The sequence below is a fragment of the Lonchura striata genome, chromosome 1, assembly GCF_046129695.1.
Source record: "Lonchura striata isolate bLonStr1 chromosome 1, bLonStr1.mat, whole genome shotgun sequence".
Classification (NCBI taxonomy): Eukaryota; Metazoa; Chordata; class Aves; order Passeriformes; family Estrildidae; genus Lonchura; species Lonchura striata.
The window spans coordinates 84,528,093-84,588,380 of NC_134603.1; the positions used below are offsets into that span (position 1 = coordinate 84,528,093).

The following is a 60,288-nucleotide window of genomic DNA, read 5'->3' on the forward strand; positions in this document are numbered from 1 at the left end:
AGCCAAATTTTAGAAGCTTATATTATTTCAAAGTTCTGTTTGCTGCTTTAAAGTGAAGAAAATACTTTCAGTGGTCTCAAATATTTCATCTGGAACTGAAGAAGTGACTTAGAGTGACTATGAACGACCTTTGAATTATCAGACCCGCCCACATCTTCTCCCTGCCTGTTTGCTTGGGGGACGAATTACTGCTGCTAATGACTCGGCACGTAAGTGGCACTCAGGGGAAGCGGGATACGCAGCAGTTCGCCCTCATCCCAAATCAAGCCAGATTAAACCATTTAGCATTATTGAGAAGAAAGCATCTAAACTGTTCAGGCCCTCGGTATTTTCAGAGAATTTAAACCAGCCCACAAGTTCAGCCCTCGTACTAATTTTCCTTTGGGATCTGTTGCCGCCTCGTGGGCTCGCCGTGAATTTTAAGTCCCAAAATAGAAAATTAGCAGAAGTTAACCTTGGATTGCGGGGGGAAATCCCAGATACTTAACTGACATGTAACCTCACTTATGTTAAAAATGAAAATTTGTCCATCCAAATTAAAATGAAAAAATAAAATATTTATTTTGCAATCAAATTCTATCTAGCCAGCCACAAGAAATGAACAGAGCCGAGCCCGGGGTCAGCCCTGGGTGTGCAACAAAGAGGTCAGCCTCAGCAGAGGTTTTCCTCTATGCCCACACACCTCCATCCTGGCATAAGCGGTTTTTATAGGAAAAATTCTGCCTGAGGCTAAGATTTCAGCAATCAGTCTTTTCTTTCATTCAGAGTCCATAGGTTAATGCTTGGGGCCAGGGAGGCCACTTCAGCCACTGGATACACAAAGTATTTCAAGCACAAAATATTGCTTTAAAATTGCCTTACAATCATAAAAAATCACAGAATGGTTTGGGTTGGAAAGGACCTTAAGGACCGTCTTGTTCCAAATCCCCTGCCACGGGCAGAGACACCTCTCACTAGACCAGGTTGTTCAGAGCCCTGTCAAATCTGGCCTTGAACACTGCCAGGCATCCATAGAGCATCCATAGCTCCTCTGGGCAACCTGTGCCAGTAAGGCACTTCCCTGTGAGTAAAGACTTTCTTCCGAATATCTAATTTAAATATCTCTTCTTTCAGTTGTAAGTTATTCCCCTTTGTTCTGTCATTATCTGCCTGAAGTCACTATCCCTCCTCTTCATAAGCCCCATTTAAGTACTGTAAGGCTGCAACCAATGCTTTAAAAGTGATGTCTAGAATTATGCTAATAATTCAAGTACTATATAAAAATAGAAATAAACTAAATCAACCGAGTCTGTGCCCCCTTCTCCTCTCCTTAGTATTCTTTTCAGACAGAGTCCGAGTCCTCCCTCCGGGCATGGCCCTGCCGCTCCATGGGCCGGGGGGAAGAAAGGCTGCGGGATGCCTACGGCCCTGGCAACACAGAACGGGCACCCGCGGTCAGCCCGGGCGGGCCGAGGAGGAGGAGAGGAGGAAGAGGAAGAGGAGGAAGAGGAGGAAGAGGAGGAAGAGAGGAGCAGGAGGAGGAGGAGGAGGAGCAGAGCCCAACGCCCCCCCGCACCCGGCTCCCGCTGGAATGACCGCGGCGGCCGGGCGGGGGCGGGGCCTGGCGTGCGGCGCAGCCAATGGGGCGGGGCCTGGCGTGCGGCGCAGCCAATGGGGCGGGGCCTGGCGTGCGGCGCAGCCAATGGGGCGGGGCCTGGCGGGGCGTCTCAGCCAATGGGCGCGGCGGGCGGTGGCGCTGGCTCGGCGGGAGGGGGCGCTGCCGGTGGCAGATCCCGCCCGTCCGTCCGTCCGTCCGTCCGTGCGGCGGCTGGGGGGCGCCGGGCGGGGTCGGCGCGGGTTCGAGACCCGGCCATGGTGGCGGCGGCCGCTCGGTGGCCCTGGGCCCTGCTGTGCCTGGCGGCGGCCCCGCTGCTGTGCCCCGCGGCGGCCGGTGAGTAGCGACCGCGGGGGAGGCAGTGAGGGGAGGCGGCTCCGCGGGTCCCTCTCTACAACATGGCGCAGGGGCGGCGTCGCCGGCGGGGATGGGGCGCCGCGGGACTCTCCCGTCCGGCCGCTGTCGGGGCGGGATGCGGGACTCGGGGAAGAGGAGGGACGCCGCCCCGCACGTGGCCCGCGGCCGGGAAGCGACAGCGGTGCCGGTCCGGGCTGGTGCCTGCGCCGGCTCCCCGCGGAGGGAGAGCGCCCGCCGGAATCGCTGCGGCGGATCCGGAGCCGGGGAGAGGCAATCCCACAGCCTGCATAGCGGCCGGAGCTCCGGCATCCCACCCGGCACCGTGACCTCGGGCACAGACCTCCTCGTCCGCCCCAGCGGATCCGTGCCTGGGGGCCGGGATGTTGCCTTCGGCTGTTACGCTGCCTGCGGATGAATTCCCAGGATTGTTGCTTGAAATGGTCTAAATGACACCAACCTGACGCGGTGTCAGATCACACTGTGTGTTCTAGAGCTCCTATTCCTTGTTTTCAGTAGAAGAGTGGTATCGAACAAGGTACTCGACGTTTAATAAAGAGAAGGATAGCACATTACAGCTGTGATAGCAGATGTCTTGGCAATTTGTGCTTATAGCCCAGAATGCCAGTCATGTCCAGGCTTCCCAGAGGATGGATGCTTCGTTCCTGGATTTGTTCAAACCAGTCTGGATGGGGCTCTAAGCAGTCTGGTCTAGTGGAAAGTGTCCTTGCCCTTGGCAGGGGGTTTGGAACTAGCTGATCTTTAAGGTCTCTTCCAACCCAAACTATTCTAGGAATCTGTGTCCATAACTTCCTGACAGGACCAAAAAAAGAGTGGTGGAAAAAGAAGCGAGCTTAAGACAGATATTGGAAAACACCTTTTAATACATAGATGACATTATTGTCATAGGAGTAGAAACTACAAAACATGTAATACTTTAAAGCAGAAGAGACTGCAGTCACTAAGACATTTATGGGCATTTAATTATTCTGTAGTTTTGGTTTCTAGTGAGGCTTAGTTCTAGGTGGGAGACAGTAAAAAACTAGTGGAATGAAATACGAGGGATTCTGGCCCAGCTTTCCACTGATAAACCTACTAATATTGCAAAGAATTAATGCCCAAGTCAAAATCTGTTTGGTAAGGTGTTGTGAAAAAGACTTTTGTTGTTATACCAGTGTGCTACATAGTTCAGATGCATCTCAGCAGAAATCTGTAATCATTAAATGATCATGTGTATGGAAGTAAAAGCTTTCAAGGACACCTCTGTCTGTTTTCTAAAACACTGGAAAACACAGGAAAATGAGGATGAAAATGGATATTAAGGCACTGCTCAATTCATTTTATATTTGCCAAGGTTAACCATGAATGAACAAAATATTTGAATGGTAGGGGGTACAAAGCACAGCAGAGTATAATTCTAAAAATGCTGCTTTAAGCTTTGGTCTTTCAGTGACTTCTCAGTGCATCAGTTGTTTTTTCTATTTTTTTTTTTTTTTTAACTCTTGATGTGTTCATAGCTATGTTTGTTCTGTGACTTCCATCCAGTCAGACAAATCCAGTGTTAATCATCCATCACTAGTGAAACAATTTACAGTTTTGTTCCAGGGTTTTTAGAACAGAGAATTCAATGAGCACCTATGTGAAAAGAGACCCCTGGTCTGATTTCCTTCACCACCTGTTCTTAACTGATTCTTGCACTTTTAAGATTCTGTGAGATGATTCAATTTACAAAGGCACACATTCTCTACAGAGATTTTTGGCGAGTTTTTTGTTTACTTTTTCATATTTATTCTTTTTTATATTTCCCCTGAGTTAATAAATTAAATTGTCTCATGAGGGAATTTATCATGTGCCAAGCTAATGCAAGTTAAGTAGCAGAAATGTGACTACAGGCAGAAAGGCAGAGAGATCTCATTTTGGTGACAGTGAGTGTTCAGAGGTAACTGTGAGACTTCTTGTAAAGATCTTCATCATTTTCAGAACAAAACTTTCTCTTGTTCATTTTTTGCCTTTTGGGAAGGAATGTTTCCCACAGTCATATGTGGGTCAGAATATTGTCCTGATAGAACATCAAGTGTGTACTTGTGTTCAGTAGTGATGATAAAGTATTTCAAATCTTTTAAATATCTTTTCCCTCTCCCTGCTTTTCCATAGGCTTGTCTTGTTGTTACCATGCAAAGGACAATTTAATGTGCCGTGATGTCTGTGAACAGGTAAGCTTGTTTTAAATTTAACTCCATCAGAGTTGAAATTGTGCCTTTAGACAATAATGTAGCAACATTAAGTTCATAAGTTAAGTTCATTAAGTTCTGGAGGCTGTGTGTGAGTTGTGAGATGTAGTGGTATCAAAATGAGAACTTTGAAGTTTTAGAACCATAGTCCTCTTTCCTTTTGTAGTGGAAAATGGGTTCTGTTGAAGTTGATGAAAAATAGAAATACCAACCTAAGGCCACAGTTTGGTCGAGAAGTGATATGCACGTTAGGAAATTTTACAGAATTTATGAATCTTACATGTTTCTAAGTTCTGGGGAGTTCAAACTGAAGAACAAGATGCTGGTATTATTCTTTCTTCCTTCAGGTTCTTGCTTGTCCAATAAGCATTTCATTATGATTTTGGCTTTGTAAATGCAGTAAAAATCTGCTCACTTACTCTTTTCATAACACTGTTTGTTCTGAATTCAAGCTTGAAAAGTATTTTTCCATAACTTATGTTTAGATTTGTACCTGTGGGTAGTAATTTGTACAGCTTTGGGTGTGTGTGCAGTTACATTTATTCATCTATGTAAGAATTTTACTTCAGTAAAATTTACATTGATGTAGACACAATTTTGATATTAAAGTTTTGTGATTAAGTTTATATTTATCTCTGATTGTACTAACAAAACTTCCACTTTAAATTGCGCTTTCCCCTCCCTGATATATCTAGAGAATGCAATGAAATCTTCTTTCAGCTTTCGTATTGTTAGGTCAAACAAGGAAAAGTCTTACAGTCTCATTGTGTAAGATATTCTCTCAATTCCTATAATAATTCTTGCAGCCCTTCCAGCATAAATTCATCTCTTTTAATGCAGGTAACCAAGACTATACATGGCATTATTAAAAAAAAGTGTGGCACTCAGTCTTAAAAACTGTGTTTGAACTTGGATATAAGAGAAAGATATCCATTCCTATATATAAAAAAATTTGGTGAATTTAGTAGCTGCAGTGATACAGCATTTGGAATCATCTTCCGATTTCTTTCTTGTGTTTCATTGGTTTGAAGTTTCCACTTTATCATGTGAATTCCTGTTGGCTCTTCATGAAAGACTGCCAGCTTTTTACTGTCAAATTCCATCCCTATTCTGCTATATTGGTTCTAATTATTACATAGTTTTCTGTGAGTTTTGTAAGATACGCTGTTCTGGCTTCATCTGGATAATCTCTCTCAGATAATCAGCAGATCCAGAATCTTAGTAGTGAGAGGTCTAGAAAAAGTCTGAAGCAAGATTGGTGCCTCTCAAAGTATGCTATAAGTAGCTGGCTTAGCTACTTACATCAGGCTAGTGGCGTCATTTTCTGTGTGATCCTTCCATACCGTACAACAGGCTGACTGAAGGAACTGTCTGCTGTTATTTTACTGGTTTTCATCTTCTGTAACTTTTTTGTGCAGCTGACAGGAGGAAGAAATTTCATGGCTGTCTGTGGATATGTACTTGCAGATTAGATCTGGGGCCTTGGAGTAGATGAGGAAGAACGATTTGCTGAGGAGCCATCCTGGCTTAACCAGCAGACTGTAAACAGTGCCACCAAGAGAAACACTCCCTTCTGGAGGCACTCACCCGCAGAGGAGACTTTCTGGCTAAGGTCCTTTGGTTTTCAGGGACTCAGATCTAGGATGTTGCAGGAATCAAGAAGTTTTTTTGACCCTCAGACTGTTACCCATTGTCTGCACATCTATACAGACACTGGCAATAGTATTTAGGGAGGCCTTGCCTGGGAGCCCAGGGACTAGGGTGAAAGGCACGGGACACCCAGTGATGTAGCCCTGGATCCTGGCAGTTAAGGAAGAAAGCTTGATTAAGGGTAAGGAATTCTTTTAACCAGTAAATGAGCTACTGTGAGACTTTTGAAAAAGTGAATGTGGATTACAGATATGTTTGTCAACTAACATAATTCAAACATCTAATCATTTTGCATTCCTAGTAAGTATTACTCCAGTCTTCGCTTTAGTATCATCTCCTTTTCATGATTATTTGATTAAACATAGATACTGTAGCAAGGAATAAGCAGGCCTCTCTTTCTTCAATTTACTTTTTTTCCCCTAAATTTATTTCTGAGAAGTTTCATTGTGATAAGTTTCCTGTCAACATTTATCTTTATACCGTTCCAGAGGACTCTATCCATAGCCTTCTCCAAGCATAAGGACTGTTCATCCCTGCTCCCAGGAAACCACCTTAATGTTCCAAGAATCTGATTCAGATAAACAGAGAAGTAATTATCAAGCTTTGGTGCAGAAAAGATATGGTATAGAGAGTGTAGAATCAGGGAAATGTTTTACAAGAAGAATTTAGACCTTTTGCCAAGGCAAGTAAGGTTATTTAGGGAAAGACAAGGCTCATCTGGAATTGAGACTCTCAGAGGAAGTCAAGGGCAACAAGACATTTGCTGAAGGCAGTGTGTGATTTAGTGTCAGTAAATCATTCCTGGCCAACCTGGTTTGATAATAAGGCTGGATTTCTGGATGAGGGGAAAGGTGTGGATGTCATTTGCATTGTCTGTAGCAAATTGTTAAACATTAATTCACTCAATGTATTTGTATTAATTTTAGGATCTTAAGGGTTTGAGGAATGGGCAATTAGATGAGTAAAAAACTTATTGTAAAATCAGGCTCAGAAGTACAGTTAATGGGTCCTACTTTGCCTTCAGGCTAATAAGAAGTGGAATACCAAAGGGGTCTGCCCTGGCACCTGTCCAGTTTAACATCTTTGTTAACAACCTGGACAAGGAAAATCTCATTGAATTTTCAGGCCATATGAAGCTGAAAGGAAGTGTTGATAATCTTAATGGTAGGACTGTCATACAGAGGGACCTGGACAGATGAAAAGAATAAGCAGATGGACACTATGGTCTGGTCTTGTAGTTTACCCTTCTTTGAGCACGAGTTTGAAATAAATGATCTTCTGAGATCCCTTCTAAACTGAATTATTTTATTATTCTATGACCTCAGAAGAGTCAAAATACTAATACAGTTCCTTTTGTGCTCTCATTTCTGAAACAAATGGTGATGTTCTCTTGATTTTCTTTCAGTAGGTTTATCATGTTAGAAAAGAACTGATAGTTTATAGTGTTAGAGTAGAACAAATTTAGAATAGAACTGTAATGTATTTTTGCTTCTGAAATTCATCTGTTTCAGTTATATATAAAATATTTCTATTTTCATATCACACATTAATAGGTCTCTTTCCATTCCTTTTGTTGACCAGTTTCTTGTTTTAATTTATAAATAAGCCTTTTTTAGACTGCTAAAGGAACAACATCTTTAATATCCTCAATTGTATTCCATCCAGTGAGCTCCTGGGTTTTCAGTTTGCCTGTGGGTACTGTGCAGTCCCCTGTTAGTTTTGATTGTGTCTTTAACTAGTGTCACTTTTGTTCTACCTTTTTCCAAAGAAATTACTTGTTTCAGGGTTTTCCTGAAGTTTAATTGCTTAAGGTCATGTAACATGTAACAGAAGGTTAATTAAGTAAATAGAATTGTATAGTGTTTTGATATGTGCAGCAGAAATCCTCTTGTTAACGTTGCACTTCTACATTCAGTAGAAACATTTTGATTGAAATGTTTGAGGAGAAAATTCTCATTTCTTCCAAACAGAAAAAATTGTGTCTCTATAAAAAGTGAAACATATTTGAGAAACTACAAATATATAAAAAGAAATCTTATATCTGAATTCTGTTAACACTGTTAGGCAAAGTAGTCAGACTAGATATTGGAGAAACTAAAGCCAGTGAAATAAATTTTTAAAAGTATTTTATGTGCAATGGCACATTCTCTACATTTAAGATGTGTTTTGTTTCTTAACAGATTTTGTCTTCTAAGAGTGACTCCCGTTTGAAGCACTTACTGCAGCGCGCACCTGAATATTGTCCAGAATCAATGGTAAGGCTTGCTAGAAAAGCTGTTCAAATGAGACTTAACCTCAAATTAGGATTTTTTTTTTTTTTTGTAAAGCCATCATAAATTATGTTACTTGCAATAACGTGGCATGTATAAGCTATAAAATGCAATGAAAATCTTATCTATGTTGTAAAAATTTGTGCTGGGTGATTGTCACTTGGATGTTAATGGTAGTGACTTAAATTAGATTGTGCCTTCCAACATGTATGGCACAAAGCCATGAGGTCTTGGGCTAAGACAAGAAGGTAGCTTGCACCAAATTGTTTATGGCCTTACCTGAGAAACTGAAGTAATGCTTTTATTGAATAAATAAGATTATTGTTTCCTGAAAGTTCTGTCGTGTCACTAAAGTTCTTTAGTTTCACTAAAAAAAGTGTAATCTGCTGCCTCCTGTAAGGACAATCTAATCAGGGAATAGATAAGTATGGTCATTCAGACTGTAAATTTTAGAGTCTCATCTATAACTTAGCACCCTTTTGAAGTCAGAAATGCCTGCTTTCTTCTGGTAATTTCTGTTACTTCTGAACAGTATCAATCCTGTTTGCAGCAAGCCTAAAATATAGCTCAGCTAAAACTCAGCTCAAGTGAGCCTAAAATGCAGCTCAAGTGAGGAATGTGTAGGAGCAGTAAATCTGGGAATAACTAATATAATAATGTAAATTAAAATAATAATTTAATCAGCAACTTCACAGGATTGTGTTCAGTTATAGATCCTTTCCATCTGTGTGTCAAAGTTCCTTCGGTTTTTTGTTTCTGGGGTCAATAGCTCTAAGGTCTCCGAAGGTTATAGGCAGCTCCTGGTATGAGTAAAACCTGTCATGAAAACCTATTGAAGTGATGAATAGCATTTGGTTTGGTACTGATTTTCTTTATCTTTGGTTCCCTGATAAGTAGAATCTTATCTGTACAGTAGAGAACTGCTTCTGATAAGACACCATTGGATATTATCTGAAAGGGAGAAAATGACACAATGGTTTTTATAACTCCCAATTACTATCTTTATAAATGACAAGTCAGCTGTCCAGTGTGGATCTTAAATTAATGTCACAGAACTGGTAATATCTGGATACATAAAATAGTTAACCATTCAACAACCTTATTTGTTGTTCTCAGATATCTCTTATCTTGTTGGACAGGTGTTCTAGTGCCATTTCACTGATGAGCAGATGGGTTTAGATTTAATCAGATGGTCAATATTCTTGAGCACTGGTTACAGACATTGTGTTGTGTGTATTCTTTCAAGGAATATGATAGGAAGGGTATTGCCTGGTATTAATTTAAAAAGGAACTCTCAACACAAGAGGTGATTTTTTTTCTTTGATTCATAGATGCATTTAGTTTGGAAAAGACCCTAAAGATCGTTGAGTCCAGCCATTAACCTCCTCATGAAATAAAGGAAGTTAGATGAATCAAAGGGATGGAACTTGCAGAAGTAGCAGCTCTTTACCATCTGTGTTTGATCTTGCTTTGGCTCTTGTCTAGGTACAAAACTTCCACAGATAAAGAGGAAGATAGCATTAGATCATTAAATACAGATCCATTGCAACTTTGGAAAGTCATCAATTCCTGTGATGATGGGTAGGTAGATAGATAGATGTGTCACTGTGTGACAGTATAGTTTGCTATGTAAGTGAGATTGAAACACTTTTTAAAATTTTTAAAATTTGTTTTCTGTGTAGTTTTGTGTGTTTAGGGTATTTTTAAGCTGGTGGGATTGAATGCCAGAGCAGTGAGCTTCTCCACAGGTCTTAGTCCTGGACAAATCTTGTTATTTAAGTTGCTGTTTAGTTCTGTGAACGCTGATGGAGAGAGTTGACTATCTTGTGTATTCTAGATAACTACACTATGTTCTGCACCTGCAAAATGCTGCTATTGATTTCACAGTCTGTGCATAGCAGCCCCTCTCATGGAAGGAAGTGGTACTCAGCTTCTATCATAGCACTTCTTTAAAATATGTTTAAATATAAGAATTCTTCCAATCAGATATTTAAAACCCAGTGAAAAAATGCTGAAATTGCTGGTTTGAGTCTGCTATAAACTCTCTTATTCTGTGGACTTGCTTTTGCTTAATTGCATTTTTACTTTTCAGAGAGAAGTATGGGGTTGTATAAATTCTTCTTTGCCAGGTAAGAAATACCAGTTGACTGACTAATCATGTTGCTTTTTCACCCTGTCTGTTTTGATATTGTATCTGCCACCTGCACGTATAATTTCATGATAGTTTGCTTCTATTATGCATCTAATACAAACTGTGTTATTAAGTTTCCTCTAGTATATAATGAGTTACTTGTGCATTTTATTAATAGTTTTTTTTCCTAGTTAAAAATATTTAATGTTTCTATAATTAAACATGTTCTTCTGTGACAAATCAGGGAAATATCAGCATTTCTTTATTTTCAAGATTTTTTGGGTTTTTTGATTTTGTTACACCTTAACCTGATCTACAAAATGGTTGATAATTATGACTTTACTCTAGATGCACCATAATTTGAACAAAAACAGTAACACAGGGAGATAGTAAGAATGAGGCAAACAATTTAATTGCAGGTGCTCAGATTATGAACCAAACTGCTTAGTACAAGTGGATTTAGAAAGTGTGACAGGTTGAAGCTGGCCAAATGCCAGATCACCCACAATAAATCATTTATTCATTTTCCTCTGCTGTATTTAAGCAGAGAGGGGGGACAAAAACTCATGGCGTGAGATAAAGATTAGGAGAAATGTGCTTTAGGGGCAAAGCAGGCACAAAACTTTAAAAGGTATAAAGAAAAAAAAATATCAACAGAATTGAAGGAAGATAATGAGAACTAAAAGAAACCTTTAGAACACCTTTCTCCCCCTCCCCAGCCTTTTTTCCTTCCCACCAACAGCACAGGGAGACAAAATATGGGATTTTTAGTCAGTTTACCCCTTTTTAAGATCTTTCTTCAGTTCACTTTGGGAGAGGAGTCTCTTTTGCTATGCTATGAGGTCTTTCCTGTAGGAAACAGTTCTCTGTGAACTTTTCTAATGTGGTTTTAATTTTCACAGCTAATAGTCCACCCAGAACCTGCTTGCAATGTGAGGTCCCTCCCACGGCTTGCAGTCTTCACACAACTGCTTTTCAGGGGCCATTTATTTTATGGAGTGCAGTTTTTAAGGATGAGCGGTTCTAGTATAAAAGCAAGGTCCTCTTCCTCTATCTCTGAAAGGAAGTGTTCTCTCTCTCTCTCTCTCTCTCTCTCTCTCTCTTTCTTTCTGTTCAAGCCTCTCAGATCACAGCTTTTCAGCATCCACACGCTCCAGCATGAGTGCCTTTTTCTCATGGGCTGAGGGTGAATGCTGCATTCCCCCATGCACTTCCTGAATCACAGGGAAACAATTTGTTGTATTATAGTCCTCACCACAGCTTGCAGAAGAATCTCAGCTCTGGTGCAAGGAGCACTTCCTCCTCCCCCTCCTTCCTTTGCACTGACCTTAGTTCTGCCATGTTATTCTCCTCACCTGTCTTCACCTTTTCCTTTTTCCTGACTTGGGAGAGAATTGGTATTCATAGGTTCATTTGTTCTCAAGTGCTATTAGTTGAAAAGATTTTATTGAGTTCTGCAGCTCTGAAAAATTGATTTCATCCAGGCTTTGCATTGGGGAATTGCTTGCTGTGCCTCTCACTGTTGGTCACATAGTCCAGGCCCCACAGGAGTTTGTGTCACCAGGATGCCCCCCTGGTGACAGGATCTTGGCAGCCAGGATGGGGCTCAGCTGCACCACTGGCCACACCTCCAAGGGCAGAAAGAGAGCTTCCTACGATTTCTTCTTTCTTAAATATGTTATCATAGAGGCATTACAAGCTTCTCTAATTGGCTTAGCAGTGTGCCTGTTCTCAGAGCTAGCCAGCGGTTGGTTGTGCCAGGCATGGAGGAAGCTGCTAGCTGCTTCTCACAAGAATTACTTCCATGGCTGACTCTTTCCCTCTTCACCAAAAGTCAAGTAATGCAAATCCAGCATAAAAATTTAAAGTATAAATCACAAGATAGGGCTGTAATGTTAAAAGATGAAATCAGGCTTAACTAGTCCATTGTATCATGTGTGATTTCTAAAAGACTTTGAAATTACAAAACTAAAATGCTATAGTTGGAAAAGTGGGAGTGAGGAAGAGGAGGCTGTAACAGTTTTACAGCATCTGCTCAGACTCCCCCACCTCCTTCCTGTCCCCCCACAAGGCCTTGGAGGCAAACTATTCATTCCAGTGCTTGTAAACAGACTTTCTCTCTTATTGGTTACAAACCTATGTGCAGTTGCCTGGTTTCCATCCTGTTGGAGTCACAGGAAAACTCCCACAGTAGGTGTGCTGTGAAGGACAGGTACAGGAAGATGAGAAGCAGGAGTTGCCCTTTATGTGAAAGCATTAACTGGATTGTATGGAGCTCTGCCTGGAATGGCTGATAAGCCAGCTGAGAACAGCCTGTGGGCATGGGAGTGCATTGTACAGAGAGCCTGACATGGGTGATGGCGTGCGTGTCTGCTGCACACTGCCTCATCAGGCTGAAGTAGTAAATTAGACCTTTTTTGTACTTTGGACTTTGGAAGAAGTCTTGTGTTCACAGGCCTCATGTTTATGGGCAGCTTTAATCACCCTGGTATCTTTTGAAGAGAAAACAATGAGGGCACAGGCAATCTACTTGGAAGAATGCCATGGGCCATGGAACTGGAGAAAAGGAGGGTCCAAGAGAGACACTTGACTTTCAAAGATCACCTTATCCAAGCTCCACTTAATGTATGGTGGGGTTGGAAAAGCCAGAGCCTATCAGGAGTTGATCCTGGTGAATAACGTGATTGGCAGCTAGAAAGCTTCTTGAGCTGTATCAGTAGAAAAGGAAGACTGAGAAAAATGAGAGCCTGCTGCTGAATGAGGCAGGAAATGACGCTAAATAGCCTGTAGTCTTCTTTGCCCCAGTCTTTTTTGGTAAGATGAACCTTCAGGAATGCTAGGTCCCGGAGATCAGTCGTAAAGTCCAGAGCAAGAAAGACTTGTGTTTGATGAAGGAGGATAGGGTTAGGTGTTGAGAGGGGATAATGAGGACTTTGAAGAAGAAGGGAAGAAAGCAAGTTCACTCCTGCCTCTAGAAAGGGCAGGGAGGACCTGAAGATCTCTATAGGCTTGGACAGTTTAATCTCAAACCGTCAGAAGGTAATGGAGCAGATCTTCCTGCAAACAATTTCCAGACACAAGAACAAGAACATGATACTTTATAGTAAGCATGGCTATATGAAGGAGAAACTGTGCTTAACCAACTTGATGACCCTCAATGATGAGATGACTGCCTTTTTAGATGAGTGGAGAGCAGTACGTGTTATCTATCTCAGCTTCAGTAAGGATTTCACTGCTATTTGTTACGACTTGCTTATAGACAAACTTTTGAAGTGTGAGCTGGATAAGTGAGCAGTGGCGGTGAAGTGAAAACCGGCCAAATTGATGTGCCAGAAGGTTTGATCTGCATCACGGAGTGCAGCTGTAGGCCAGTATCCCAAGGGTTGATGCTGGGTCTAGTCCTGTTTTACATCTTCATTAATGATGGGACAGAGTTCACCCGCAGTGTATTTGCCAGTGATGCAAAAGTGAAAGGAGAGGTTGCTAGACCAGGTGGTTTTGCTGCCATTCACAGGGATGCTGATTAACCAAAGGAATAGGCAGACCTCATGAAATAACAGAAAAGGAAATGCAGAGTCCTGCACCTGGCAAAGGCCCCATGCTCCACAGCACGCAGGAGGCTTGGCCAGCTGGAAAGCAGCTTGGTAGAAAGGTACCTGGGAATCCTGGTGACCAGCACATGGAGCAAGATCCAGCAATGTGCCCTTGTAACAAAGAAGACCAGCAGCATCAGGACTACATCAGTGAAAATGTTGCCAGCAGATCAAGGGAGCTGATCCTTCCCCTCTACTCAACAGTGGTGAGACCACATCAGGGATACTGTGTCCAGTTCAGAGCATTTTGGATGAAAAGCTATGAACACTCTGGAGCAAGTTCACTAAAGGGTGACTGTAAAGTGATTAAGGAGCTGGAACATATATGAGGGCAGGCTAGGAGTTTAGTGTTAGGCAGCTAGATGATTTGTTATGGCTCAGGAATCTGTATGGTACACATGAATGTGATGAATTATCATAACTGTAGGCTCCGGTCAATTATTTGTGCAGTGAAGGTGTATTTTCATTTAGAAATGCACATAACTACCTTGATGACAAAATTAATTTACAAGTTACTGTATTAAGATTGAAGTTCAGTGTTTCTTGAGAGTGCGACATAAATTTAGTCACAAGCTTTTCTGCTGGCTGGATATAACCTGGAGAGAGGGCCAGTTGCCAAGAAAACATTAATAACAGCTGAAAATTATCAGCCTTCTTAATTTGGTGCATATTTGTAGTTTGTTTGATTCTTTTATCACCGTTTAGTTCCAGTATGTCTGAAACCACAGGCCCTTGATTGCATAAAATATGGATGCCTGATTACTCAGTGGTGATTGCTCATTGGTGACACTGCTCCTGAAGCTGTCCGGCTGTATTTGCCATGTGTTTCTCCTGGATAAGCTAGTTATTGCAGCAGAGATTTCTGGAAATCTTTTTTCATATTGCACATGATGTTTCTTTGATGTTTTTTTCGATTGCTAATGCCTTACATTATCCTACTAATAAATGTTCTGCCAAAAATTACTGTTCTGATTGAAAGGAATCCCCACACAGGAATTTATGCATAAATTACTGATGTGTTATTTTATGTCTAAAACAGAGCGCAGTGAGTGGTTGATTTGGCCATTAACTCTACATACGTAGGAAAACCTAAATTCCAGATTCCTGAACACTGATTGCAAGCTACTCATGTGTGCACTACAGTGATCTCTTTGACACTGTCAAAAAGATGCTTAACTCTGAAAAACTAATTCTGCATCCCAGTTGGGGAAGTGAAATGTGAGCTGTACTTGCAGTTGTTAGTGACCTTCACAGCTAGTGTGAATTGGAAAGCTGAGGCAATGCTCTGAAGAGATGTCAAGAGGATTTTGAGAGTCTCCAGAAGGACATGTGGATCATGGGCCTGCAGAGGGTCTGAACCATTCTGATGGTCAAACTGCCAATACAGGCTACAACCAGAAGCTGTAGTGCACCTTTGCCCCTCTACTCCCTCCACCTGCTGAGCAATGCTGCTACCTTACTTGCGTCAAGCATTAAGCTTTGAATTTGTATTTTAATAACTGTTATGCATATTTGAATGTCCACAGGGAATGTGTTCATTTTGCTTTGTGCAAATTTTTCTCCTCCTTTATAAATTTGCCATTAGCACATTTTCTTAATTTATCCATTGGAATGTCATGAAAGACAGATGCTGGCAAGACTTTCTATGCCACCTGTGTTTGTAAAGTCAATCAAGTGTGTTTGAAAGGCAATTTTCTTCATTATAAATACCAGTTGGCCGTTGTTTTCTATTGATTGCAATTATTTTTTATTAATTTTTTCCGACACTTTTTCCCAAGTGTTTTTGTAGCATCTTTAAATTTAAGATCTTACACCTAGCTCTTTCACTTACCTTTTTTAAAGCTGGACACCCCATGTGGCTCTTTTAAATAGGCATTTCCAGTATGCTTAAGAGCATTTTAAAATTCTAACTTACTGGTTCTTCTGCTTTCTGCTTTTTTATTTCTACATAAAGAAATAAATAATTTACATAAAGAAATAAATAATAAATAATAAGCAGTAACAAAGTACTGCTTTACTTTTTAAATATTCATAACAAAAATGAGTGGTTCATTTGAGTTAAATAATTCTACCTCCTGGCCTAAGAAAAGGAATGTAACAAGTTTGTCACAGCTGCATAGATCAAACCTTCCCTTTATTTCTGTCTTTAAGGTTACAGGAGAAATAGATACAGGAATACATTTGTTAATTTTATTTATGGTGTTTGGAAAACATTAGAAAATCTGTATTTATTATTAATTTAAGAGGATGAAGCATCTTATGGCAGCAATTTGCTTCTTACCATATTTCTATGTAACCTTGTGGTAAGAAATGACGATCATGCAAACAGTGAAAGAAATGGATTAAGAGAGACGAGGAGATGGTAAACTTCTATTGGCAATAGTTCTGGCTATGAAACTGTGTTGCTGGGGAGATAAATGACAGACAAAGTGTTGTGGAAAGTGTAGGCTGCTAATTACCACACAGTGTTTGTTCATTCTTCCATTAGTGGGAGAGAGGGGAGAATCAGAGGGCAGTCGTGAGAAAACCCATGGGTTGGTATAAAGGCAGTTTCTAATTTAAAAATGGAAGGAAAAACAAGAAAGAAAGAAGAAAAAAAACCCAAGAAAAACAAGTAAAGCATTAAGAAAATAATTGCTTATCACCAACCAATACCCAGCCAGTTCTCAAGCAGGGACAGCCCCTGCCATCCTCAAACCCCAGCTTTTATTGCTGAGCATGGTGCCATGTGGTATGTTAGCTGGGGTCAGCTGTCCTGGCAGTGTCCCCTCCTGACCTCTTGTGCACTGCCAGCCTATTTTTGAGTCCCTATGAAAAACAGAAAAGACCTGGATGCTGCCTGTATTTGCAGTAACTAAAACATCTCTATGTTATCAACACTGTTTTAGTCAGAAGTCCAAAACATAGCCCCATGCCAGCTCAGTTGAAGATATTTAACTCCATCCAGACCAAAAACACCACAGGAAGTTTGGAGAAAGAGCACAGAACATTTTCTGTGTTGGCAAAGTTGGTAGATAAATGTGCTATTGAAACAAACAACAGGGTATATCTGTAAGAGACGATGCTGTAATGAGATTTTTTTTCCTGATGTTTTTTGTTGTTTTATATTTCAGATTAGATAGATAATCCAAATCTGGTATTTCCATTGAACACATAAAGCAGTTTACATAAAGCATCTTTATCCTCAGTGTGTGGAAGGTACTTCATTAATTGCTAGTTTCAGCATTTATGGAAACACAGACTTGTGGTTTTTCCTTGAAGTTGGTTTGGAATTCCAATAAAATGTTATCTATACATAGGCTTCTTTAATGAGAACAGGATTATCAAATTTGAAAAGTAGAGGGTAGGGAAAATAATGGCATAGTTTCTCTTTCTACTTTAATTTAAAGTCTGTCATCTTTTTCCCAAGGAGTTTTGAAGAAGTCCGATGGGTGGGTTGGTTTAGGCTGCTGTGAGCTGGCTATTGCTGTGGAGTGTCGGCAGGCGTGTAAGCAGGTAAGGCTTTCACCCTACTGTCTGAATCCAGGCTGATTCTGCAGCTCTCTTTCGTTATGCTAAGCTTACTTCTCACTTTTTGTCACAATCCCTACATAAAAATTGCTACTTTAAAATAATGTTGAGTGAAAGGCAACACGTGGCTGATCCTAAGCTCTTTTTTTTTTGTAGTGTCATGTTTAGTGATACAACATTGTGGTTACAACCCCAAACAGATTTTTGTGCCTCTTCAAAGAGGTTTTTGTTCATCAGATGAAAGAAAAGGGGGTTTTTTAGTGTTAATAGAGCCTGTGCTTTTATCAAATTTTAAGCAAATTTTGTAAATTTAGCCATGACCTTTTTATTCAAAATCTGTGAAGCATTTAGTGATCTTTTCCCCTAAATATGTGTTTGTGGCTTTAAAAACATCTTCAAAATCTGGGAGCATATTTGTGTTTATCATCATCCTTATAATTCATTTGTGGAGCACAGATGTACTTAATATTCATATTTGTGAATGTTGCCTGTGTAGTCTTATTCTTGACCAAGCAGCCTACTGCAAACTGCCATCATAACAAAAAAAATTCTACTTTCACCCAAAAGCACAAGGTTTAAACTATGTGGCAAGAGATAAGCAGTGAGTACAGAGGAGTGTGGGAGAAAGGTGAGGAGTGAGTAAACAAACTGGATACTTATGATCTTCAGAAAAGAAGATGTGTGTTTATTCTCAAATGCATTTTTAAGCCATGTTTTCAAATATGTCCTAATGCTTAAGTGTCTCTAGACCTGGTAAAGGCATTTCTGTTTATTGTAGTCTTACTAAATTCTGTTAATGTAATATCATGATTGTTACATAATTTCTCATTATTCTCTAAATCAGATATTGTATTGTTTGATTGCAGACTGTTGCTTCAGAATCTTAGCTATATTTTGTACTTTAGCAGACTCTGGTTAAAACACTTCCTATTTTTTTTTTTCATTTATTCTAAAATCTAAATACCTGCCAAATATTAGAGATAATGTGAAATATTTGGATTTTAATTTTGATCCTTAAAACTTGAGAGGATTTTGGAGTAATTTTGAAGGGAGTAATATAATAGGTCTGAGGACAGACTTTACCCAAGTGTTTTAAATTACTGGAGGGGAAGTAATATGTTAGTAGTAGTTATAGTTTTGAATATTTGTCATATGAAAAAGGAGTACAAGATTTTGTGTAGAACAAAGGAATCTGCAGTTTGTGGGGAGAAATTCTGCAACTCAGTTTACTGACAATAGGAACCATAGAAATGAATATACAAGAGGGATGAGAATGGAAAGCGACTCACAAGTTATAAATCAGCAGGGAAAATGGGGAGATCTTTATGCTCAAGCTCTTCCATTTCCTAAATGCTTCCTGTATTCTGGAGTCTGGCAAACCTTTCACAAAACCTAAGTTGCTTTGTGTGCTTCTGCTATCAGCTAACTTGGTGCAGAAATATGAGGGTTTGGATTTTCACTAAATGTCATATTAATAGTCTGCTCTTTTTTCTTAAAGCTTTACATGGATTCTTTAGGTTCTTAAAGGAACTTTTTTAATAGATCATGAATCCATTGTTATTGCAGTAAATTTAAAAGTAGAATAGTCTTTATTTCGTGATATGATTTTATCATTTTCTACTACAAATGGATAAATTTGTCTATCTTTCAGGCTTCTGCAAAAAATGATATTTTAAAGGTCTGCAGGAAGGAATATGAGGTATGTTTTTGTGTCTGAATATATCTGAAAAAAAATCAACTTTTATATCAATCATTTTATAAGTCCTGTAAAAATATCCTGTAGAAGAGGGAAAGTTCAGTCTTCTTAGAGCTGTGTTTCTGAATGTGCTCATTTTCATATGAATGTAAATTATCTCTCTACAGCTTTTATAAAAGTATAATCACATTCTGTAAAAATGTTTTGGATTCTTTAGACTTGAATATACCTTAATTTAAATGAAAAAGTTGCAACTTTCAAATTGGATTCCCAAAGAGTTTATTTCATAGGCGTTTGGATCAAAGTCAGCATTTGTTGTGATCATTCAATCTGTCAGAAACCTTTCAGCTTGGACAGTGAGAGTCAGCTTAAAAGTGACCTAATGAAATAAACTCAGGAGAGAACAGCCTTAAGTATCCTATCTGAATATAAATAATTTCGGTGTGTAATTTTTTGTAACATCAGTGAAAGTATTGATGCTTGCAGTTATTTTTACTGTTCTGCTCATAAAATTACTCATCAGGATATCTTCAGAAATCTGCCTTTACCTATATTCTTTTTAACACAGTGTATGGAAATGCTATTTTGCAAGGACTGCTTTTCTTTTGATCTTCATCTTAATTAAAATCCAGATTCCTTCCACCCCCTTTTATTTAATTTCCTTCAGCCCTAAGTTAGATAGTCCTGCATCAGTTCTGCTCCTAATCAACAGTTCGGGATATGACAAAATTTTCCTTTCTTTTGATTTGGGCAGAAGTGGAGCAGTTTTCCTGTTTTTTTCCAGGGAGTATTGAATTACTTTTTAAAAATTTATTTTCCCTTTTGTCTTTTTATCTAAACAATTTACAGAGTGTTTTCCTAGACTCTTCACAGTGGAAGTTAGCATGGGTTGAAGTTGCTGTAGCTTTTTCTCTTAGAAATGCACTTTCATTTTAAGTAGTTCTGTCTCCTTTCATGCTATAATATGCTATACTGTCAACATCTGCAAGCTTCTCCTCTATTATGCTGGTCTGTTTCCTTCTTTTTTTCTGGATTTCTGCATTGCTGTAGGAGGTTGTCCAGTATGGGTTGAAGGAGAGCGGGAGAGGAAAGGTAAGAGAATAAAGAATGACTTCAAAATGGTCATACTTGTCTTATTTACTTTACCAGTTTTTATCTGGAATTTCGAAAACTGGACGTCTCATTCTTAATCAGGAGCGATCTTGATTTTATTGTACAGAAAACCTTAATGCTTGGTATCTGTGCAAGACTAGAAGAGAAGGAGAGGGAGAAAAATCATAGTAGAAAGTATCAGTCTTCTGATTAGGGAAGAAGGAAACTTTTTTAATGAGGACTAGGTGTAGTAGATACAAATAGTGTGTCAGGGACAGAAATTTATGTGCTAGATCTTCAGTTATGATAGAATTTTGTATGACAATGATTTTTCATATGTAGCCAGGCTTTCAGGTGCTCATGGAAAATAATATTTAAAATACTCTTAAGAGGCTCATTGGTTGAATTAAATCCAAGGAAGTTATGCCTAAGATTGAAGATTCCAAATACAACTTTTGGAGGGAACCTGCAGTTTCCCACACCCTGTCATTCTTTCTCTTTTTAAAAAAAAAAATTGTTCTTGCCACTTTGCCCTCTGTAGTCCATGAGTAGCTTCTGTGTCCTGTACTGTACTTTGCAGTCCATGGAGTTGGCTGGGGAAGAACTGAACTGGGGAAGGAATGGCTACTTCAAACGGAAAGAGGTGACATGAGATCACAAGTAGCATGTGAATTACATAAATGCTGCATCATACATAGTGTTTGGTTTTGTATTTAAGAATTCATGCTCTGCTAAAAATGAGGATCCAATTAGAAAATTAGTTTGCAGTATGGATAATAGTGTTTGGTAATCAGCTCTCAGGTCTGTTGCTGAGGTATTTAAGAATTAAGTACATGACATAAAAGTAAAAACTCTATGAATAAAGGATGTAAAATATAATTCTGTTTTTCGTAAACACTCTCATAGCCTACCAGTCTTCTTAACTTAGTTATCTTACCCATATAAGGATTTCCCAGAGAATTTTCACAAGCTGCTTAGAGAGTCTGAACTGTGCATAGTACACTAATGTAATCTTCTGTGATTAGGGAAGCGACTTTGTGCCAGTCTCTCTTCAGCCTCCCATTAAGTTAGCGAGGGTGAAGAAGGAGGTAAATCTTCAGGGGCATGGCAGAAGGTTCAGAGCAGTGAAAAAAAGCCAAACTCCATGCTGGAGCTGTCACAAGTTTGAAGTCACTGAGTCTCAGGTTGTGCAGTAGCAGAATCACTTCAGCATTAATGTGCCAGCCTTAATTGAAGATGCCTTTCCTGCTGATCATATATTTCTGTATTCCTTTTACTGTAAATATTTATTTTAATGTGGAGATTTTACGCATTTCAGAAAAGTATTGTGTTGGAATAAGGTATTCATTTTTTATCAGTGCTTTGAAGATGGCATGTCCTGTTAAACAATTTTTGTTTTCAAGTAGCACTGCATACAGAAATGAATACATTTTACACAACTTGCCCAGTATTTTTGAGTGTTACCAAAAGGTATTTTATTTGCCTTCTTTTGAAGGTTTTATTCTAATAGTCCTTTTTTCCATCTTCTGCTTCTCAGATACTCATTTTGTCGTCTTCATTTTTCCTCTAGTTCTGTGAACCTCAGTTCTTTTATCTTTCACTACTTCTTCCAGCTTTCTGCTATCCTGTTCATCTTCCTCTAAAAAGAAGGTAGGTAATAGTCAAAGGAATAAGAAGAAATAAGTGGAGATGGTACGGATTGCATTTAGGATTTTCTGATTTTTGAATTTTTAAAACTTTCATGTAAAGTGGGGGTTCATTTTTTTAAAAGACCACATGGAATACATTGGAGGAGTAGCTAGAAATACTTCATTAATCTTAAAATAAGCTGTAAAGGCATTATTACTGTGATTAAGATCCCTTTTTTTCCTTCTGTGCGTGGAAAGAGTAGCACTAAAGTTTCCATTAGATTGCAGCTCTTGAGTCTGTGCACTGCATATTGTGAGTTGACCTCTTTGAATATTAAGAACTCGAGTTTTTACTTCATGTGTTCCAAATAAGACATATCAACTTCTCTAGTTAATTGGCACTGTGAGAGCTTTATTGCAGCTGAGCACTATTAACATCTCCCAAGCAGTTGAAATGCAACTGAAAATGTCACCACTTATTTAGCCTCTGCTCTTAAAACTACTTTTGGTACACAGTAGTGAACACTTGACGTCCCTGGATGGTTCAAAGGTAGTTTCGCTATTACAGATTTGAGCACTCTAGGCTAATCTCACTTTGCAGCTTTTAAACACAGAAACTTAAAATGCAGTGCCTGCAGCTTCATGTACTGTAATGGGGATTCACAAAAGTATTCACTCTGCTACGGTATTGGTTTGTTTTTTCCTTCTAGGGTCATATGATCCTGCTTTTTGTTGAGATTTTACTGAATGCTGACTATTAATTACCCCTGCTGAAAAATGCAGTCATCAATTTTTAGCTCTTATCTAATTGTTTGTGTGGATTATTCTGAGACAATAGGTAATAACTCAAGGAACTGTTTGGGACATTGTTCAGCTAAAGGTTCCTAAACAGTTTTAATGAACTCCTAAGGCACAGGACTGTGGATGGCCTCTGGAAATACTGCTTAATAAATTCAGGATGGACTCTAACCATACACTGCACATTGTAGATAACGTTATTGTCATCTACTGGTGCTTTTTGTCTCTATTCTCTGCTGTTCAAAGAAGGTTGATAGAACACTCGGTGATCTTGCCAAAATTTGAGTTCCTGTAAATTTTTTACTATTTCACTGTGCAAATGTTTTCAGTCCCTTACTGGTTTACATAATAGAGGAAAATCTTGACCTTACTTGTTATTACTGCAAGTTATTAAAGCTTTTAACAGATACTCACCATCATTTGACACTTCAGCTGATTCCACTAAACATTAGTATGCTGTTACCTTCTTTTATCTTCTCTCAATAAATTCAAAGATTAAAGTAAGTCAAGAGGAGATCAAGAGGGTTTTCTTTTCTGTTCTTAACTGCACAGAGTTAAGCATTTTCCTATTACATTTGTTAACTGTAGGTAATACTTATAAATTAAGATGGCCTTAATTGGGTAGGATCTAGATTCAAATATTTGTCATGGTTAGGTTGCCCAAGACAATAGTACTGAAGTTATTCTTCTGCCAAAGTTAGTGGAATATAGATACCATGATAATTTTTAGGGAGGAAAATATTTTTTGTGGGTTTTTTTCAAAATGCTCTTAATTTCTGGTGTGAAACAACACCTTCATTGTTGCTTTTCATTCAAGACACATGATGCAGCCATTTAGAAGAAATGTGCTTATAATGTGAAAGCATGCCTCACAATGCAGAGGACTTCTTCCTTCAGCAAAATGTTATGTTTTTATGTTGGGGTGCATGCATTTTTGCATTTTGAGCCGTTACCTGCAGCTGATGAGCTCCAAAAAGAGCGAAACCAGTTAGGTCCTGCAGTACTGGCTAAAATCTTCCTTCAGGGGGATTCTGGTGGGGAAGATTGAAGAATGTTCTCTGCTGCATAAACCTCAACAGCCTTTTTCAATTTCCATTACACCAAAAAGAAATCCTTGGGAGTATTTGCTTCAAGGTGTACATGGTTGTGGTGCTCGTATCTGCCTGCCACTTTCCACTCCTTCTGCTTGTAGTCTCACTGGCTTTAATCACCAGGCTTGGAAACACCTGGCTTTAAAAAAAGAGAAGTCTGAAAGATGGGACTTGTGCACAAGTAAATAAAATAATTGTGTTTTAGAAATTTTTATATTGCCATCTTTGTTTACTTAATTTAGTATTCAACACATGTTAAAAACGGAGTATCAGACTGTGTGTACACAGCCTTTGTACCATCATTTTCCAAATCCTGGTAACTTAATCATTCCTTTAAAGAGAATATACTTTTATCCTTGTTTGGTTTTTGTGTTGATTGGCTGGTTTGGTTTTGGTTTTCCTTACCTATATCTGTCTTTCACCTTTTGTTTTCTGTGTCTTTCTTCACTGCCAGTTCACTCAAAGATTCCGAAGGAACCTTGAGTGGGCAGAAAAGCTGGTGACCTCTTAGCTATGAGTGCTAATTTAGTAGAGATGTGGTGAACCTTGTATTCTGAAAATAATTTGCAGTTAGTAATTCAAATCAGACTGACTGCCTAATGCTGTTAGCAATTTTATGTATGTGATTAGATGCTAATTTGGAATTTTTTTTTAAGATTATCTCATATCTATGTAGCTATACCCCTCACATGTGTGAGGGGTATATGCATAAATATAAACTGAGCATCACACAAACCTACCCAAAAAACAAAGCAAGCACCCTCAACTAGCATTCTAGTGGTGGCTACAGACACTACAGTTTTGTGAAATGTGGTGAGTTGCTGTAACAACTCAGTGCAGCTGAACTTCTTCCCCTGCCTTCCTTCAACTGCCATTTTTCCACACACATTCCCTCCCCTTCCTTGCCTTACTCTGCCTTTGGCATCTGGTAGGTCCTTCTAAAAAACAGTATCTAAAAAATGCTTCTTCTGTTCTGTTCTGACATAGTATTATACCTGTCAATATCGCTGACTTAAACCCTAAGGGATGAGAAAAACGAGTTTTCATTGTGTTTAGTGAGAAAGATCAGGTCATGACAAAGTGAAGTTGTAAGGGCATACACAAGACTGTACAGCTGGGAACAGGGGCAAGGTGGAAAAGAGAAGCCAGACTACTTCCTCTTAACAGAAATGTGAGGATTATTACAGCAATGCAACAGTCTGTGGAACTGTAGTTTCAAAATACAGAAAGAAGATTTATTATTAGGTTAGGAATTCCTTCTTGTATAAAATTGGTGTGTGAAATCACGGTGAGAAGATAATTTGGTCTCCCTTTGAGCCCTTCTTTAGAGGAGGAATATTAGTAAATGCCATAATTTTATCAACATTCTCCTTTATTTTGTGTCCTCTGAGCAGGGCAAGTGACACTATTCATTAACTGCTTTAGAATCACTTTTTTGTATCATTCAGCTTCTAAATAACATGGCAGTTTTTATCTGAGTTTATTGCAGCATTAAAGTATGATTCTAAGTATTGTTTGTGCTAACAGTATGGTCAAGTACTCTGTGTAAACATGGCAGACAGACTTTAGACTTTCCAGCAGCCTCTGCTGTCCCAGTGCCTTAATTAATAAAGTTACGGTGCTCATTCTGTGTGGCTGGTTTGTGTGCCACCTTCCAATGCTCCATGCAGGGCAGCTCTGGAGAAGTCAAATTTCAGCAGCTTCTGAGGACAGTCAGTTCAGGTGTGCAGAGTGTTGTTGTGTGGGGCAGGTCCCAAGGAAACCGGATGGCCACATCGAAACAGGGTCCAAAGAAACTGGATGGCCATTGAAACAGGTAACCTTTGCCTGGCATCCACAGTGAAGGATATATAGTGCTACAAAAATCTCATGAGCCTTTAGGTAGCAGTATAAATACATTCTTTACAGAGATGACCCCACCTCTGTGTTTTTTCTCCATTAATTCTCTTGTCCTTCATCTGTGTTACACAGATGGATGCGTAACAGGATTGGTTTGTGTGTAGGAAAGAAGGGAACATCTAAAGTTAATCAGAAGAATACATGCTGTTGGGATGAAGAATGTTGCTGCAAATTCATTGTAATCTGAGAGAAAGAATGTAGTATCCGTGCTTTTGGCAGAAAAGATCTGAAATATAGTAGAGGATATTTTTGTCATGAAAATAAAACATCTGAATTGTTACTTTATGAAATCTGGGGCTTTGATTTATGTAAGGCACATTTTTCAGTTTTTGTGTGAGTTGTACCAATAGGTCTGTGCTTTATTTATGATCACTAGAATTACAAATAGTTGCTGTTTGTGGAAAAATTACTTGCACTTTCAAGTTAGATGTGTGTTTATTCTCTTAGGGCCTTTCTTTGCCACATCTGCCATGGCTTACCCAAGGTTTAAATTAATTTCTGAGTGTTAACAGAAGGAATTTGATGCTGCTCATTATAGTATTGGTACTGTCCTGTTTAAGATCTTGTGTTCAGAAGAAAGCAAGTAGAAAATACAAATGAAAACCAAATTCCTGCACACTAAACAATATCCAAGTCAAAAGGAAAAATAAAATAATCAAGTTAATTCCTAAGACATTTGTATTTTTGTCTGTTTGCAGCAGTACAGATCTGTATAAAAATAGCTCCAAGATTATTTGGGATGCCTACTTCTCTGCAATGCAATGAATAACTAGTAATTAAGATAGATGAGAAATGGTGAACTACTGAGCTTGAACTAGGTCTGCATTTTGAGCTCTTGTCCATGTCTTAGAGGTGGTAGCACATCTGGTGCTTTCCTGCATTGAAACAAGACTGTAATCCCACACGATTCAGGATCAGCCTGATGGTGATTCTGTTTTCTTCTCTAGATAGTCTCTTTTGTGTGAAATACAAATTTGTTTAATTATAGGGATAGGGGAAATGGAAACCAGGAGTTTTACACAGATGAGGATTGCGTTTTGTCACTATATTGATGTATTTGGTCAGGTTTTATAATCTGGTGTTCTGACAATTGTAGAGGTTAGATATTTCTAAATTCAAATTTCTCTTTTCTCACAATCATATAATTTTAGTCTTCAATAACTGGCAACTACATTTTGGAATTTCAACCTCTTGACTTCATCTTTTCATAGAGTTTCAGACAGCTTATATTCAGTATCTAATTTTTTTAATGGGAAGTGTGCTTATTCAGTGTGGGGAACACTGTGGGGTTTTTTTACAAGAGTTCAGTAGTCATTAGGGAGGGGATTCTGCACCTCTGCTCTGCTCTGATGAGACCCACCTGGAGTGCTACATCCAGGTACAGGATATGCTACATCCAATGCTATGTCTTCAGCCCAGGAAAAATGTGGACCTGTTGGAATGAGTCCAGAGGAGAGCCACAAAGAGAGATGGGGCATGTCTCCTATGTAGACAGGTTGAGAGAGCTGAGGTTGTTCAGTCTGCAGAAGAAAAGGATCCTGGAAGACCTCATAGCACTTCCTGGTGCCCAGAGGGAGCCTACAAGAAAGCTGGAAACAAACTTTTTTGGCAGGGCTTGTTGTGATAGGGCAAGGGTTAATGGTTGTAAACTAAAAGAGGGTAATTTCAAACTAGATACAAAGCATTTTTTTTAGTTTGTTTTTTTTTATGATGAGGGTGGTGAGGCGCTCAAACAAGTTGCCCAGAGAAGCTGTTGATGCCCCATCCCTGGAAGTGCTCAAGGCCAGGTTGGATAGGACTCTGAGCAGCCTGGTCTAATGGAAAATGTCCCTGCCCATGGTAGGGGGTTGTGACTAGATGAGTCTTGAGGTCCCTTCCAACCCAAACCATTCCATGGCTGGTCTGCTGATTAGAGACCTCTCAGCTGTGCCTTTCAGCTGCAGTCCAGGGGAGTTGGTTGTATGCTTTAGCTTTTAAGGTACATTATCATGGAGTTATTCTGTTGAGATTTCCTATTTGCATGTATCCATCTGTACAGAATAATTTTTTTCTACATAGAATCTTTAAAATTATTGTCCTTAAGAAAAATCGCAACTTTTTGGGACACCAAAATTTACCCTATTTCTAAGTCAGTCCAGGAAAGTCTTCCAATTTACTTGTTTGCTTGAATATTTATCTGTGCTATTATGAGTACACACAGAACTTTGGTGACCCTTTATCTCTTAATTTGCTGGTGTCACTGTTTGATTAGTGGTTTTGTTTTAATGTAGTCTAATTGAAGCAAATAATACTAGAGGTTTATTAGCTCATTGTAACAAATTACTGGATACTTAAATATTTATTTGACATTTTCTGGCTTGTAACACTGCTTTTGTTTTGATTTCAGAATGCTCTCTTTAGTTGTATTAACAGAAATGAAAGTAAGTATATAATGAATAGTTTATTTTGTTTTTCTTTTATAATATTCATTTTTTCTCTGAACTGCAAGAGATTATGTAGGTGAACATACACTCAAACACATGGATTTCAGACCTGTATAAGTAAAAACCATGAGTAAATTGTCTTAAGTAATGAAGGGATTTGGCTATTTGTGTAATTAATATCAGTTTTCAGTTTGTGTATCTGTATTTGTCTTTTCTGTCATCTTTTTCTTCTGCATGTTCATTTGATGTGTGCTAAGTAGCAAAATTAAATGCATAGTTGAAATGTTGAAGAACCATGAGTTTCACTGCCTGATATCTGTTTATATAAAATGAAATCAGTGTCTCAGAATTAATTCCAGTAGAAGCTGTTCTCAAGAACTACTATATGTATTTAACAACATAGCAAAAGTGGGTGAATCACCAGTACCATCTGTCTGGGTTTTTTGAATAATACTACTCTCATATTTGTTAGTTTATTAGTAGCATTTCTCTGATAATTCAATTATTGGACCTGTCTTGTTACCTAAAGTAAGAACAAAACAGCTGAAAATGAGATTGGGCTGGCTTGCTCATGTCTTGAACTTGAGTTCAAGGCAACTTTAATACTGACTTTTTTCTCCTGCCAGACAAACAAATGTAGTTTGGCTAGTTACAGATATTTCCAGTCATTCTGTAGACAGAGGTTTTTCAGTAGAGCATAGAATTTCTTCTTTTTTTTTCTTTCATTTCCTTGAGCATCCTTGTGTGTCAGACTTGCTCATTTCTTCATCTCTCTGCATAGGAACCCATAGATTTTCTGTTGTTTGTCTCTTTGCTTCCCCAGTGGGGTCAGTCTGTTGCAGTTACGCAGGTCATCACACGAACTGCCGGGAGTATTGCCAAGCAATTTTTCGGACAGATTCCTCTCCTGGTCCATCACAAATTAAAGCAGTTGAAAATTACTGTGCATCTATCAGCCCTCAGCTTATACACTGCGTGAATAACTACACACAGTCATATCCAATGAGGAACCCTACAGACAGTAAGTACAAATAAATCCATCTTTAATGAAAGAAAGTTACAGAAGATACTGAAAATGTACTTCTTGTACATTTTATATAAAATGTGTTATTGTAGAAGTTGATCGTATAAATATTACTGTCATTATATGAATATGTATATTATGATAACTCTTGGGTTTAGGTGCAAACATTATATGAATTTATATGATGATAACTTTTGGTTTAGGTGCATTAATAATTGTTATTTACTTTTAATTTTTACTTATTTGCTTTATAGTTTCTTTCCAGAGTTGATTCTGTATCTATTTAGGAGAAGCAATGTTATTTGAGATTCTTTGGAGGAGAAGACACATTATAGCACTTTTATTTCTCAGGGCTGTAATGTTGTGCATCTTTAATGTTGTTTGTGCTTGACTGTTAACTATTTTGTTAACAGGTTTGTATTGCTGTGATAGAGCAGAAGACTATGCGTGTCAGGCTGCCTGTAAAAGAATTCTAATGTCAATGAAAACAGAGCTTGAAATTGTTGATGGACTTATAGAAGGCTGTAAAACCATGCCTCTCCCTCAGGACCCACTTTGGCAATGTTTTCTTGAGAGCTCAAGATCTGTTCACCCAGGAGTCACTGTGCACCCTCCACCTTCAACAGGCCTCGATGGAGCTAAGCTCCATTGCTGTTCTAAAGCAAATTCTTCCACATGTAGGTCAGTATCTCTCTAACCTCATTTACAATTCTGAAAGTTAGGAATTTGTCTTGTTTCTGGCCTTTGCCTGAATCTTGCTGTGTACATCAAATAGGAAGTTCTGGAATTCTTAGAAAAAATACAGGTTCAGGTAACCAGATAGTAATCTGTTGAGTAATATATTCTGTCCAGTACTTTGTAATTCAAAACATACTGTTTTATAAGAGGAATCAACTTTTCCTTACATTTGGCACTGGCTTATTATAGCAGAAACAGTAAGTTAATTAAATTTGTACCATACTTGTGGTCATAATAGCCAATATTACAACCTCTGGTTAAGAGGTCTTAACGAGATGCTAAAGAGAGACAAATGATTATTGCTCCACAAACTCTCAAGTGCCTGGTTGCTTCATGTTAAACCTTGGCAGTATTCCTTTCTAGATGCTCTTCTGGTTTTTGTCGGTGAAAAATAACTTAGGTAATTTAGTAATTAAATAAGGGAACTAACTATTCTGACATTTAGAAAAACAAAGATTTTCAGCAAATTGTTGCATGCTTTCAAATTATTGAGGCATTTTTAGTCTAAAGTGGTTTTCTGTCCACTTTAAAAATAGATGATGATTGTATTTTAAATGCATCAATGTGTCTGAACAAGTGGCAAACTTTTTGAGCTGTTACTTCCTTTTATATCAAAGTTTCCAGTAACAGCATCTCATGAATGCAGCAGGATCTTTACAGGGTTTAATAGTAGAGCCCTGGAGTTACATTATTTCTTAGCATGTTGCAGCATAGGATTGGTAATAAAGTCAGTATCTTTTAGTTCCTTGCTTTGACAATGAGTTCCAAAATGGATCCTTCTGTCGAGTTTTCAATAGGCAGGAGATCTAATAATACAGTGAAGTTCTGTATCTTGGGATGGAAACATTTGTAGTTTGTAGGACATTGCCATAAACAATGTGGGCTGGGTATTGCTGACACCAGGAAATATCTCAAACAAAAGCAGCAAACAGTATCCCAAACATCAAAGAAGGCAAAAGAAGGAATGTATTTTGCTTGACAGTCATTCTGTAGGAGGAGAAAGTGTGATTTGAAGCTGAAGGATGGGATTAGAAGTTGTTCATTGTGATGGCAACTTAGATTTATTGCCAGTAAAATCAGCTTGGATAGTTTTAAGTTCAGGTTTCCAGTTGTTACATTTTTATTGGATATTGCAGTTTTATATCCTGAAGTCTTTTGATCTTACTAGCTTAAAGATATGCTGACGTGCTTGACCAAAATGGGTTATTTGCTTTGAGCACAACATTTGGGTGCCCTTGGAGACTTTGTGGGCTCTAACACAATGCTCTGTGGTGAGCAGAGGCAGAATGATGGAGCAAAGAAGTGATGAGCTATATCTGAATGGCTGTTCTTTTAATATTATTTTCTTCATCTCTATTTCTGTTTTGTTTTCAGAGAGCTCTGCACTAAACTTTATAGCACGAGCTGGGGCAATTCACAGAGCTGGCAAGAATTTGATCGCTTTTGTGAGTATAATGCAGTTGAAGTTTCCATGTTGACCTGTTTAGCAGATGTACGAGAACCTTGTCAGCTGGGCTGTAGAAATCTTACTTACTGCACTAATTTTAATAACAGGTAGGAGAGAGACACTGAATATTTTACAAAGGAATTCCTATGCTTTGATTTCAAAAATAAAATGAATTGTTTTTAGACTTATTTTGAGATTGTATATAGCTTTCTTCCTGCAAATATGGTTTTAGTTAATTTGAAAATAAGTACTTTTTCTTTAGAATGAACTTTTGGAAATGCATTTAGCAACAGATGTAATAAAACTTACAGGAATAAAAGTTGTAAAATGTCACAGTGTATTAGCTCTGCGTAATTCCTCTGTCCTACTGCATAGACAAGTAAGTCGTGGTTACTGGACTGTTGTATATTATAAATAAGGTTAAAGTGTTTGTTAAATTTACATGTTACTCATTTTCAAAATTCCTTTGTTGCAGAGATGTTTCTGTGGGTTTATAGGACAAAATGATTTAAAAGTGGTGTCTGAAAATAATTGCAAGGTTACAGTTAGAGTTTAAAAAAAAATAAATTTTCTTAGCTATTAGAGATCACTGGCTTTTTTTTTTTTTTCCTTAATAGTATGTTGTGGCATGAGTGTTACAGGAGAATCCTAACCCTAGCTAAATATAGATCATAAATCAACTTGCGTTAGTGATTTACTAAGAAAAAGAGGTAATTACAGAGATACTTGGGCTAAGATATTTGCTCTTAAGTCAACTTTAGATGAGAAATATTAAAGTGATATATGATCTAAGAACTAGAGGTGAGAAGGGAGTTTCAGCCTTGAGTCTTAAAGAGCTTGTCTTCCTTAAAGACAGATTTCAAATTGATTTTGATCTTGCTTAACTGTGGGAGGGATTAAACAAAAAACAAGCCATATGAAAGATGTAGGAACAGTTCTAACGGTGAAAAGGGAAAATGTGGGGTACTTTATTTTTCTTTTATACATGCTATACATGCTATATCTTACCTTCTCCTTTTAAGACCAACAGAGCTATTTAGAAGCTGCAATACTCAGTCAGACCAGGGAGCCATGAATGACATGAAGCTATGGGAAAAAGGGAGTATTAAGATGCCTTTCATAAATATTCCTGTGCTTGATATTAAAACATGCCAACCAGAAATGTGGAAGGCAATTGCCTGCTCCCTACAGATTAAACCTTGTCACAGCAAATCTAGAGGAAGTATTATCTGCAAGTAAGTACCATGGGGAAAACAAAAACCATTTTAGAGATCAGTAACAAGGGTCGTTTTAGAGGTTTTACTAAGGATTTTAATGAAAATTTAAAAGCTGTAGGACTGTGTTTGCTATGTTAGGAAAATGTGGCAAGGTAAACATGGAAGGAATATGAAGTTGCTTGGTTGCCATTGCTTGAATCTCCATCACTTTAAATTAAGATATTTGCCTGTTAATGAGATGGATGTATATGCTGGTATTGTAAAGTGAAAAAAAAAACCAGATGTCTTGAGTTTTTTGGCTCTCTGTGGGGTCTTAAATCTTTCCTCTTTTTTGATTTTGAGATATACCAATGACTTTAAGCTGACAGAAACATCTGGAAAAAAGAAGGGTTTTTTTGTTTGTTTTAATAAACTTTGAAAGTAGGTGATTGAGTAGAAAAAAGAGCAGTCAATAGTGCAGGTAGTGAGGTAGAGGTCAAGCCATATTAGACATTAGTAAATTAAGGAAGTGCTTGGTCTTGGAAGATGGCATATGATGCCATAGAAAATGAAGATCACGAAGCTGAAAGTCAAAAAGGAGTACTACAAGCAGTAGTTTCTGTCTTTGTGTCACAAATTTCTTCCTTCCTCCTACATCAAATGTAGCATATGTGTATATAAACACTCTGCTGTGAGGCATATTGGGAAAGCTGTGGATTCAGGAAAGGGAATAACACAGAAAGAAATTTTTTTCATATAAGCCCTTATTTCTTCAAGTAATCTTCATGGTTCTGTCTTTTTATTTACCTGTAGATCAGATTGTGTGGAAATACTGAAGAAGTGTGGAGATCATAATAAATTCCCTGAAGGCCACTCAGCTGAGAGTATTTGTGAACTCTTATCTCCAACAGATGACTTGGAGAACTGTATACCCTTGGATACTTACCTGAGTAAGTACTAACATCCCTATGCAGAAAAATTAGAAACCAGGATACTTTGAATGCTTGTTATTACTTTTAATAATATTCATTATTTATCTTAAAATTGTATTGAATTTGAGACGTTTTATTTTGTGTATTAGAGAAAATTTGAATTTTCTAGTTGCCACAGTTCATTGCTTCTATTTCTTCTTGTATTGGACATATATGACAAGAAAATTATTGGGCAGACAAGATAAAGAAAATACATTTTGTTTGTGAATGATCATCTGGGTCATTATTTCCAGGACTGTGGATTAAACTATTAAAATAAGTTAACTACCTGGTCATATCACACTTCTACATTTATAATTAAAGTAAAAAAAAATTCACAGAATTGTCAAAAATATTATTTTACTGGATGTATGAAATGCTATGCTTTGCTAAAGAAACATAAACCTCGTTTAAATCAGTGTAGATGATGTGTATTCTGTTTTCAGGCCCAAGTTCTTTAGGCAACATTGTAGAAGATGTCACACATCCATGTAATCCAAACCCATGTGCAGCTAATCAGCTATGTGAAGTAAATAGAAAAGGATGTCAATCTGGAGAGCTGTGTCTTCCATATTTGTGTGTGCCTGGTAAGGTTTTTTGGGCTTCTTTTTACTGAATTTTGCAGGTAAACGTACCATTGAAATGTTGAAGATTTTGAAGTGAACTGCTGTGCCATGGTTTAACCCAGCTGGCACCTGCATACTGCACAGCCACTCACTCGCTTTCCCCTCTGGCATGAGCAGGAACAGTTTAGTCACTGAAATAAAGTTAATAATAATAATTGTCATGGTGTTGCTGAAGAAAAGGGAGATAAGAAAAAGAGAGGAATACAACCCAGAGGAACCAGGAGATGCACAGTGCCACAGCTCCCCTCCCACTAACCCAATGCCCAGCCCTTCCACGAAAGACGTCTGGACGTGCAGCTGACAGCATTGGTGCTTCTGCTCCCTTCAGTGACATTTCTAATGTGGTTGCACCTCACCAGAAAGACACTTATGGTCATTTGGGAACTGCTTTTTTAGAACACTGGTGTTGTCTAACCTCTGCACCATGTGTAAACATGAGCTGACTGGGGAGAGGAGAGAGCTTCATGCAAAATACATTTCAGGTACCTGACTTTGAAATGGCAGGTTGGGTGGTGTCACTAACAAGGATCAAACCTACAAAAGGAAGTGTGAGTCTCTGCAATGTCCAACTTCTACAGCCCCTTCATTGTTCTGCCCTAGGCACTAGGCACTGGTAGTGCTTGCCACAGTTTTCCCCTTTCCTTTAAAGCAGGAGGTGTCATTCAGTGACATGAGGGGTCAGCTGTGGTTCTTGAATCAGTGCAGGAAGTGTGCATTTGGTGATCACTTGACTCGTGTGTGACTGAACAAGTGAGAGTAATGCTCTCACTCAGTTTTTACACTGAATTGCGTGGAGCAGCCTCCTTTCTAGAAGAAGTGATAGAGAACATTGCCATAGCTGTCTCACATCAGTTCCCTCAGCCTCTTTTCTTCCAGCAGTTCTGTAGCTGAGCAGTAGTTTCCCCAGTGGTTCCTAATTAAAAAAGAAAGCTGGATTTTGCTTCACTCATACTCATCTGCTCTACTTAAGCTCTTTTAAAAGTGAGGACAGACTTCAGCTCATTCTTTGTGTGAGCCTAGGGATATTGTTTTAGTTATGCTTCTATGACCCTTACAAATATTTTTGTTTTCCTGGAAAGCTGAGTCATATTACTATACAGGTTGTATTGTCTTCACTTGCTGCATAAGTCATTCAAACTCATCTGAAAACAAGCTCATACAGAGCTTTTGAGAGACAATTTACTTCCTCTGAAGGTTGGAAAGTGACTTTATATTTTAATTAAAGACTTTTTAAAGACTTTCAGTCTTTTTATTGGCTGAAAGTTTCAGGGGGTTTGTTGCAGTTCACCCCATGTAGGGTTATTTCAATCGGCTATTTATTTTTATTATTTTTCATTTCCGTTCTTTTTTAAATCCACTTTTCCTGTTTTTTCTTCCTTTCTCCCTTGCATCTCTTGTAAGAATCCTTCAGTGTTCACTTAAGAGGTACAAGTAGAGAAGAAAGGCACAATAAAATATGTGAGAGAAGGGAAATAACTGAGCTTTGCTTGCTAGACCCTTTAATTCAAATTCTGTATTGGAGATGGTGAAGCACATGGAGTATTTGTTACATAACATGTTTCATACTACTACAGAGCTGAAAAATTAAAATACTTGAGAATTATTGTAATTTCAAGTCTATTTCTCAAAAGTAACCTCTTTACAGATACTTTAGAACTTTGTCTCAAGCAATTGTCTTCTATTTGTGCTGCTTGTTGCCTCTGTGAAATGGGTGAATGTAAGGGCAAGAGTAAGGCTGCTCAAGAACACCTTATATTTTTTACAAGTCAGTGTAGTAATTAATTTCAGTAGTGGCACTTTGCCCACGTGTTTACTACTTATGAGCTAAAATTTTTCCTTGTATTCAGGCTGCAAACTGGGAGAAGCCTCCGATTTTATTGTCCGACAAGGTACACTTATCCAAGTTCCATCCTCAGCTGGTGATGTTGGGTGTTACAAGATTTGTACCTGTGGACACAGTGGATTGCTGGAGAACTGTATGGAAATGCATTGTGTTGACCTCCAGAAATCATGCATTGTTGGAGGACAAAGGAAAAGTGAGTAATAAAACAGTGATGTATCCAGCACCTGCTCCTTACCTAAGGAATTTTTGAGCTACATAATTCAGAGTATTAGAAAATACAAAAGCTGATGATTACATCCCTCTATTTAGTACTGGGTTAAGTCTGACATATGCTGGAAGGTTCCACTGTTGAAATCAGTACTGAACTGTGCCTGTCTCAAATCAATCACAGTCCTGTGTGAAGGGTATTCTCAGTACAGTATTTCTTTTTAGCATGGGATGATTTCTCTACTAGCTCCAAATGGTTTGTGAGGGGTTGTTTTGGATTTGTTGGGGGTTTTTTCTTCCTTCTACTGACTTGTGGCATCTGGACCAGTGAACTCCCAAGGATTGTGTTTCCACTCCGGTAGGTGGCACAAAGACCTCTCTCCCTGCTTACTGATATAATGCAGTCTGGAGCAGGGGGTCCATGCGACCCCCAGCAGCCGCTGCCGTGGGTGTCGGGATAGCGCTGGGCTGTTGGGCTCAGCCTGGCTGGGTCCCTCGGCTCAGCTCCCAGCCACAGGCAACTAGCGAGCCACTCTGGAGTGATTTCAGCTCTGGTAAATCCAGCTCTCAGTGATTTCAGCTCTGGTAAATCCAGCTCTCAGTGATTTTGCTCTGTGCTCGCCAGTTCCTCAGACAGACACAGGGAGATGGAGAGAGGAGAAGTCTGTATGTGGTTCCACAGCGGTGTCCTTTAATTTCAGCTCCTGTGAAGGGGTGCAGGGACAGTTCTGCCAAACTGGGCAGAGAATGGGGGTTTGTCAGAGTCCAGAGCATCCCTCTGGCTGCCTGGATGACTTGAGCCCCTGGGAAAGAGCCCAGGAACCTTGGCAGCAAATGAAAAACACCTGTGGATTCTATTTTAACCCATGGGAGAGACTGCTGACCTTATATGAGGAATTACAAGCAAAAAGGGTTTGAATGATGTAATAAAGAAAGTGACACAGGGTGGAAAAGCAGAATTTTGGGATTTTTTAGAATGAAATTCAGGGGTACAAGATGGAGGAATCTGGGTGTGCCCTAGCCTTCCTTCTTCTCTTCCTCCATGTCTTGGTGTGATGGTGACACTTTTCTATTGGTCTAGGATAGGGACACACTGTCCAACATAGATCTTAGGTATTGGTACAGGAACTGTAAACATAGTGCACGTAGTTTTGAGCATATAATGTGAGAGACGCCCGGGGCTCAGAGGAGACTGCCATGGCTTCTGTGCTAGCTGGACCTCGGCAGGTCAGAGAGAAGCTATTATAGATAAGGAAAAATAAACAACCTTGAAAACTCGGCTTCATGCATTCCAGACCTCTTCTTCAGCAGCTGGGCTAGGAGAAAAAGGATTTTCACACTGTTGGGGTCTTGCCAAGTGACCCTGACACGGGTTGATATAGGGTACAGGGGTGTTGGAAATTGTCCAGTGGCCAGGGTTGAGGAGAATACAACCTATAGCCTTACAGAGAGATAACAAGGGTCTGAATGCAGAAGAGGAGCTTCTTTGGTCCAGTCACCGTGACTGGGCATTTCTTATCTTAGGTGAGTGACCATCAGGGAGGCCTTGCAGGGCCTCTGTCTGCTACACTGATTCATTCAGCTTAAGGTTTGTAAATATTCATGCAACTATTTAGAGTAGAAAGCACACATCTTAAAAGTGTAAAAATGGGATTAGATAAAAATATAGGATAGGTTGTGGTGATCAAGTATGGGGTTTAGTGAGAAAAGCATACTGTCCAGCTACCTGTCTACACTGAACCATTCTTTTTTTCCCCTTGTCCCTTTGCTTTCCCACACATCTTCCTACTTAATTCATCCTAATTCCTCCTTTTCCTTTTCTTTGGCTCTTCCACTAAACATCCCCTAATAAATTTTGCATAATCTCATTGTTATGTAAGAATTACAGTTTAAGATATTTATCCATGGGGCTAACATATGCCTAAAAATAAACGTGTAAGCAACTACATGATGATGAAGGCGCATTGAACACTGTGGCTTTTTAAAGTCTTCCTCACCATAGCAGCTTCCTGTTTAAATTGGCATGGGTAACAAGGATTAATTGGGTTCTATCTAATCTGACCGTCAAAGGAGTTCAAGGAGATGTGACAGGTTCGTAGAAGGCTATATTGATTTATTTTTAGATTTACTCTTTGCTTTAGAGCTTTAAATGTGTATTTTTGTCATGCAGACTGACATTATAATCTTGGAAAAAGAAAAGAAAAAAAAAAAAAAAAAAACAAAAGAAAAGCTTCTACTAAGGTAGGGGGGAACTTACAAAAGGTCTTGAATATAAAATGGAGTTTGTGCTGAGCTGTGACCTATCTGAAATTGGTGTCTTTTAATCAGCAAGCAAGAGATATTCTGCTGGTGAACAGTTGCATATCTCAGCAGTGGACATTGTTTGGTGTCTGTAAATCAGCCCTTTTAAACTACTGTCAGACTGTTGTACAAGCAGAGATAAAGCAAGGTAAAAATATCTCATGAGTCCAAAATAACTGAGGTTTCTTTTTTACCATGTGATATGAGTTATTTTCACATTAAGTAAAACTTAAGAAGCAAGGCACTTATTGTAGTTTCATTTGTCACAAACATAATTTTCAGATTGGGAACCAAAACCTAAATCATGAAAGAGCAGGAAATTGGGATATTTCTTTCTCACAAAAGATACCACGTTGAGCTAAATAAGCAATTGAACTATTATTTTCATCACTCAGGAAAGTCTGCCTGCAGTATTCCAGGGAATGGAATGGGGGATTTTGGAATGTGTTTTTTTGTTTTTTGTCCAAAGAAGATAAAAGGCAGCCAAACATACTTAAAACTTTTCTTCTGTTATTTTGTTTTTTTTTATTTTTTCAGAGTTGGTACTATTTGTTCATGGAAGCAGAACAATGAAAACATCTTAACATTAGCAATATATTTGATGGGCAGTTGTAGAAAATATCTGGTGAAAGTGGATGCTTTTAAGATACAGTTGTTAACAAATACAGTGTAGCTGTAGGTTTTCACTAAGTGCTGTCCATTTAAATACAAACAAACAAGCTACAGCAACCAGACAGTGTCCTCTTTTGCCATAGTGACTTATGAAGTGTTTGTGGTGATTAAGACTCTAGGTATTATGTAATAAAAAATAAAAATTACTAGGTTCCAAATTTGTTAAGATGATGCATTGAAAGCAAAGAATTAAAAGTTTATGGTCACCATGTAAATATTTTGCAGTAACTATATTTCATTGATTTATATGTCAGTCATATAAAAAAGGGGTTTAGACATAACATCTGAACTGTGTTTTTTAAAACCATTCTCTATAAAGAAAACAACTCTGAATGTTTTGAATAATGCTGGTGGTTTTTTTGTGTTGTGAGTTGACTCCAACCAATGAAATGATTACTGATGAGGACGGGTTGCTGTGTGCACTCTTTGACAATGAAAGACAATAGCACTGCATAGTTTTCAGGTGGATCCAAAGTTAGGTACTCAGAAGAATCACCTGAGATCCTGGGTTTGGCATTAAAGCTTCTAAGCTTTTCTTCTTCTCTGCTGGCAAATTCTTTGCTCCTTTGAGAAGTAACTGTGGTGTAAAGAGAGCTTTTTGTGCTGCAGAGGCCTTCCTCCCACCCCCTCTTGTTCTGCCCTCATTTGTGTTCTGAATTGCTCCAGTCTTGAGGGATTTCCATGTGCCTGTGTAATATTTTTTTTTAAATTTTTATTCTCAATCTCAACCTTTTGAAAAGAGATGAGAGGGAATTACCCTATTTTGTAAGGTAATTACTATTACGTTTTCCTCAAGAGCTGTGTACTTGTTGGTAGTCTTCAATAACCAGTTTGATTACAGATAGATCAGAGTCTGTCTTCGACATGAATTGATGTGATATCAAGCATATATCTTGGTGAAGGGCAGTCATATGGGCAGTTCAGAAAACCAAACTGGAGTTGCTAAATTGAAGAAAAATCCTCTAAGTTTGTAGTTTGATTCTTAGATTCAGGTGTGAAGATGTTACTGACTTATAAAATACATTCCAATCCAATGAAGGCTAGAATGAAGCATAGGAACTTTTACCTCTTGACAGACACAAGTTGTGCTTTATGTGTGAGACTAAAAGTTTAGGAAGCTTATGTAAATTTAATTTAGAAGAATGTGTCTTTACAAAAGCTTTACCTTTAAGAAAATATGAAACTTGCTAGCCAGAATTTATTGTTCTTAAAAAAAATAAATGGAACACCTAATTTATACAGGCTTTGAAAGGACTAAGTGCTTGCTTCTGTCGTTAACTAATTAATCAAAAACACATGTGAACAGACTTTTCTGTAAGTGAATAAAGCAAAACTTGAAATCTATTGAAAAAAAAAAAAAGGAATGAAATTTCATTGGGAAAATATACTGAAAAGAGAAATTACTGAAAAGAAGCAATTAATGAGAATGTAATATCTGTGTAGTGCATATGAATATGTAGGTTTTGGGTCTATTTGCATTAATTGTATGTATTTACTTAATTTATTTGAAGGCCATGGAGCTTCCTTTAACATAGATTGCAACGTCTGTTCCTGTTTTGCTGGAAACTTGATTTGTTCGACACGTCAGTGCCTAACTGAGCACAGCTCAGAGGATGAACGTCGGAAGTTTACAGGTAACTTTCCAAACCATGAAAACTCTTGAGTATTTTTAGAGCAGGAATTATCAACTAAATTCTTTCTGCAGTATTAATGGAAAGCACCCGATAGTTTGTTTTTATTATGTTTTTTAAACTATTTATTTTTCTCACGTCCAACCTGCACTGCAGGAATAAGCACATATTTTAAAAAAGAAAATCAATACTGAAAAATAAGACCTCAAGTAATATGTAAAAATAAGTAGAGACAGGGTGCACTAGGTATGAGAGATAAAGAGTTTAGGGGAAAAATGGAGAAAGCTGAGTAGAATGAGCAAAGAGGCAGGACACAAACTTCTCTTCCTGCTCCTTGTGCTCCAGCATTGCTAAATGGCAGGTAGGAGAAAGGGGCTGAAGGCGAGATGCCTCAGTGGCACATTATGTATCTTGTGTCGTGGAAAATGAGTGTGCACCCAGTCCCTGTTCTGTGTGTTGCTCTTGCAGGTTTGCCCTGTAACTGTGTGGACCAGTTTGTCCCAGTCTGTGGCCAGAACGGGCGCACATATCCCAGCGCGTGCATAGCTCGCTGCGTGGGGCTCCATGACAACCAGTTTGAATTTGGATCATGTATTTCCAAGGATCCTTGCAACCCAAACCCTTGTAATAAGAATCAAAGGTAAAAGCAGAATATGTTTTTCAGCTTTTCTTTGGCTTCATCCACTCATAAAGCAGATTTATGTGTTCTTTGAATGTGTTGTATATTGTAGCATTCTACTTGAGGCTATTCCAATGAAAATAACAGTTTGAAGTAGCTGCTTTTTATTTATCATCATTAGTAATATTGGACTGTAATAACTGCTAGTTCTTGGTTCCAGTTTTGTAATGCTATGTCAATTAAATTCATTATGCCGATCTCAGTTTAGCAATAAAGAAGACTTCACATATACTTTCAAAAGTGGGAGAATCAAATTTTGTCAAAATGGCAATAACTGTCATTTTACGACTTTGTTTCACACCTTTTAGTAGTTTACAAAGAAGACCCACATCTGACTTCAAGACTTGGAGTCAGTCTTGCTTATTCATTCAGTAATCTGTGCTTTTTGTCTCTAAAATAGGAAAATATCAATCACCCTTTCTTTTTCTTAGGCTGAAATCTTGTGAAAACTATGTCTGTACAACCTCTGTTTTTTTTAATATCAAGAAAAGTAGAATCTGCATAGACAAATATATTAAAACAAAAGTATGCTTTGTACTAGTGTGAGGGAAAAAAAAAATCTGACCTTTCTTACAGAGTCTGTGGCTCACAATATTGGTCTCTGTCTTCCAATTTTCCCTGTGTTGTGCAATATTGCAGTCTCCTTTGAATTAGTGCATTTTTCTGTTTTGAAAGAAAGTTCAAAATAAGTTGTGTAATATTGTGCTTTTATGAAAGCTGATTGTAGCAATTTTAGGGTTTTTTCTTTTTTCTGCACTTAAAATGCCATGATGCAGAAAAATACTGAGAAAACACTGTAATTTTGTAGCTGTTACAGCCATAATGGCATTCAAAATTGGAATTTCAAACCTGCATTGTGGATAAACATTTTTTTACTTTTGTGTTTGAAATTTGGAGAGTACATAGAGGCTTTCCAGTTTTTCAAAATACCATTATGGTTAGAACCTCAACTTGTAGTTTCAGTAAAGGTCTGTACACAATACATTTTTCTGGGTCAGTTTGATAATACTGCTCAAACTGAACATGCTCATCTGAAAGTACCCCTGATGCACTTGGAATGTCTTTAGGATCTTATATTCCACTTGTGAAGTGTTTAAATCTCAGAATTTCCGACCCTTCCCTAATATCAAAGGCGTGTCTGTAATGCATGGGAGCGCAGCACTCAGAGAGAATAAGGACATATTGTGCATTTTCCAGTGGTGGCAGCACTGCTGTAATTTATTGAAGGAGGGAGTTTTCCAGAGAGGCCATGAGACCTTTTATCAGCCTGCTCAGCAGACTGCATTGGCTGGCATTTCTGTAGCAGAGGGATGCCTTGCAGGGCCTATGTCAAATTTTTTGCAGATAAGATTGTGGAAGGTACATGTTTTATTGAAAAGGGAAAGAAATTGTGCTGGTTTTCTGTCTGTTCTTGTCTCTGAAGCGTGCAGAGGAATGGATGGTAAGAAAGGGTAAATACAAGATTTTTCTGTTTGCAATCATCCTCTAGATGGAATGTCGTACAATATTCCAAACCTCCAAAGCTAGAATCCAATTAGATATTTGTAATTGAAACCATATAATCTTGTAGGTCTTGTTTTCACCCCTTTCTCAAAGAAGGGCAAGACTAGACCTCTGCAATAGAATCTTTTATTCTTGCTGTTCCATGTTTTCTGTAGCCTACATGTTTCTAAATATTCATCTACAAAATGAAGTGTTGGAGTAGGTAAGAAGTTTTTCCAAGCATTTGTCAGTAATCCATTGAAAAATACTTGGTAAAAGATAAATGTTAGTGGAAACCGCAGTTGTGTTGACATACATTGAGTAAACGAGGTGTGAAACTGACCCAGGTTTGTGATGAGATCTGAAAAGGGCTATTCAGAGCGTTCTATCACTTGTATTTCCTGCCGCTCTGCTGAACCACAGAAGCACTGGAGAAAATTTCACTGAAAATATTTTCCCTCAAAAAATAATCCCATGACATGACATGAAATTATTATGGCTTTCTGCAGGTGCATACCAAAGAAACAAGTTTGCTTGACCAGTTTTGAGAAGTTTGAATGCAGCCAGCATGAATGTGTGCCAAGGCAGTTAAATTGTGACCAGACACGGGATCCTGTTTGTGACACAGACAATGTGGAATATACTAACTTGTGTACTTTGTACCAAAAAGGAAAAAGTTTAGCATACCAAGGACCATGCCAGGTAGGAAGTGGTTCTGGCAATAAGTATCAAATCTTCTTTGTTCCTTGGTGTTCAACTTAACTATTTTTATTTTTTAAAATGGGGTTTGTTTCTTTGGGTGTTTTTTTAAGTATTATTTTTGGGGTTTATAGCTTATAAAGTGTTCTAATAAAAAGTAGTAATTTAAAAACTTATTTTTAACTAATATAAAAATAATTTCACAATCTTCAGAATTTTGTCAAATCTTTCTCTGCTTTAGTTAACAGTTGTCTCACAGCCAATCAAAAGTTCTACTTATGCTTTCTTGGGGGTAATACTCTTGATATTTATATCTTCCTATATATGCTATTAAAGCTTGCACGCTAAGGTGTGTTGCAGTAATTAGTGCAGTTCCATGGTTACTTAAATGCTAATTCTTACTGACTTAAACTTGTTTAAATATAAAATAATGCTCAGTCATACAAAGTCTTTACCTTTTGTGTGATTGTGCCTCAGGTTTACCAAGTTCATTGCTCAGGATCTATTTACAGACTAGGCAGTGTGTAATAATTTCCTAGTTAGTGTGCATTGGATTAGTCTTCATATTAGTCCTTGAGAAGGATTAAAATTAGGTTTAGTTTTTGCATCCCACCACTCTGTATGGTGGTGTTGGATGAGCCACTTCTGTCACCTTACAATAACACATACACAAATATAAGAAATATAGGTAAATAAGTGATATATAAAAATATACAACTGTTAGAAACACATGTGCACGCACACTAAATTTTAAGTACACAAAACAACACTAAGATGAATGAATAAGTTACAAATGAGTTGTTAACAAATTAATTTTATTAATATAATATTTTAAGGTATAGTAAAGTTAATTTAAATACGGTCATTTTATTTAAGCATTGGACAGAACAAAAGTTGTTAGTTTCTGAAATATGTTTTATTGTGCATTTCCCAAACTCTGTCACCTTCTTGAAGTACTTATCCTTCTCATTTATGGCCCATTCATAAACTAGCAGGTTATTTCCTCTGGCTTTCCTACCTTTTCAAAATTCTGACAACATTAGTAGTGAATTCCCATAAACTTTGGCTTTCCTTGTGTTGAAACTACTCAGCAGCTTGTGCAGCAGGGCTGAGCTGACGCTGCGGGCGTTGCTGTGCGTTGCAGCCCTTCTGCAGGTCGCTGGAGCCGGTGTGCGGGCACAACGGGGAGACCTACGGCAGCGTCTGCGCCGCCTACGCCGACCGCGTGGCCGTGGACTACCAGGGGCACTGCCAGGCCGTGGGCGTGCTCTCCGACCACGGCTTCCATTCCGAGTGTGCCTTCGTCAGCTGCCCCCAGCTCTCTGCCACCGCCTGCAAACCAGTCCTTGCGCCAGGTGAGGCGGGTCCCTGCAGAGAGGGGAGAGTGCCCTGGGCTCTGGGGAAAAACAGGGCGATACTTGGAACAAAACGCAGCCTTTAGAATGTTGTATTAACAGAAAGCGTAAAGTAATGACTCTGCTCAGAGCTAAAACAAGCCAGTAACGGGACTCAGATGAGTAAACCTGAAGTGGAAAGGCCTTGGCTTTAGGGGGATGCTCCTTTGGTCTCTTAGAGACTGGCAGTGAGCTCTGTGGTGTCCAGGGTACGATGCTTCTAGGAATCCAGCGAGTAATTTTTCGGAAGTGGCAGCACAGATACTATAGTGGAATGCTGAGCTGTCATCAGCATAGGGTTCCCAGAAGGGCAAAGATTGTATTTAATTAGAAGACAGAGTAAAATACCGCATGTATTCACAATGCTGTAGAAGACAGCAGTAGTTTTGCAGTGTGCTAGCTTGAGCCACTTTTTTATTGTTTTCACAAGTGCTTCCTTTATGAAACAATAACTAATCATAGGTAATACACAGAGCAAGAAAAGCTCTGTTCTTGAAATATATGTTTTATTTTTCTCCTTTGTCACCCCCTTTGAAAAAGGTCTTCATGTTTTATAATCACATTTAGTACTGTAAATGTCACTCTGTGAATGTGAATTACATGTAAGTTGGAGAGTGGATTTCATATAGAGGCATGGATAGAAAGTTGAAATATTGTCCCTTTGGTTTCTGACATGGTGAAGAAAAACAGTCGGAGAAATACAATGTCTGTCAGACAAGCACTTTTTCTCGCTTGTTATCTAAAGATTTTACTCTCCAACATGGTGTAACTGCAGAAATTAATGCTTGCAATGTGCATAAATGCTTCTGTCATGTACTAACACTATTAGCTCTTGAAATCCATCATTTCTGTAGGTGATATGCATGCATCCATGCAAAATCTTGTGGTACACACAGTGCCTCCAGTTTTTAGTTTACAATAATGAAGGATTTTAAAAATAATTAAAATTCATCTTTTTGCTTCTTGCTGATAGTAGTAAATGTGTGTCAAAAGGTAACTGATTTTGCATTATAAATGTTTTCAATATTAAAAGAACATAAGAAATGTGCAATTCTGCTGTCAAATTGAAACATTTGCTTTAGTAATTTTACTGTTTTCATTTTCAGTTAATATTCAAATTTTGACTCTTGCTAACTTAAAAGTGAAAAGACTATTTGTTTTTATTACTGAGATTTCTTTAATTCACATAGGAGCCTGCTGTCCACTATGTGCTGGAATGCTGAGAATCTTATATGACAAAGACAAGCTGGATAATTTTGCAAGGGTAAACAGTTCAATCATGCCTAATGTTAAGTGGTATATGAAAAGTCAAGTTACCATGCACTTCCTCCTGAAAGGTTAACATGTTATAAAAGCTATTATTTTTAGTTGTTATTTGTGATTGTAGGGTGTTTTTTTTCCTTATACTGCTTATACTTTCCTTTATTTCTTTATCTGAATCATAAATTGAATTGTAATCCAAAGCAAAACAGAATTAGATTATGCACAAACAAGCAGACTCAGGTTTGCAGTTTGTAATACTGCAGTTTGCAGTTTTTGAATTGTAATAATGCAGACAAATTAAATGATTCTACTGTGATCTATGATTCTACTGCTTTCCTGTCAGAGATTTTATGTTTATAGATGCTGTGTATGTGTGCTGACCAATTTTGCTGAATAACAGAATCTGTAGGGTCATGACTGCATCATGGATAGCTGTCCAATTGTCATCTCTAGTGGTACCAGGGTCATAGTGGCTACTGCAGCTTCTCAGTTCATACATTACAATATGTGACTGTGAAGAAGAATTTTTAGTTTCTGTTAGAAGAAGGCTTTCTAGTTAAAGAAATGTATTGGTCTTATTCAAGTAGTTGGTGATAACTGCTCTCACCTACTAAGCACCCTAATACCTGGATTGTAATGTCTGCCTCTTTTAGTTCAGACACCTGGTTCATGTGAGAAAAAACTCCTTCAAATACTACAGAGTTCTATAAATCTAGGGCTGCTCTGCCTCTTGTTTTCCAGTGTGGGAGCACAAACCACTGTAACCAGTGTAACAGATAACCAGTTACATTATTTTGAGGTACGTGATGCATAGACACTAACCATGAAGGTGGCCAACACATATCAAAACCACAGTTAATATATTTTTCCTCTTTCTTTCCTTAACTTTTTTTTTTTTTTTCACATTTTTGGAGGGGTTATTTTTTTTGGAATCAGGGAATCATTTCTTTGAATGATGTTTTAGAAACATTGAATCCTTTAGGTCTTTTGCTAGCATTAAGAGTAGAGTTTGGAATGGCTGAAACATACTTTCTGGCATGACATAATGTTATAAAACTGGGAATTTTACATAATATCACATCATCCACAGAGTTCTCTGTTTTCTTCCAGGTAACGAATAAAAAGCCAATAACGGTACTTGATATACTTGAAAAAATCCGCCTGCATGTGTCAGTGCCACAGTGTGATGTGTTTGGATACTTAAGCATAGAATCAGAAATTGTAATTCTCATCATTCCTGTGGATCAGAACCCCAAACCATTGCAGGTAGATGATGTTATTATTTTGTCTACCCAGCATTAATTTGCTTGACTTCTGTATGTGTAGGATGGTGCTTGTTTCTCAGGCAGATACATTGTGTGTCATTTCATTGCTCATGCCCTTTTATGTCCTACTCAGCTCCAACTTCTGTCTCCTTCTCTAGCAGAAATAGCCCAAAATGTTTTCCAGGACTTAGGAAGGAAAGTCTTGCCAGCCTGGTCATTCAGCCTGGTCATTTCTCACTCCCATCTGCAGCAAGTGCTGTCAGATTCCTGGGGGGAGGAGGCCACCACTGCTTATCTCATTGGTGGCACCCATTGCTGAGCTAGACACTTCTCAACTTTCAAAGCTTTGGACCTCCAGATATTAAGCTTGTCAAGCTTAAACTTCACCAGAGGCAGCTTCTAATGCTTTTAAAGGGTGCAGTAGAAAATGAAGTGGAAAAAATTAATTTCCTAACAGAAATCCATTAATAGCATCATGCCAGTGGGGGAATGGAAACCTGCGGTTTCCCACGTTCTGTTACTTCCATTCTTTTCTCCCTTTCCCATAAACAAAGTCAGTTATCTCTCATTTGGAATAAAAATCCCTGGAAGGAGAAAATCTGGGTTTTTTCACCATTGCAGACTTCAAGGAATTAAGTTGGTCAATCAGGAAGGAAGTTCTCAGTTTTAGAGGCACTTTCTTTAGTGATAATTCACTGTGGGCTTTTTTGCATCAACATTCAAAATGTATCATCCCACACTGACTTGTATAGCTTCATTCCTTTTCCTTTTCTACTGCTCAGGGCTTCCACAGGAGTTTTTATAGTACCTCTGATCTGTTTTCCAAGTGCTCCCCAAAATTATATAAATATTATGTGCTGATGAGAATATTTTTGCATTGGCATTTTACATGGTAAGAAGATAAATAATAACTTTTTTTCCCTCTAGATTGAAGCCTGCAATAAAGAGGCAGAGAAGATTGAGTCTCTGATCAATTCGGACAGCCCAACATTAGCATCACATGTGCCACTGTCAGCTCTAATTGCATCTCAAGTACAAGTTTCATATAGCATTTCTTCCGCTTCTGCTCAAGTGGTGCCTGCTCTGCACTCCCTATTCCTAAGCCTTCTATTCCCCTTGTCATCAGTATTGAGATACTGCATATAACTGCTTGGGAAATATGCATGAGTATTGTGGCATTTGTATTGTGAAGGACATATGGAGTTGTTGATCACTGAACCAGAAAACAAAAAATGTGGAAGATTTGGTGAACTTACATTTTTCAATGAAGGACTAAAAGTATCTGAATAATGTGAAAAGATTATTCTCTTATTCATAACTAGTCAGGTGACTGTTTCAGCACAATTAGATTGGAAACATAAATATGTTCTGGAAGGTTCTGACATTATGGATTTACGATTTTGAGGAGAAGGGATCTTACAGGGTTTTTTCAGCCATGAACTAAACAGTGTTTTGAGTTTACTGAAGAATGCTAATTTTATATTATTCAGATGCATATCAGTGACAATGAAAGCATGTACCTATTTTAAAGATCATTTTTGGAAGAAACAGATTGCTGCTACTTAATTACCTTACCAAAAATTTAAGAGTTTATTCTCATGTAAATATGCTTTCATGTTTTATTATGAAGAAAATAACTAGCCCTGGGCCTATTTCAGTAGACATCTTTCCTTGGACTAGTGAAGACTTGCAGGACTTTGGGCTCACTGCTTGTAAAATGACAATCAAGCTCTATGCTAGTTCCTGACTTCAGTGAAGAGATGTGTTCTTTTTATAGTTTTGTACATTTCAGAATCTCATATTGGATGCAAAATATAAAGAATCTCAGTATCTATATTTAAGTGCCATTTAAAATATTGCAGTATTTGCATGTTATCTAATGAAATTTATACTTTAAATGTTTATACAAGCAGTATGTTTTATTACTTATTGTATTTTATGCACCTGACTTTACATGAAGTATTTTATATCAGTATTATGATAGCCAAGTTTTGAAGTATATACAGAAAAACTTATTTTTGCCAAAATGCTGAACTTTGAAAGAAAGCACTGAAAACTTTTTGAACATGTATGTTGTAGCATGTTTGTAGCAATTATTTTCTGCTAAGTCTTTTAAATGCAAAAGCATTAAAGCTTTTTATTTTAATAAATACTTGTGTCTTGTGTACTTGTGTAGAATGCATATAATGTTATGGATTCAGCAACACTGCATATATTTCCTTTTCTCTCTCAAAATAAGCACTTAAAACTAACTGCACTTACATACATGCATGACTCACACAGATAAAGTTCACAAATAGATGTCAAGAGGGTCTCAAGCGTGAAAATGTTCTTGCCAAATACCTTGAGGAAGACTCATGCACATAATTATCCAAGCAACAAAAAATTTGAGTATGTTGATAATCCATCTGTTTCTGAAATGTGTTATGTGTATTCTTTAGACTTGGACACAGAAATAGAATGTGGATGCATTTTTGAAAAGGTTTTTGAACTGAAATGCCTCAGATGATAGCCCCAAACTTCAAACAATTCAGATTGTTTAATTTTTCCAAATCATTAGCAAGTATCTCTTGAATATGTAGTTTCTTAGCTTGACTAGCATTTAGCTGAAGCAAATCTGACGCTTACTTAAAAAAGGAGTTATGTCTTGAGAAAAAAAAAATTATATATACACATAGGTGTGTGTTTCTATGTGTATATATATATGCACCACACTGGAAAACTTAGTAAAGAGCTTTAAAAGCATACTTTTTGTGGAATAGAATATAGAGTGAATTTTCTTTTATACGTATGTGAAAATTTTCTTTGAAAAGAAATTATAACAAAAAAGTTGTTTTAATTTGTGTGATGAATCTGGAAGAAGCAGAATTTAAGCCCAAAGATTGTGATTCTGTAATTTATATGTCAGTGCCCATTGCTTGTAGAAAAGAGTGAAGCCTTTGAGACGTTAAATATGTACAAGAGCAATGAGGTTTCACAGAATCCTAAATTCTGAAACAAGTCCAACATTCAGACTGTACAGGGTTTATGCTCTTTTTTCTGGATGAACAAAAGCACTTAAATATTTCCTAGGTTTTCTCAAGACCTTGGACTACCTCAAAAGAATGAAGAAACTGTTTACTTGTGGGTTTTCAATTCAGTTGAACTGGATAAAAAATAGAAGAAACCAAGCCCAGTCTTAATTGCAATTTAGGAAATCTGAACCTGAAGGGACAAATCTGATACAGGTTTTAGAGGAGTTTTCCATAAAGGTGCTAACAATCTTCTGTCACCATCTGTGTGGAAATCTGGGTTCACTTAAAAGGAATGGAGACAGCACAAGGGCACTTCAAAGCCACACAAGGCTGTTGGTTGCTTTTATAACAGGACCCCAATGAAACATTTACCAAACATTATTTGCTTCTCTGCTGTAAACCAGCAATGGCAATAACTGGCTCCAGAGAGATGCCACCATCCTCCTTCAGTTTGCTTAGTTTGGCTCTTCCCAGCAGGGTGGTATGGAAGCAGAGATGCCAGAGGTGCCACTTTGTACACCCCAGGAGAGGATGGGCCACAGAGACAAATACCAGAGTAAGTAAAAGCAAGAGATTTCTTGCTGAGTTCTGAGTCTAGCAGGAACTGGCATCTGAATTTTGGAGGTGAGGAACAGTCAGTTCTGAATGGGCACAGAATAATACCTGAAACTGCAGTGTCACTTCACAGCCTCACTCCTCTCCCTTGCTCTGCTTTTATGGAGCTTTACTCACTGTCATCACTTGGAGATTTGCATGTGTCTCTCAATTCAAAAGTTAAATGTTATTTATACATCTCTACTGAGTTCATGACACTTCTTTAGCTCTTGCTTTTACACATAACAAAGGATATTTCAAAACTTTTCCCCGCCATCTCTAGTTCTAGTAAAGCCTGGGAGCATTTACATGAGCAAATACAAATACATGAATACTCTGGGAGATTGTGGCCTAAGTGTTTCATATTTAAAGTCTGGACTGTTAAGGTGACCCTATCAAGTAAATCCCAAACAGTAACAATTAGGGGAAAAACATTTTTACATTTTTCTGCCAGAGTTGTGCAAGACTGATTGCAACTTCCTGCAAGTTCTTTGAACTGGTGCTTTTATACAACTACTCCATGTGGAGCAGTAATGAAGGTGAAAACTGCAGGTAACCCTGTCACCTCCTGTGAGTGGCTGCACCTCCCACTGCTAAGGCATTCTGCCTTACATATCGGCGTTCAGGCACTGCTTGTTTTGTGCTCTCTCCTAGCCCTCTCTGGGCCACAAACTTGTGCAGTGTGCGTTGCATAAGCCAAAGAGAGTCTTAGCCCATAAACAAACAAAATCTCTGTGAGAAAAATGTTTCCAAGCCCTAGCAGGTTGGTTTGTTTCATGTTCACAACCACAGTCAAAAGGCAATGCTGATATACATCAGCTTTTGTTAATTAACACCATGAAGCTGAAGGTTTCAGTTATATTTGAAGCTACGATTCTATACAAATTCAATGCTACCAATATATGCATTATGGAAGGCCAGTTGTGTATAACTAATATTGAAAGCAAAGGTGCTTACTTTGAAAAGTGGGGAAATATCAATTGCCCAAAACCTTTCTTAATTTTAATGGACTTTGTATATGCACTGCTTAATGGAAAAAAAAGTGGGAGCATTTAATCTCAATATAAGAAAGACAATTTTTTACAGTGGCAACAACAAATCCCTGGAATAAACTCTCCAGGAACATGGTGGAGTACCCCCAACTGGAAGTTTTCAATATACAACTGGACATGGTGCTAAATGAACCAAAAGGTTGGATCAGATGAGGCAACAGTGAAATATCTAACTAAAAGCTCTTGTAAAAGGATTTTTTTTGCCTTTCAGTACCTAGGACATTAAGGCGAATAAAAAATAAAAGACAGCCTTTCCTGAAGATGCAATAGTTCCTGGAATCTTGCAGTAATCCTACCATTACTTACATAAAGAAAGGTTATTAACCTTGCATTTTTCATTAGATTATCATATCAATGAGAACAATTCTGATTATATGTGCATATATATAACACATCTGTGAAACTATAAATGACTTTCAAACTTGTATTAACAGGTTATTAGAGTTAACAGAGTTAATTAGATCTCAGTCTTTTCTTAAAACAGAATAAATCTATTCTTCCCCACCAGAGTATTTTCTGATTTGCCTTCCTCAAAGCTGGATTCTGCTTCATTTGGCCAGGTCCACTAAGGAGAGTAACCTGAGCCAAAGGGTGTTGATGCCTCTGTAATTCTGACACTCCTTCATAATTCCATAGCTTCTTGCTATAAAGAGCCACCCCTGTGTTTTTGCAAATGCCTTCTGTTGTGCTTGGCAAGATTTCTCAATTTGCCTCTTTGTGCTCAGTTCTCAGCATGAGCTGCAATATGTACAAAGGTCTTCAATCTGCTTTATCAAGTTCTGACTGCTTCTAAGCCAACATTCCTCTGCAACATTGCTGAATAGTCTTGGGGAGTTAAATGATTCAATCAGTGGGTTATGATATATAGCAGAACAGAAGTTCTCACTAGTGCTAATGTGGCAGGTTTCAAATTAAAGTGTGCTCTTCAGCTTGGTGTTCTGCAATTCCTCACTATTGGCTGACAGTGGAGGAAGTGGATGGGTTGTTACTACTCTTTGGTGTATAAATTTATTTTTTAGCCACATTTTAAGCTGCAACAGAAGGAGCAACATTCAGTAAATATAAATGAAGATATATTCATATGCACATATATGCTTGTATACACACAAATATACACATATATATGCATATAAATATATTTATATCATAGTGTTCTGAATCAGGCTCTATATCAGCCTCTTCAGGAAGAGCACATTTGGCCATTGTAGAAAATTTAGCAATTTATTTTAATAAAGAATCCAAATATGAGGGGTTAATACTTTGAAGTTTGAATTTCAAGTACAAATGGCAATGAAATGTGCAGAATCAAAAAGACTTATTATGTAATTTATACACTATGTTGTCTGGCAATATTCACGTAAAAAGGTTAAAGATAACTTCGGATGGTTTCATTCTCAAGCGCACTCAGCTGCAGCAGTTAATTTTCCTCTGAGTTCCCTCTGGTCTTTTCACTCCGGTCCCTCCTGCTCAGGGCAGTAAGAGCTTACAAGTACCAGTGGAATTGCTGGCATCAGTCAGGAGCCATCAGACCACTGCCACGTCGGAGCCTCTGGCATAACACAGTAAGTTTAAATATTTGCAGCCATTAATTCCATGCAGCAACTGAGCTGCTGTCAGCAAGGCTGTGGCTGTGTTGTCACTAGCAGCAGCTGTGGGCACCACCAGCTTCATCCAGATCAGAAGCAGGGACACGTCTTAGCCAGAAAACAAAATACAACAAGCAGACCGTCTAGCTTCCATGCTGGAAAACAAATGCTGTCACACACACACATTCCCTGTGCATGTGTTGAATACGGGAGGTTGTGCATTTTGCTTCTTTACTAGGCTTGAAGTGGCAATGTAATGCAGTCTGGAGCAGGGGTCCATCCGACCCCCAGCAGCCGCTGCCGTGGGTGTCGGGATAGCGCTGGGCTGTTGGGCTCAGCCCGGCTGGGTCCCTCGGCTCAGCTCCCAGCCACAGGCAACTTAGCGAGCCACTCTGGAGTGATTTCAGCTCTGGTAAATCCAGCTCTCAGTGATTTCAGCTCTGGTAAATCCAGCTCTCAGTGATTTTGCTCTGTGCTCGCCAGTTCCTCAGACAGACACAGGGAGATGGAGAGAGGAGAAGTCTGTATGTGGTTCCACAGCGGTGTCCTTTAATTTCAACTCCTGTGAAGGGGTGCAGGGACAGTTCTGCCGAACTGGGCAGAGATGGGGGTTGATACAGGGTACAGGGGTGTTGGAAATTGTCCAATGGCCAGGGTTGAGGAGAATACAACCTATAGCCTTACAGAGAGATAACAAGGGTCTGAATGCAGAAGAGGAGCTTCTTTGGTCCAGTCACCGTGACTGGGCATTTCTTATCTTAGGTGAGTGACCATCAGGGAGGCTTTGCAGGGCCTCTGACTGCTACAGCAATGTAAACTCTGGATCAGCATCTTGCAGCTGCAGTACTTTCTGAAGTGTGGCTCATATCTATAATGCAGGACTTTCTGTATCCCTGCACCACAGCTTTAGGACCTCACTCAAGGCCCAAAGGAGTCAAAAGAGATGTGAGAAATGCAAGTACACATTTCCAAAGTAGAAAAAAATTAAATCTATCATAATTTCCTTTCTGGCTTTAGTTTTCAACAGGAGGAACTGTACAGGCAGAGTCAGAGGAATGAAACCATGTAACAGAATGATTATCATAGAGACTATCAGAAAAGAGAGATGGAAACTATTATTTCCTTCCATACATAATGCAATAAGGATGTGCTATGTGCTATCACAAGCAGCCTCAGCACAAACTTCTCATCCTGCTCTGGGAGATGGAACAGCCAGGTGCTGCTAGTTAGTGACCACAGCTTAGGAACAGAGCAAGCAATGTTGTGGCCTATGGAGGGGAGCCGAGTTACCCTTGTCCCACGTCAGACAGTTGTGATGGCAAAGCAGCTAACACAGTCAGATTGGAAAAATAGTGATATATGGAACAGAAATGCATTTCATTATTCTGAGAAGGATTTTTAGTCAAGTTTAAGCACACTCAAAAATATGCAAAGGCTTGATTACAATCCAGTAACAGCATCTGTTATGTTTATATGGAGAAGTTTCTCTTGGCAACTGTTTAAAAAACTTCAGAGGCAAACATGGGTGTGAGCCTTGCCAGAGCCTCGGAAATACTCTTTGAACTTTTCACATCATTGTTGCTCCATCAAGAACATGTGCAGTACAGAAACACAGACTGTTAATCATTACTGTGGCCCTTGCTCTGATGCGTGACCCATGATCCATCACACCTTGTGTTCTTTTTCTGCTATGTAATCAGAAGCAGCACACTCACACTCAATGAGAAAATAAATAGCAAATCCACACAATTATAAGCAGACTGAGTTCACATCACTGGACCACACTCTGCAATAAAAATATTGTTCAGTCCTTGTTCTCAGTCCCAACTTTCCCAAACTGAATAATTCACCTGAGTTTCCTGTGTACAGCAGTGCTGTCCATCAGCCATGAACTGATCAGGTGAAGATAAAGGCATTGGCAGTGTGGATGTAGCAACTGTGCCATCCTTTAATGCTCTGATTTTTAACAGGAGAGAAACTTCCTACCAGAACATGGCAGGAACATTTACCCTTAGTAAATCGATGTGCAGCTGCTGCTTATCTTTGTTACATTTTTACTGCCCTCTGCAGCAGTCTTTGAACTACTTTGTTACTGGCAGATGTCATTTTCCAAGGCCTCATTCCTTATCTAGAAGTGTTAGGAAAGGCAGTCCCTGCTGGCAGGACAAGAGGCAGTGGACACAAATGAGAAACCTCAAACTTCAAATGAACATCACTTTTACTGTGAGATTGCTTAAAGCAGTGCTTGGCACGGGTAGTCCAGAGAGAATAAAGGTATTTTCCATCCTTGAAGATAATCAACACATGTTGGGAGACAGCCCTGGGCTCTAGGTGGCTCTGCTTCTTCCCACATCAGAAATTCTGTAATACTGTAATAAAGCTCTGAGTAGCTGAAAAGTACCACCATACATGCTAAATGCTTTGCTGGTCTCCTCACTTACCTTGCATTTTAAAAATGTGGTCATTTCCAGTGTTTGGATTTGAATTCCATAATGTATTTTCTCTCTGCAAGTTAATTCTGGATCAACAGTTCCATTGCAGCAACACATAATCACAGAATCACAGAATACCAGGCTGGAAGGAACCTCAGACATAATTTGGTCCAACCTTACTTGGAAAAAGCACAGTGTAAAGATGGCCCAGAACCCAGTCCAGCTCAGCCTTAAAAGTGTCCAGTGCTGGGGAAACAACAACTTTCTTCCCTGGAGAAATTATTCCACCTGTTTGTTCTCATTGAGAAAAAAAAAAAATATTTTTGCATCTACTCACAATAAATATCAAATATCTTTGAAATGTTTTCCTTTGTGCATCTAAGCCACCTGCAGACATCCGACAGTGCTGTGCCACATCCACCAGGCAGGTACTTGACACCCTTGAAAAAAACCAGCACTCACTGAGCAAGAGGGTTGAATCTATCCAGTCCTTCCCAATCAGGATAAAAATGGTTACTAAACCTCCAGCAGCCCTACTGGCTTGAATGAGAGCTCTGTGGTTTACTTGGGCAATTCAACCCACAACTTAGTGACATGAGTTCTGTTTGGAAAGAATCAAGTGAGTTGAAAACGCATTCCATACATTACTCCTTATTCCTTAAGAGTATATATCTTCTCTCATATATTGTGGCCTTTTCTGTGTTGTGGAATGAAAGGTCTTGCCCAAAATATACAGGTTAGTTAAAGACTCATAGCCATAACCCAGATGCTTCTACATTTGAGTGTTTAACACTCGGGTCACTTGTCTGGAGTTTAGGACTAGTATTACACTTTCAGATCTATTTTTTGAAGTATGCATTTAATTATGGATACCAAATACTAATCTTTTAACACAGAAATCCTCTGCTCTCCAAAACATGTATGAATTTCACAGGTCAAAATCACTGCTGCAATGTCTGCAGAAACTCATGAGATTTTTCATAGATGGTATTACTCTGATGATTTTTTTTAAAGGTGGATGTAGTAAGCACTAAGCATTTCAGAAATGCTTCTGTGGGCAGGAAGTATATCAGGTGTTGGGCTCAGATTTGTAATTGCTGACAGCAACACACCAAAGTTTCTAAGAAGGACTTCAACTTTCCTGAAATTAAATACAGAAATAGCTAACTACAGAGTGGGAAACATTTGTTTTGATAGCCTTAGGAAGACATCATGCTTTTTTGGTTTTCAAACAAACCTTCAACCCTAAGATTAAAAATCTAAACGCTGTGGTCAGGGTTGTGTTTCCCACAGGAATCCCGTAGGTGGCATCACAGCACAAGAGGAATTACATTTCAGCTGCTTTTGATTTAAAAGGAATGCAGCCGCCTTGGGATTTTTATTTTTCAATTGTTTTTGTTTAAAGCTAACACTTTCCTGCAACTTCAATTCTATTTTCTGTGCCACTTCATTCTCGAGAAGATCAAATATGCACAGGCTTAAGTCTCCCTTGCTTTATGTAAATGTATTTCCTCCTGCAGATGCCTACCAAAACCTACACAGGACTGCCCCAAGAATGTAATTCTTGAGAAGGATGCCTGACATCAAGAACATGTATGGATGTATTAAATTGTTGGCATGGAAATGAGTCAAATCCACAACCATAACTTTTGTCACCAGCAATCCAAAGAGTTAAATTAACTGGGTACTTCAGGGATGAATCAGACACAGGCATATACACAGGCACACTCTAGAGGTTTCAGTGCTTGTTAACAAAGTGAATATTTTCAAGTTTTTTTTTAAGAAAACCCTGATGGTTCAAAGAACTTATGTGCAGACCTGAAATTATAATAAGCAACAGTAAATTCAGCATTATTGTCTTAATTCAGAAGAGGAGGGGAAAGCAAATGAGTGCATTAATAACTGAACAACAACCAGTAGATGCCAGCACCATTGGTGGCCTCCACAAGGGGAGGACTGGGAAAACCAGCGAGGAGTCCAGGACAAGGACTGGACCCAGCCCCAGGACACCACGCGACCATCCCGTCCCCAAAAATGACCATCAGGCCAAAGTGCCCCACCCTCCAATTAGAGCCACACTGGTTTGCTTGATGTGCGACCATCTGGGCACAATGTATATTAGCTCCCTTCGAAAAGAAAAAGATAAATTGAGGAAGGGGTTCCTCTGGGCTGAGCCTTGACTGGATGCCTGACACCAATGCTCTGCTTCTCCCTTGCTGACTTATTATACAAAGCAAAATAAGAAAACAGTGTACTTTTAATTAGCAGTATGGATGAAAGGAGGGGGAAAAAAAACAAAAACCAAAAAACAAAAACAAAACCTAAAAAAAAAATAATAATAAAACCCAGTAATGCCCTCTTGCAGGGTTTATAGCCCTTCTCAGGCCTTCTCACCAACACAGTATTTCCAAGCACAACTTATCCCTCTGCCCTTAGCAGGGTCTGCTTATAGGGTTTGTGAATTCCTTTGTCTAAATCTGCCTGTATAAATTTTTGCCCTCCTATATCCTTAAGAATCCACTTCCTCCCACCCAGAGGAACGGAACAGGGAATGGCTCCACCAGCTAAACATACTCTAATAGCAATATCACTGTATTTATAGGTTTTAAGGCTTCAGATTTCCCACAGAGAAATCTGTGTTTCTCAGTATGATACAAATACTCCAGCAAAAACACAAGCAGATCTAACAATGCTCAACCAGAGTAGTACAAAGCAAAAGTTTTATGCCAGTAACAGAAATCTGTCAATTAATTTCTTCTCCACTTAGTCCAAAACTAGACAGAGAAGATACACAAATTGCAGATTTTTGGGTATTTCTATGGCAGTTGATCTCACTGGCCCAGGGAAACATGAGCCCTAGGGCAATAGAAAGATATTTTCTCTGCTCTGAGAAAATGTCTTTTTTTTTTTTTTTTTTCTACTAATATATCATTTTGCTAAGCTCTGTCTCCCCAAGAGCCTTGCAAGATTGAGGTGCTTATTGGGGCTGTTGTTGTCCTGGTTCCCTGGTTCCCTCCTCCTCTCCAAAATGATAGCATTCAGAACACTATGTGCAATTTCAAAAATATCTCTATTATTTTAAAAAAAATTAGTTTATAAATATTTTACATTTTATTTCTTATTGAGCAATTCTTATTAGAAAGCCCCCAGTCCAAGCCAATTCATCTGCTAAAGAACAAAAATGGCGTCTGAAGAATCCAGTGTCACTTGTGAGATGGACCTTTGCTCTGCCCAAGACTCCATGGGCCTGCCAGCCCCAGCCCCTTTGGTGCAGCAGCACCAGCTTGGTCTCATGCTCAGAGGGGCTCTGGAGAGGCTCCCCCATCCTCACTCCCACAGCACCCCAGCATCCAGGGACCCCAGGTCCTCCTCAAACTCCTCATTCATGCAGGGACCTGGTCATAGCCATGTTCAGCAAAACCCAAGCTTTACAAAGGAACTGCAGAGCGTGAGGCACAGCCACCGTGCTCACAGAGAGGCATTTTGGGAATTACCTACAGCAGCCTTCCTTGGCGCAGTGTTTAACAGGGAGCTGCCTCTCAGCTCCCAAATGCCATTCCACGCTCTGACCCAACAGGAGTCCACCCTTGTTAGCTGGACTTTCAGCCTGCTCCCAGGACACACATTTTTGCAGAACTTGGCAGGTTCCTACAGAGACTGCCCAGCCCTGGCCTGCACTGGTGGGTGGCAGCCCCTTTGTACCTAGAGCAGCCACCTCACACGCCTCCCCTCAACCGAAATTCAACCCAAAAACATCTTCCTGCCCCAGTCACACTCGGTCCTTCTGTGTCACAGCCCTGAACCCAGCACTGGCTCTGCATGATCCCACTCTGAACGTGGTCACATCACCCTCCACTTGTGCCAAGGCTACCCCTGGCCTTGAGCAGCAGTGGGCTGGGTGGATCTACACTGGCTGACCTTTATCCATGTGTGCTTATAAATCATGATGCTGTTGCATGAAGTCCCAGCACCCAAGTTCTTCATGTACAACACTGGTTCTTCTCTGCAGCAAAGCTGCCTAGCAGCTTTTCCTCCATTAACAAGTTGGGTTAATCGACTTGCACTTTTCACAGCATTAACAACATTAATAAGATCAGTCCAGACAGCTACCTTAAAAGTAACTAATACTCCAAAATGCAGAGGATCAACAAAATGATCAGAGGGATGCAGCACCTCTTCTACAAGGAAACACTTGAGAGAATTATTCAGACT

At 38.8% G+C, this 60,288-nt stretch overlaps 1 protein-coding gene across 3 annotated transcripts; it reads left to right on the forward strand.

Annotated features, from left to right (window-relative positions):
* The first annotated feature begins 1,799 nt into the window (after nt 1–1,799).
* On the forward strand, nt 1,800–49,548 carry RECK (reversion inducing cysteine rich protein with kazal motifs). 3 transcript variants are annotated; one of them, XM_077785458.1, is made up of 23 exons: nt 1,800–1,930; nt 4,103–4,161; nt 8,010–8,084; nt 10,192–10,228; nt 17,233–17,318; nt 18,985–19,032; nt 20,080–20,129; nt 21,702–21,771; nt 27,924–27,957; nt 28,784–28,981; nt 29,398–29,665; nt 31,097–31,276; nt 32,192–32,404; nt 33,179–33,315; nt 33,783–33,923; nt 35,810–35,998; nt 40,497–40,619; nt 41,085–41,256; nt 43,287–43,479; nt 44,621–44,831; nt 46,061–46,134; nt 47,244–47,399; nt 48,326–49,548. In XM_077785458.1, exons 1-23 carry the CDS (start codon nt 1,852–1,854, stop codon nt 48,542–48,544), a joined length of 3,012 nt encoding a protein of 1,003 aa, XP_077641584.1. In that variant the 5' UTR covers nt 1,800–1,851; the 3' UTR covers nt 48,545–49,548. The 3 variants fall into 3 exon arrangements, with proteins under 3 accessions (XP_077641584.1, XP_031359817.2, XP_077641582.1); XM_031503957.2 differs by lacking the exon at nt 21,702–21,771 and having other exon boundaries at nt 20,080–20,121; XM_077785456.1 differs by lacking the exons at nt 20,080–20,129; nt 21,702–21,771.
* The last annotated feature ends 10,740 nt before the right edge of the window (nt 49,549–60,288 follow it).

Coding starts and splice junctions, on each gene's coding strand:
- RECK (XM_077785458.1), top strand. CDS start 1,852: ATGGTGGCGGCGGCCGCTCGGTGGCCCTGGGCCCTGCTGTGCCTGGCG. Junction 43,480..44,620: donor CATACCAAGGACCATGCCAG/GTAGGAAGTGGT, acceptor TGTGCGTTGCAG/CCCTTCTGCAGGTCGCTGGA. Junction 46,135..47,243: donor AGCTGGATAATTTTGCAAGG/GTAAACAGTTCA, acceptor GTTTTCTTCCAG/GTAACGAATAAAAAGCCAAT.